We start from the raw sequence: 72,089 nt of genomic DNA on the forward strand, positions 1-72,089 counted from the left end.
TGTATGCCTAGTAGTGTGCATCTAAGTTCAACTGGTTAAGAAAAGACCCAGAGTACTAGAAGAGTAGAGAGAATTGTCTTTATATTCCGCTTAACAGATGAACAACTTGTTTACGTCGTAGACTATAGCAAATATTTCAACTTCTCTTCTAACTTAGCCAGTAAAGTTGGGAAACGGAATCCAGTTGGAATCATGAACAATAACTGCATCAACGATGACTTTACTGTTTAAAAGCCGGACTGTAGGCAAGTAAGCTTCAAAGATAAGAAGTGAAAAATATTAGAGTGATTTTCAGAATTATCACAATGGTGGAGATTGCAGACGAATGACACATAATGAGATAATTAAACTTCTAGCCTAAAAACATCAGTAAGAAGGATTCAAAATTTTGTATCCTTTGGTAAGGAAAGTAGATCGATCAGAAACAAATGGCGCACTTGTGGCAGAATGAATGATAAATCATAGGTCAGATAGTAAAAATGAGCTGTGTAGTTTTATCTGCAATTTGGGAGTAAGTAAAACAATACGTTTTATGTTGATGATGGTGGTGCACATCGCTTTTAAGTTGGTGCATATGCACAGTCTATTCATGAAAGTAGATTTTGTTATTTTTATTAAAATTGGAAATTTTCGAAGGGGGGTATATGGATTATCTACCCACCTTGGCAATATTTATCTACTTCACTGTGGTTTCATGATGGTGACGCAGAGGTGAAATAAATTGCATCTGGAGGTGCAATGACAGGATCTAGATCCCTTAGATATGTCTGCTTAGAGAGAGCATTCTCAGTCACCATACCATAACATTTCCTCGACATTACCTCCAACTTAAAGTAAAGCGGTTCGTCAGGTCCTGCCACATACAAACAGAATCGAACGTAATGGGAACGCGTTAGATGATTTCTCGATAAGCTTGTGCTGCTAGGTTTTAGTGGTTTGTAGTTGTTTAGATTTGTGTCGTAAGCAGCTTAAGCGGCTAGTCTTTCTGCAAATTGCGAGCGTTCGTGTTTTGTGGAGAAAACCCCAACTTTCAGGACAGAAAATCACACCACCTCCGTATGAGACCGAAAAACTCACGTTCACTTGAAAAGTCTGAATAAAGGTTCTTCGCTTCATAGACGGGATGTTATCTACACTACCAGATTGTGACTTCGTCGGAATGTCCATGTGGATGAAATATATCAATCATCTTGAGCTTCTTATCCGCGGCATTTCAATGGAGTATGAATGGTATTGAAATTTTAATGGGCACTTCGCATCGATAGCAACGTCAATGCCAGTTGAATTGTTAAAGGATTGGAGTCGTAATCAATTCTGTGCAGTCTATCCATTAAAATATATCCTATAGCAAAATCAGAGCCTTAAAGTGAGTAAAATTAAAGGTAATTTACTCATGCAGATTCTGATAATTTATTTTGGAATTAGTAAACATATCTGACAAGTCGTGTAAATATTATTTGATTTAATAAAAATAAACTCTGCAGTATTTTCAATTTTAGATTTCAAAAATATAAAGAAGTGTTATTTCTAAAACATATGTTTATATCATCTCTTTTGTTGCATAATTTTCTCTTGGAGTTTGCCATCGACACTACCTATTTATTATGCAAATCATATATCACAAGAATAGCTGTCTTGCATCATATATCTTGTCATCTGCATATGTCACGTTTTTTGTATTGAAATATAAGATCAGTTATGCCTTCGCTCGTTTCAATACAAGCTAGCACTACTAGACTTTTGTCTTGTCACTTTAGATTTTTCAACATTTTCGTTCAAGTGTCATCTCCACCATGCAATGTGATGAAATTAGATTCAAGAAAGAAATCTACTCTCTCTTGTCACAGTATCGGTTCCATTAGATTTTGTGTCTATATTAAATGACTTTTTGGTATCCGTATAGCATAAAGCGAATCATTTTTAAGAAACATTATAATTAGTATGTTATAGGTTTTCGTTCTATGTAAACACTTCAATTACACTAGGATAATGCATTCTATTTAAATATTAGTTTTATGTATTTTCTGTATGTATGATTGGCCATTACGATAACATCAAAACAACTCATTTATTTGAAAAATAACACATACATTTGCATTATTTCCGATATATAAAATTTAAGAAACACAACAGAGCAGCGAACTCAGCTATAAATAAAATTAACGCCAGCATATGTATGTGCTGCGTAGGAAAAGAAGCATTATGTTGCAGTAATAACCACAAAGATTTTCGGTTAATTAAAAATTAAAAACAACAAAAGAGGGAGTTACGTTTCTCTAAGTCTAAGAGGTATTCTTCTTCAGAATGCTATCCTGAAAATTTTCACTGGGATAACAAGTTATTGTTGCTTTACTAAGCACCTTATAAGACCAGAAATTATGGTATAGAGATATCTGTTTGCGATCCTGTTAGCTGTGTCACATGAAAAAGCAAGTCATAGAAGAATTGTGTGTAACGGACTTTTACAGTAATTAAATTGAGAAGGGTGTAAACATCTGACATCAATCTTTCTTTAATTTTCTTCCATATGTATATATAAGAATATTCATCTTTCTTTTTTTTCTTTTTGTGTCGAATGTATTCGCATACTTTATTACCCAAATATAATATATCACATGTAATTCATTTAAATATAATAAATACTGGAATTACACTCATGATCTTCAACCGAAAAATAGGAATATTATAAAGACAAAACATAACATAAATAAAGGAAGATCATGGATTTAGAATGGAGGTCTTTAAATTGTTACGCAGATTGTTACATATAAATATATTTTCGAATTTAGAATGGAAGAAACATTCTTTATAATTTTCCTTACATGGGAGATGAATTTTATTGCCATATTACAAAATCTTCCCACTTATTGGCCGTCTGAAATCGCTTGGAAAATATAAATATCCATATTTGTACTTTATATCTGGGTTTCCGCGTTATATGAGAAATAAAAAAAGTAATTAATCCATCGTGAGTGTAAGTTATATGAATAATTCTGAAATAAGATTCCTTTGTTTCTAAGAAAACATCCTCTCGAATAAATTATGTCGCTAGTTATAAAAATAGGCGACAAATTTTATACCAGTTTTTGAAAAAGAATATGAGAAAGGAGGGAGTTTATTTTAATAACGTGAGAGAAATAGAGAGAGAGAGACAGAGAGAGAGAGAGAGAGAGAGAGAGAGAGAGAGATCTAATCATATTCTGAATGAAAAATATTTTCCATCAGCAATAATATTCAAAGAAACAGTGGCGAACGAAAATCTAACCTGGTTTTTCAGTTTCTCTGTTATTATTCACTCCATAACAGTTTCCCCATGAAAAATTATCAGAATTCTGTGCAAATGTATCTTTCCTATTCCTTTGTTTTAGTATTAACTAGAAATTGTGTATCATATCTGATTATTATGCGTTTCATATAATCAATCACTGTCATACCGTAGTTTGTGAATATTTATCTTTACGTGTATTAATGTGAACATGGAAAATGCTATGAACAGTTTTTTCTTTTTTTCGTTTTTAATATTAAATTGCAGAAACCAGATTTTTCCATGAAACAATAAAATTATGTGCATGAAAGTTACAGAAGACGATTGCTATTCAATTTTTATATAATAGAACTACATTATCTGTTTCTTAAAATAAATAAAACTCATTTTCCTTTGCTGATTTAAATTGTAGAAATGTAACTCGTATAGAAAAGTAGGGTTTGTTTCCCTTTAAAATATCATATTTAGTTTAAAAAATACGAATTTACAATATCTATATAAAACATTTCATTTGTATGATTATTTCGTTTTATTTTTGTGATTTTCGTTCTCTTATCTCTTTCTTCCGTTTTTAAAGTACTTTATCAGTCTTATCAGTTTTAATCTTCTTAATTCATTGTTATCAAAATCTTAATATTCATATTGTTTGTCTGTTTGCATGAAACAACCGAGAATATATAAAGTGATATTAATGAAACTTAATATTTATGAATTTTAGAGAAAAAAAAAGATTTGTCAAGTAATTTTAATTTATGTGAAATCAGAAAATATTAACTACCATTAATGTTTTATATATATAAATATAAAAGGCATATCTGTTTTGTAGGTTGTCTATCAGCATTTTACAGCATTCATCTTTTATGTAAGGAAAATTTGAATGACCCTCGGGGATTTCCAATTTATCCCGAAAACGTACCCAGTTGCATGCTAATAAACTCACTATGGAAACTGTTTACAGATAAGGGACAAAATAGGGTTCATATACCTTTGGTTTATGTTCATCAATACGCTGCTATAAAATTATTCGCTCACTACCGTTCGAAGGATAACAGCTGCAAAAGACTGTCAGGATGGGTTTGTGGTATATATTAAAATTTATGAAGTAGCTGTACTGAGATTGCCTTTTTCAAAAGAGTGGAAATTCAGCTTCATAAAAACGGCGCTGAAAAATATTAGGATATAAAAACATTTCAAACCTTTCCCGATTTGGTTCTTCATTTGTTGGATAAAATGTTCGGTTATTATGTCCAAGGTTGAGGGTACGTTTAGAACGATTATGTTTGTTGAGTTGTGACAAAAGTTTTAAACGCGATAATAACTTGCAAAGCGAGCGAACGGAGTAGGCTTTCGAAATAGCTGAAAAACTAGTGTATAAAAAGTATTGGTTTGACATTTGATATTTCTTCATTGCATGAGTAAAAATACACTTCGCCTTCTTGTAATATATCTTTACATTTATTAATGTATTACTTATATTAACACATTCCTAAAATGATTAAATGTAAACTGTGTAATAATTTATATATAAAACTATTCGCTTTGCAACTCATGTGTTTTCTCTTTTATTGCAGCTTTGAATTTTTCAGACAATTTTCAACAAAACAGTGCAATAACATAACTGCTCAAAAGGAAACTGAATGTCTGCGGAATCACCCATTAAAAAAAAAGTGCCCCCTGGCTATGCCGATGTACCTTAGCAAGACCTAGGAACTAATCGCTAGAAGAAGCTGAGAAATGTTTTCTAGAACTTTTTTTTCTTAGTAAAGTTGAGTTATCAGGATAGAGCGGTAGTATTTCTTCTCTTCAAACAAATATGAAAGGATTTCTTTCACTGCGTGCTTCTTATAAAACTTTGGTAGTGAGTGAGTGAAAACAAACAGATGAAATTCGATTTCAATTACAATCGAAAGTTTAGTCACATTTCATTCAGGAAATTCCGAGTTGTAATTTTTGAAACATACTGACGAGGACTGTTCTATAAGAGAAAGATTTGTTCGTATAACGGTTGAAGAAACTTAATATCAGTTAAGATATCTCTTAAATGATATTAAGCCTGCTCTCAAAAGCTACATATGTTATATATTATGTGCTCCTGTTATATTAAATATAATAATTATTAATATAACAGGAGCACATTCGGTGTAATAGAAAAGAGAAGAAACTTAAAAGAGAACCATCACCGATCAGTCTGAGGGCTATGGACGAACAGAATCTAAACGTTTTAATATATATATGTTTTAATATATTTTATTTTTTCTAATATTTCCCAAAATGTTGAAACGATATTTTGAGACCATATCGATGTAATCGTCTCTGATCAATAACGAATAAGCGGTTGTTTGTGTGATAAATATTTTCTGAAAGAAATAAGAAATTCCTGCATTTTATACGAGGAAGCAGCTACGTAGAAGTATTGAAGGTTTACCAAAAATTATAAGGTGCAATAGATCTAATAAGATCTAAAAATATAAGATCTAATAATATAAGAATACGGAGATCTGATAATATTGGAATATTGACAGATAATAGGCTAAACCGAAGGAAAATGTTTGATAGGAAGTTATTAATGATGCATCTTTTCATGTAGTACTATCACGAGATCCTGTACACCCTCCCGAGGGTATATGTTAAGAATTTGATGATGATAATGGTTGATCACAAATCTAGATTGTCGATATCCGTAAAGAGTTAAATCTGGTCTTTCTTGAGCATCCGAATATTTTGTATCTCTCTCTCTCTCTCTCTCTCTCTCTTTCTCTTACAAGAGATGCACCAACTCATTTTCGGTGCATTCAATTCAAATAATACTTAATTCTCACAGTCTTTTATTAAAAAGTTCTGCTATTTTTTTTTAATTATGAAATGCTTTAAAATAAAGACTGCTCCAACTGTTATACGAAGGATACATAACAGTATCACCATATTAATTTGTACATAATTTTCAGCTAAATTTCTCTCATGAATATATTTTAATAATAAACACTAATAATACTATGATCCAGGCTTATTTCACATGTACGTTGGATTACTTATGGTTATTAAATAAAGAATGCTGGGAACTATATTTAGAATTGCTTAAAGAAACAAAACTGTTGTGCGTTCGATACTTCTATAACTAATTTACTAATATGGGGAGTTAATTCTCTCCACAGGGCACGTTAAAGTCGTTTCCCAAGTGCTATACCCTCAATGTGTTTCGGATCGTCAGTGCATCGTCGGAGATGCATGCTAATGTCCGGTAATCGATGAATAAATCTTAACTGAATTTCTCTTTGATGGAACTTTGTGACGAGCGTGAGCCATAAAAGTTCAGCTCATCTAAAATACTGTAATGAAAGAGAAGATGGAGGCAAGAGAATACGCTCCTTAGCAATGTAAAAAAGGATTAAGATGATTTCCTTAAATTATTCATTTAAGAAAGGTGAAGTAGAACGTGCTTATTCTGTATATGTGATAACGTGGTACTTTAACCTACGTTGATTACTTTATAAGGTGATTCAAGATAAGGATATAATATTACTCTCGCTGTTTAGCTGGTAGAGAGTTCGCCTGTTGTCAGCAGTGATTTCGATTCAAATCCTCTTGATATTAAGAATAATTTCATTTCAACTTTTCAATTTATCAGTATAATAGACGGATTATTGACATATATAATTGTAATCGTGACCTGTACACGCCTTTGTACTCATCCAAAAAATCAAAGATGTCCAAAAATCAAAAACATTCTAAACTTGTCAACTAAAAATAAGTCATCGTGCATACATTCCGATATTTTTATTAATTTGTTTTATTTTTGCGTATTTCTTAAATATAAAATGAGAAACTTTGCACTTGGTATCATATTTAGAGATATTTGAGTCCATCCCATTAAAGACAGAAGAAACTTTTGAGACTGGTTTACAACTCATGCTTAGATATCTGTATGTAAGCAGAGCAAAGCGCATTATTTTTCATTTTGAAATTGTTTTTCCTCTTCAACAAACACATATAGATCTGAGGACACTCAATAGTGAGAGGTATAACCCGATAACCCCATAAGTGGTTTTCTCAAATAATTTGCAAGTAACATAGAAAGTATCTGAAATGCTTTATTTGTTTATTTATTTGACTGCTTGCTTTCACTGCTGACAAGCAACGATAAAAGAAAACAACATGAAACCTCCTTTATACTTAAGCGATGTGTTTGACCTTCAGCATTCCTAAATTAATCGCGTGAACATGAACTACACTTATAGCAAGTTTAAAAGCATGGTGAGTCGATTCGAGAGTCGCTAACGAAGAATCACCACGGACCTATCAACATTAAAAATCAATGAACATACTACAAATGGCCATGTGCTTACTCTCGGTAAAAGAAGGGCACTATCGATGCTGTCAAACTAGCTTGGGAGTTCCTTGTTGATCTAAGATTACTCCAAAAGTAATTACTGTTGTGAAGCAGTATATTTCTTTTATATTCCTTGTGTGTCTCTTGGAAGAAAGAAAATATAAAAATTTCCTTGACGTCAAACTAGTTAACTTGCCTTTGACTAAAAATCGCTATTAATGTTTTCGCTCCTATTGAGAAGAGAAAGCAATCCAGGGCTTTCCAACCAAAGAGAATCGGCATTACTGATTGTTATTATTGATTCTATGAATATACATTCCCCATTCAGATCTTTCCCTGGCTATATCTTTCAGAATTTCCAAGAGCATTCCATTTGCTTCGCTTCTTTAACTCCACCACCCATCTAATTCTTGGTCTTCCTCTTCTCCTGCTTCCATCAACTTTAGTAAGCATCATCATCTTCTCCAGATTGTCATTTGCTCGCATAATTATGTCCGAAGTATGACAATTTTTGCTTGACGATCATAGCTTCGAGGGAGCAATCTGGCTTTATTCTGTCTATCGCTGCTTTATTGATTTGCTTTGCAGTCCATAGTATTCTTAGTATGTGTCTCCAAACCCATAATTCAAATGCATCTACCTTCCTTTCACTCTTTCTCAGGGTCCAACTTTCACATCCATAGAGTACCAAAGGGAATACCATTGCTTTCACGATTCTGATTTTCACGATTCTAATATCTTTATCTTTAAAGATCTTACTTAAATTTGACATTGTTTTCTTTCCGAGTAATAATCTTCTTCTTCTTCTAACGTCTTCAGTACAATACCCATCTTTATCAATTCGGGATCCTAGGAGCACAAAATTGTTAACTGCTTCCATTTTCTCCCCATCTACTTCAAAATCATTAAGTTCATATGTTGCCATAACTTTTGTCTTTTTGAGGTTAAGTTTAAGACCATATTTAGCACTTTCTTCTTTAACTTTCATAATACGTTCCTCCAAAACATCTTTGCATTCTGCTAGCAAGGTGGTATCATACCTCAAATTATATTTCAAATTATTATACCTCTGGATACCTCAAATTATTAATATTTCTTCCACCAATTTTAATTCCAACTGAAGACTCCTCCAGGTGTGATAGCTGTGGTAGGTATGATAGCTGTAGATTTATGAGGACCTTGTTACTCAGAAGTGGTAATTTGAATGACCATCATTTTGTCGTTAATTAAAAGGTAAAAGAGGGTTTGCCTATATGATTTTACACCTAATTGATTTCTTTAAAGGTTATGTAATACAACATTTTGCAACTTTGTACAAAATGGGTGTGTAGCCGTTATTTGGAAAATTATACAATAACACCTTTCTGATTGTGGTTTTTGTTAATTTTAATACAGTGCAGATAATTTCTTAGGACATCTGTATGCGAATTTATTAATTCGTGTACTTCAGAAATAATCCCTCCCCCATCCTTAACAACGAATGTTAAACTGGTTCACTGTCATTGTATATAAAACAAATTTCGTAGAAATTTGTACACGCAGTTTCTACTCTATTATACGCCATGTCTACCACTGTAGGAATGTGAAAGACCGTGTGTGAGTTGGAATCTTTCTATTTCAATTTTCTCATTCAATATATTTTCATATATCGAATTAGAATATTTTTTTAATTTGAAATATGAAAATATTCACAGGTATAACCAACTTTTCTTTTAGATTTGAACCTGCACTACATTTGGAATTCATTACGAAGAAACTTATGTTATTTAAATAGCATAAAATTATTTTTTAATTACAGCATTCTCGTGGGAAACACTGAGTTTCAATTTCTTACACAACATATTCTCAGCTAAATGTTAAAGTTGCATTTAGTTCCTTGTGAGTTTTACTGAACGCCTACGATCTTGTATGAAAAAGCGATAGTAATCATCGTACACAAAAGTTTTAGGAAAAACAGCAAAGAATATTAAAATTAAGAGTTTCTCCGCGCTCCAACATGGACCTTTATCTTTCTGATATCTAAAAGTAATGTAGAAATATTATCCCCCCCCCCCTCTCAAAAATAACTTCCCAAGTGCATACAAAGTCATTTTACAGCGAAAAATGAAACTGTAGGAGTCACAGTGATGAAGACTAAAAGCTAGTCTCAGCTCGCGAATCTATTTTCCACTTGGCTGAATCGCTGTAACGGTAGCATATCTGTCTCCGTTAAAAGTGCCGCTTACTGTAATCAAAGAGCTCGAGAACTGCTAATCGTCATTCGCCTTTTCATTCCTTTGTGGATCATGGATAATGGGTGTTAGGAAAATGGTATGATTGAGCTGCGATTAGGGAGGTCACCTTAGCAATAGAAATAACCTTTAAATTACGAATTTGTAAAGACTGAATCTGCGAAATGTAATACGATATATAATAGCAAAAAAAATTCAATATCTTTCTGTATTTTGTTTCTCTTAATGCTTAGAGATTATTCCGTTTTATTATGATCTCGAAAATGCTACCTTAATTCAGCTTTTGTTAGAGCATTTCTCTTGATTTTTTCCTCTCTTCTCTGTGCAACACACCTGCATTTCTTTTTAACCCTGAGCTTAGACGATGACTTCATTAATAACGAATATTCTTAATAAGAATTAATTAAGAATACGAACTACACGTCCCTCTTGGGACGTGTAGTTAGTATTCTGTAATGAAAATTAAAACTTCGGAATAGTGGTAAATTACAAATTATACGGCAGTAATCCTGTACTTATTGTACACAGCTGTGAGTTTCCATAATCCAAAGAAACCAAAATGAAAATTTATCCATTGAAATTATAAAAGTTTTCAACTCAGTTATTACATAGATTAGCAAGGAACTTTTAGGAGTTCCTCTAAACTACACTCCTCCAATGCTAACTAGAAAATAATGTAATAGTCGAATGGTAAATTCGGTTATTAAAATAAAAGCTGCAGTTTCTTTTCTCAATGCTGAAACTTAAATAATTAAGAGAAAGCTCAAAGAAACTAAGACTACTATTGCACGTGTGTGATTGGATTGTTGCATTGAGTGGGGAGGCTGAGTGGATTCGTGTTCTCTTACAGATTGGGTATTTTTTAGGATAAAAATGTTTTCGGAGTCCAAGTCTACGTATATTCTTATGAGACCAGTTCACTCATTGTCATTTTAAGTTGAAAACACCTTATAAATATCCCCCCCCCTCCTCTTTCTCTCTATTTCTCACTGTGATGACCATAGAAATTAATATGTTAAGAGCAAAAAAACAAGGTTTACCACTTAACTGGTTTCTTCGTTATCAACTGCGTTATGAAGGCGAGGAAAATACAATATATATATATATATATATATATATATATATATTATTCCTGCTACGTTGACAGCCTGGTTAGCTGAGTGAATAGCTTATCCAGTCATTACCTTAAATGCTGTGGTACGAATCCAACCGTGAGCATGGAGACCTCTGTGCATCCTTCAATTGAAGATAATACTTTATCGCCAGGTGTGAAGCCACCAGTTTAAAATGATTTCAAAAGGTTCCATGTTTGATCTTTGAAGCAGGAGTTGTAGATTTATCCTAAATACGCTACTAATGTACTATAGTTTTGCAACCTTTCGTTTATGGAATTCATATTTAATCTGATAATAAAGGTCACTTGCTGGCTGGATGCAGCGCGATTATGGTAATAAAAATGAGATGAACTAAAAAAATGATGAGAAATATTGCTATAGATAATAAAAGAACAATCGAATATAGTGTGCAGCCATCAACAAAAGTAACGTTTGCATCAGAGCTTTCGCCGGTAATTTGCATTTAGTACATGATTAAACTAATCTGACCAGAGATAAAAGTTAATTATTTCAGCGTGATTTGTAGCAGCGCCTGTTTGCAATAAAATGAAGGAACGTTAGCTGGTTAAACAAAACAAATGTCAAAGAAAAATAACATAAGAAGAAAAATATTAGTGATAAGAACTTCAGCAACGAAAAACCCTAGAAGACTAATAATAGTAATTATGTGATGCGAGAGCCAAGAAAAATGTGACATACAACACAGTAATGCTATTTATTTATTTTGGGGTCGACCTTTTAATAAAAGCATCTAGAGTGATAAATTCCCAACGTACGAGTTTATGCTGCCACTCTGTAGAAAAAATGAGAGCATTTTTTCTACAGAGTAGCAGTACTGTTCCTTTTGATTTTTCGTGTACATATTTAGGATATATTTAGGGTATTATTATCATATAGCAGTGCTCGAACAGCTGCAATTTGAATCGGTCTTGTGTTTCTTAGTAAAATTAAGAAACGTTTTACGAATCCGAATAAAATAATTATATTTTCTCCATGACGCAAACAAAAGAAAGAACTAAATGGAGTAAATGATTTGATTCACATTAAAGAACCCAAGCAAAGTATTTACTAAAAATGACAACTTGCGACAAACATTTAGTGACAAAAAAAGTCATTCTTTGTGTGTTACCACAGTTTGCTAACGAGTCCGTAAAACAGACTCAACGGTATCAACTTTCCAATTGACACATTACGACGATAATTGGAGTATCCACCCAATTTTCTAACTTTCACTTATACGAGAAAGAACTTGGTTCCAAGTACGTCATCTGAGATGTGAACATTTTGTAACACTTCCCGTTATATCCTTTATCGCTGGAAAAGAAAACTTTAGCGAATAGCCACCTCGGTTGAACGGACCCCGTGGCAAGGATTTATTCCGGTAGCCTTATTTGCGCTCTCCAACGCACGTAAACAACTACCACGAGCTGAGCTCTAATAGTACCATTATTCGAGACACAGAACTCTCTTTGTCACGTTCTCAAAATAAATGTCGTGCCTTTCCCGTTTCCTGTCCATATGCACTCCCTTTCCGTTCTTTTTCTCCAAACAGTAGGCTCTGGTATCGCGGTGAAGCATTTCTGGCTTCCATTTTTCTGCGCATCTAACCAGAAATTACGGTTTGTGATGAAAAAGTTCTACCGAGGTATAAAAACGAGGTCTTCGCCTAAAGTGTTTTAACAGAGATATTCGGATAACCAGCAATTTGTTCTTAGTAACTGGAACTGTTTTCAGAACATATTATGTCTTTCTTGACATCTTATACAATGTGCTAACGACTTTTCGTTTTCTTTCTTTCTTTATTGTGTGTGTCTAATAAACTGTACCATCTGTTGAACAAATAGAGAGGTCGAAGTAAGTGTTCATCTGATTTTCAGATAAATCGGTTTAAAAAAGTGACACGATCGATGAAATCGTACTCTGAAAATGCTGACATAGAAGGTAAGTCTGTTCGAGAGTAGAGAATAGTGAATTGTTGGAAAAGATTTGCCATCCTTCTTCAGTTCTGATTGTATGATGATGGTTGCTATGCCAAATAAGGAAGGGAAAATTTACTTACCTTTTGCATTTCTGGGTTATTATTTTAATCCAACGCTTTTTTTGACTCAAGTTACAGTCGATATTGACCCAAGTACTAAAACATATACTATAAGTAGTCATTTTAAAGAAAGAAGAAAAAAGAAGAAACACGCACAACGACAGAATTAAAAAGAGAGATCAAATACTTTCTACCAAGAAGAATCGTTGAATATCTTCGGAAGCGTACATTTATTGACAGAGTTGCTAAGAGGCAACCGCCCGTTAACTATTTGATGTTAACCGAAGGAAACTGCAGGAGAAAGAAAATAAAGATTCCGTGGCGATCAATTCTCACTCTTCTCTCTCTGGATGATTAGGCTACACTACGCTGGTTATCGCTTTCATAAGAAAGAAAATGTTATCTTTCATAGAAAAACATTTCCTTGTTAAAATTAACATTTTAAAGAGCTTAATTAATTTAATTTTTTAAGGATGAATTTTCATAGACATTTTAGCGCTTAGATTTATGTAAAGTAGTTTTAAAATATTTAGAATCACACATTTTGTTTATATTTTTGAAATATTTAAAATCGCATTTAGTTTATATGAGTACTTTTGAAACATTGAAACATTTAGAATTACAATTTAGTTTATATGAGTACTTTTGAAACATTATAATCACACGCTTAGTTTATATTTTTGAAATATTTAGAATCGCATTTAGTTTATGAGTACTTTTGAAATATTTAGAATTACACATTTAGTTCATATTTTTGAAATATTTAGAATTGCATTTAGTTTAATGGGTACTTTTGAAACATTTAGAATCACACATTTAGTTCATATTTTTGAAATATTTAGAATTGCATTTAATTTATATGAGTACTTTTGAAATATTTAGAATTACACATTTAGTTTATATAAGTACTTTTGAAACATTGAAACATTTAGAATCACACATTTAGATTATATAAGTACTTTTGAAACATTTAGAATCACACATTTAGTTTATATGAGTACTTTGAAATATTTAGAATCACACTTTCAGTTTATATAAGTACTTTTGAAATATTATAATCACACATTTAGTTTATATTTTTGAAATATTTAGAATCACATATTTAGTTTGTATAAGTACTTTTGAACCATTTAGAGTCACACATTTAGCTAATATTTTTGAAATATTTAGAATTGCATTTAGTTTATATGAGTACTTTTAAAATATTTAGAATTACACTTTTTTTATATAAGTACTTTTTAAACATTGAAACATTTAGAATCACACATTTAGTTTATATTTTTGAAACATTTAGAATCATACATTTAGTTTATATGAATACTTTGGAATATTTAGAATCACACATTCAGTTTATATAAGTACTTTTGAAACATTATAATCACACATTTAGTTTATATTTTTGAAATATTTAGAATCGCATTTAGTTTATGAGTACTTTTGAAATATTTAGAATCACATATTTAGTTTATATAAGTACTTTTGAACCATTTAGAGTCACACATTTAGTTCATATTTTTGAAATATTTAGAATTGCATTTAGTTTATATGAGTACTTTTAAAATATTTAGAATTACACATTTTTTTATATAAGTACTTTTGAAACATTGAATTATTTAAAATCACACATTTAGTTTATATAAGTACGTACTTTTGAAACATTTAGAATCACATATTTAGTTTATATTTTTGAAATATTTATAATCACATTTAGTTTATTTGAGTACTTTTGAAACATTTAGAATCACATATTTAGTTTATATGAATACTTTTGAAACATTATAATCACACATTTAGTTTATATTTTTGAAATATTAGAATCGCATTTAGTTTATATGAGTACTTTTGAAACATTTAGATTTATATGAAGTATGTTTGGAGCATTTAGACTTATACAGAATCCTTTTGGAGAATTATACCCTGTCCTTTTGCACCGCATACATTCATATAAATTTCTTTTGAAACCCTTAGATGTATATATTTTAAATGAACATCAATCTATGCAATGTTCTCATACTATTACATAGCATAATTATAACGACCATTAGATAAGTGTTCTTTGATATTCTTTTTAGGGAAAGGATCAAGATTCATTGATGGTGAAATATTAAATGAACTGCAGTTGAATTAATAAAGGTCGGCAGCTCGCAGTCACACGCACAAACACATGCAAATATCGTAAAAATATGTCATGCCTTGAAGTGGTATACAAAATATATTCAGATTATTGCAAGAATATTTTAAAGGTTAAAAAAAATACGAACGGTTTCATTGTCATGAACGATATCTTAGTATGCAGGTAAAAGACTGCGTCAGTTCATTGACCATTCACATACCATCTTTTTATTATTTTCATTCATGAAGAGCGTGCGATACGTGCACCATAAGCCATTTTCTGCCAGCTTCTTGGAGAAGAAAAATTAAAGAAAGAGGCTTCCAGTTCCTTTGCTTGAGTGTATATTTCTTCATGCCTTGCCTAAAGTTTATTTAAAGTGCAATGGGAATAACACTCTTTGCTGGTGACATTCTTCGTTCCGTTTCGTACGCGTCGAGTCTAACTCTTGCATCAGAAGTTCTTTCATTTAAGTTTGGTTCTTCAAGCGGAAAAAGAACTGAAAGAAACTATTGTTGAAGTTGAAAATACAGATAACTCCACGTATTCTACAGATGCTTCAGCAAGAATAACTTCTAGGTCAACTTGCATCCATTCACGCGGGATAGTATCACGTATCAGGAAATGCTATCGCAAAATACGAGGTGCGTTTAATGCATTTCACGTTTTAGAAAAATGAAAATGTAAAGTCGGAGTTAATGTTATTACCAGTCGACTTGCGTGCTCAGAAGTACTTTTTATTTTTATTTTTTTTTTTCAAAACAAGTAAAACTTTTTGAGCATTTGAAGAGTTTTTTATTATTTTTTACGCTAACGACCACGAAGATTACATACATTCTTCGCATAAAATAATTCTAAATGGGACTTTTTATTCTATGCTCTTTATGTATTGTTCTCCTATAATAAAACTTGCCTTCTTGGGTATGTCATTGAATTCAACGTTGTGCAAATGTCGATCTCATATCGTTTTTTAACTTTTTTTAAAGTAGCAAAACGACTATTTTTTATTAAATAATTTTAAAGGATTATTTCAAACTAATTATTTAGATGATACCACATCACACAATTGAAAAATATCAAAGTGATCAATATTGTATTATATTATTGACTTTATGCTGCAGACTGAGTATTTAACCTTGGATTACACATTCCAGACATGGAGGTTAAAAAAAGATATAAAATTAAGTTTTTAGTGAAGTGCTCTTTCCAATATTAACATTATTTCTCTTTTATAAAATCAATTTTAGTGTCATAGTTGATCTTATCAGAGCAGCGCTACAAATTTGCAATATATAGATTGACATGTCTGTTGTTATTGTTCTTGTGCGGTATATTTTAATAATAAATAATATATATTGTAATTAATAATAAAAATAATAAACAATGAAATCTGAAAAATCTAGGGAATGAGTGCAGATTTTCTTAGAATATCTTTTATCATATCATCGGTTGCATTTATTATTATAACTATTACATCAATTCTCAGAATCCAATATTATCAGGTCTTATATTTCGGTCTTCTAAAGCACCTTTTACTGTATCAATCCCTATATCTTGGTCTTCTTCTGGGTCTTTTTTCTGGGCAGAAAACACTTGTTTTGCAAATCTTTCATCTCCCATTCTGCATAAGTGACCATACCACCTGAGATTAGCTCTGCTAATGCATTCCTGGATGCTGACAATGTCAAGTTCTTTCCTAATATCCTCATTTTTTAATATGATATTGCCATTGATGCCATCTGTTCAGGCCTCTAATCTTTCTCAGGACTCTCATATCTGCGGTCTCTAGTCTAGTCAAGTGTTTTACTTCTGACCCAGCTCTCAGATCCATAAGTTAAAACTGGTTTGAACACTGTCTTGTATTAGCTGTATACAGCTAATACAGTCGGAACACTAAATTACAGCTAATTTAGTGTTCCGACTAATTTCTCTCTTATTCCATATGAATTTATTCAATTGACTTCCCACCATATCAGCTTTGCTGATTCTGTTGTCTATTTCTATATTTAATTTACCATCTTCACTAAAAATCGTGCCTAAGTAGCTGAAATGTTTTACTTATTCCACAGGTTCTCCATTCACAACACAGTTGACTTCTGTCTATTTTCATTGTCTTTGTCTTTTTAATGCTAACCTTGATACCTGTCCATTACAAGAGTTATTCAATTTAGTCAGGGAATCTTGCAGGCTTGTAGCGGATTTATTTAGAAGTATAACATCATCCGCATTAAGCAAACAGCTCAGATTAACACCTCCAATTTTGATATCAGGTTTAATACCACTCTCCTTCATAATATGATCCATATAGATAATGAATAACAGAGGGGATGATGTACATCCTTGTCTGATGCTAGATTTAACATTAAACCATCTTCCTGTCCTTCCTTCAATTCTAACTGCTGACTCACAACTCAAATAAAGACTAAGTATTGCTTGATATAATGCCCCATTGACACCATATAACTGTCACGTTTAGAATAGCTTCTCTCTTGACACCTTGAAGAAATCATTAAAGTCAAATCGGGACTGTGCGGTGGCCTAACAATGGGACCTTCTCTGCCTACCATTTTACTGGGATATTTATAATGCGGCGGGGGTTCCATCCTGTTGGAAAATGAGGCCCTCCACATTCTCAATCTGGGGAAACACAAAGTTCTCTAGTATATTCAGGTATTCCACACTCGTAATCGTCTCATCATTGAAAAAAATGGCTCAACAATGCGATCATGCATGATTCCGCATTTCGGATAGTTACGGATGAACTCCTATACTCCAGGGCGAACTCCACTATTGTTCTGACCTCCCGCACCCGACATTTGTGGCGATTCACAACTCCTTGCACATGAAACGTTGTCTCATCACAAATTGAAACCCTATATGGAGGTAATTGTCATGTTCGGCAATGAGGTTTAACATGGTGGTCACAAATTGAACTCTTTAAGGCCTATCCGTAGCAGCAGTTTATAAGTATGAAGTTTCAATCTTTTGTAGACAACGTCATGCACTGCACTTTTAGGAATGTTTATTTGACGATTCACACTACGAACCGAACATTTCGAACTACGCTGGCAAGAGAGTCGAATTCGTTCCAAGTTTTCCGCACTTGGTGTAGGCCTACCTGGTGAGTGTTCTTTTAAAACTTCCTGTTTTCTAGAACTGCTGATGCCACTTACCTATGCTTTTGTCACTCGGAGCATTCCTGCTATATTCAAGTCGGAAATTCCTTTATACAGTTTTAATTAACTAAGAATAACTGCAATCATTGGGTAAGCATATCCACCCATGGATACGCTTGCCCTAGTGTGGTATAAGGTGGAATTCCGTTTTGATGTCTGTAGAATGTAAATGGGGCACACAGTGAGTTATACTAACAGGCAATCAAGCGTGTGACATTGTATTTTGATAATATATGCTTCATACATTTCTGCTTCAAATATTCTCAATATAAATTTCACTGAAAACCTCGGAGTTCTTTTTTCGGACACCCTGCATATGTACAGTATACACTGATTGGAAAGACGTTAACGATCGCCCCTATGGGTAGGGTGCATCGTGCCATGTAACGAGTCACGTGTTTGATGATGCTCCTAAGTAAGTTCAACAATGTTCAGGCGAAATGGATACCAGAAGGAAACTGACAGTTTGAAAATGGCGTTGTGATAGGATGCCATTTTCCAGGCTTATCTGTTCGGGACATTATTTACAAATTGGGTCATCCCAGATCAACAATTAGCGATTCCATATCCAGATGAAAGTATAGGCAGCCAACTGCAAGTGCTATCCTCAGTGAACGACTCACCCCCACTCACCGAACGTGACAGTAGGGTTCTACGAAGGATAATATATATATAAACAGCCATTCGTCGGCCGATACGTTGAATACGCGGCGTCCTATTTTACCCTAAACAACGTGCAGTGTCGTCCTCTGTGGTGCAAAAGCATCTACAGTGGGACGTGGAAGCTGGAAACCTGTGTACGGAACGACGAATCACGCTTGACCTTCTACAACTGTTATTTGCAGTTGTAGAAGGTCAAGCGTGTGGGCAGATGGGCAAGTGTGGTTATGGCAAGATGCTTGGTGAACGTTTAATCTGCCTGTTTTGGCCTTGACCTCTGTTTGTGGTACTACGAAACATTGAACTCCGAGAGGAATCTGACCATTCTGATACCTGAACAATGGAATGCGTCCTACTTTGTGGCGTTTCTAAGGAACTACCATTGTTTCTTTCAGCAAGACAATACACTGTCTCATAAGGCTGATGCTGTAACTGCGTGGTTTGTGGATACGAACGCTACCATATTTGACGCTTCCACAGAGCCCTGATTACAACCCTACCGAACATCTGTGGGATGAAGTGGGAGTGTCGTCGGGTAAGGTCAAGGAATGTCCAGTCCAGGACCTTCCAATATGCGGAGTTCTGGGAAGGATGAATAGTCCAATATTCCTATTGATTGCTATCGTACACTTCTGGAAAGTATGCCTGTGTACGATTGCTACATTCATCGCAGCGAAGAGATGTCCAATCTTATTAAGGTGGGCAGTGGCGCACCCAGAGGGGATCCAAAGGGGCCCTGCTCCCCAAAAGAAAAAAGAAAAAAAACACTAGAAAAGTTTCCAAAAATATTTTCCTAATTAAAATGAATGTTTTTAAATTTATGTTGTGTAGTGTCTTATATTTCTATACTACTTATAAATTAGCGATCGATGCAGATGCTCAGTCGTAGGTCGTATGTGATACGTAGTGTGTATCCTGAAGTCGTCTTCTCAACTCGTTCCCCACCAAGATTAAATTCTGAGTGCGCTGCTGAATGTGGGTGGCATGGCTGTTTGTTCCTGACACTGTGGTGTCTGTTTGCCTCTTTATTAGCAGCATATATACTGCGTATTATTTAAAAAGCAAAGAACTTTTAGTTTCCACTGATGATGCAATGGTAAATTAAACAAGCCATATATTTTAATAATGTGAAAGAAATCGTATTAATAAATTGAGTATATTACATGATGAACAACAGTTGATTTTTCTCTTAATATACAAACAAAAAGATCAAATGGACTCATAGATCGTCAACAATTAAGCAAAACTTATCTAAGTTTAAATCAGTTTAGGAATGCAACCGAAGGTCATGCAAAGGACAACGACATTAAACGAAAACTAAGTCGTTAAACTGCTTTGTGAACATGAAATCCTATTTTATGGTATTTCTCCAGTGCTTTCATAAGATTTCAAGCGAACGGACATCATTAAATGCTGAAATCGCTTAATTTTACTTAATCTCTTTTGAACTAAATACTGTTACATGTTCAAATTAGGTGGTGCTTAATATCGTATTAGTTCGCTCCTGTTCATCTCTAGTTTTAAACTAAATAGCCATGTTACCGGAAAATTGATAAGTAATCCTTTAAATGTAATTGTGAACGTGTGCATTTGAAAGCATAAGGTGTAATTCGACGAACTCTAATAAATAGGCGGTCACTTTGTATTCTGAATGTTTCCACAGACAGTGCGCTTTCGCAACAGTGGAAATTACAACACAATGATAATTCGGATTTTGCGTGTGCCAGCATGCATGATGTGTAAGCTTACAATACGTTTTTTCTTTAATATTTAAATATTAAAATCGTCTGACTGATTATGCTGGATACATTGTTGTGATCATTCTGTTAGAACAATCAGGATTTCACAAACTAAGCGAAAACAGTCATTTGAAAGAATTTATCACACCCGATTGTTAGTATGCAAGTGTGAATTTGACACTGTTAGTGTATGGGATTAGAAAAACGTAGAAATTATGCATCACTGATAGGACATAATATGTGAACTGTATGCAATTGATTTTCACATACACACGATTTCGAAAGTTTGCATATAGTACATATTACATCCTGGTAATGGAACAATGCTCCTTGTTCATTTCATGGACAAGGAGCATTGTTCCATGTAACGAGTCGTGTGTTTGTAGCCGGTTTATACTATTATCGATTTTTGGTAATGTGTCAAGGCAAATACACAAGCCGGCATTAAAACTCTGTTTAAAGTTGAAAGTTATTTTTTATAGCTGATTCCTTATTAGGTTCAAAAACTTGATTGGAGAGATTATGAGAATGTTTAAATGTTCCGTATGTGTTGCTTGCGTATTGCGCTGTTTAAAAGAAAAGACATCCATTGTGAGTTGTATGTTCACCATTTATTAGTGCTTTTTGTTTACGATTTTCACTGTCCTGAACATGTGGAAAACACAATAAGTAACCCAATAACTAATGACTCAGGATTCGAGTAAAAAAAGGCAATTCGTATGTCACCGATAGTGCCAACATCAGTAAACGTTTTCCGAAGTGTAAAACTAATTTATTGTTCACTATTTAAATCAGTACAAAAATGAATTTCATAAATATAAGCCAGAATATACTATCTAGAAGAAGGTGACGAGTGGATACTTAATTAGTAACTGTTTTTCTGGATATACTTTCAACGAAATTTTATAATTTGAAATACAATGATGCACATCAAAGTACATCAACGGTGGTAATTATTTCTTTCAGTTTTTGGTTTCTATCAGTTGCTTATTATAGCCGTTTTTCCCCCTGATACAACATTTTAATAAGAAAAAGTAACTTGAGATCTTCAAAGGCAAAGTCCTAATTATGTTAGAGAATCGAAATGGATTACGCACTATCGTTGCCAAACTGTTTTTGGTTCTGCTCAGAAAATAAACTGATCTCATAAAAAATGTTGTTAAAGGTATAAATTTTAATTACAAAAGGAGACCTAATATTAAATGCTATATCAGAAGATTCATAAGTAAGCAATGCAAAAAATAAGTCAATATTAGGATAGAGTTATTTATATTTAAAGATGTTAATTTAAGTTCATAGCATTTAATTGTGCTTCTCAGTGAATATACGGTCAAAGTAGAAAGCTTATACCGTGACCAACATGTTTTGAGATATACGTGTGGGCATATAAAATCTACTGGAAAAAGAACTGTAATTATTTGAGTAATTTGACACCAGTTAATCAACCATTAAAAATGAAACATATCTCACATTTCTCGTACTGAAATAAAATGTCTAAATAGCATAAATTGGGCGGGTATTGGAAAGCGGTATTACATTTCTTTTTTGGTCTCCAGGAACTTTCGTTACCATGATCAAATTAAGAAAGAGAAAATTGAGACGAATCTGACAGAAAGAAATAAGTATCATGTAGTGGAAAAATAATTACAAAAGTCTTGGAAGCTAGAATAAAGCGGATAGAAACAAACACAAGCTATTTCAATGAACTGCTTTGCTTCTTTTGCCCGAAGTCTTATTTTCGAGTAAATGATTTAAGAGAAGGAGAGTGGGGTATAGTTTCCGTTACCATTTATATATAAACTCTCTCTCTCTCTCTCTCTCTCTCGACGTTCGTATCATCTTACAAACACACTCACAAGCTATTTCAAAGATTAACCAAATTCGACATCTCTGAGCAATTTACAATATTCAATATAGTTATTTCAGTTTTGAGAACACATGTTTATTGAAGAAACTGTTTTTAAAACTAAACAAGTAGTTTCGTTAGTCGTCAGACTAACATCTTCAGGGGTAAAGAGAACTAAAATAAGAGAAAGTTTAAAGCACAAACTACTTTAAATTACGAAAATTAGTTGATTTGTTGGTATTGTGAACATCTAAACAGTTCGTTAAAAAACCGAATAACAGATCTATACAACCGTTAATGCGTGTTAGCTGGAGACATTTGTTGTCGCGTTCTGTGGTTCACGCTCACTCTGTCCCAGGTCTGAAATGAGTAAATGTTTAATAAACGATGAACAAACTTGATTTAAATCAAACCTTGGTTTTTGTTGCATTGCGTAGGAATTTTAATCATATTTTCTGTCTCTTTGAATTTTCTTGTGAGACAATTCTTATCTATATAGGACATGTTTTATCTATCCCAGAGCATATCATGACTGGTAGAGGTTGTGTGAATTATTATTCTTTCAACTAATTTTCGTAATTTCTAATAGTTTGTGCTTTAAACTTTTAGTTCTCTTTACCCCTGAAGATTCTTAACTTCTTAACCACAGAAACTTCCGCAGGAATTTACAATATTGTTTTACACTGCTAGTTGACTAATTATTATAATAATTTCAAACTTCATCTGAACCATATTTCGAAATTTGTGAACAGCAGTCTATACTTATTGTAATTCAGTATCAGATTATGCAGTGTTTCTTGAACTCTCAGTCCCAAACGTTTGTGTGATATAATCTAGATTTGGAATTGTTTACCTTCAACACTGAGCGAAAATTATCACGTTGTCTCAGTTTGTATCAAATCCATCAACACAAATTGAGAAAAATCGTTTACAACGTGTAAAAATCATTTTACTATTCATTGCAGAACTCAGAGCAAATTAATTTTTCGATAATTAGTAGTTAATGATACATTCCCATTATTGTAAAACCAGTATTAATTAAATGAATTATTTTCTTGATGGCATACTCTATTGTGCCTGTAGGCGTAAGTGAGATAGATTTTGAGTATCACGTGCATATTGCTACTCACGCCTGTCTCCTTTTTAGTAGCAGTTATCTTTGTAAAATGAAATATTTTACAATGGGAACCGCTGTTTAAATGCAATTATATTGCAATAATAATATCACTTTCATTTAGTTTAGAAAACGAATAGCAAAAGAGAAATATATAGTAATAGTGCCTGTCTATCTGTAGAGCCATAACTCATCATTGTAACAGGTAAGAACTTCAAAATTTAACAGCACTTTCATTGAGCCTATGAATTACCGTGCTAAACATAATCAGAATGGATCACCTTCTAAAAGGGAGACAGTTAATTTAGGAAATGCTAAGAAATAAAAGAATTGAAGAGCGAACTCAGATTTATTGCACTCCAGAATTGGTAATGATTCGGTTATCTTCTCCTGGATATTCAAGGGATATTTTTAATTTATGAATAATTACCCAAATTTTATTTCAAAGATTACTGTTAACACAGATATGATTGTCCATTTAACAATGAAATAATAAAAAATGGATTTGTTTGTAACAGTCACATATTATCAGAAAATAAAGGGAGATGTTTAATTTGAATTTTGACGTTTTCTAAGATTTAGAAGACCCTGTTACGAATTACTTTCGCTGGGGTTCTAAGAATAAGTAACTTGATTTATTAAAAAATCTACAAATAATACTTATTGGGTTAGGACGTCTTAAGCATATGCTTGAACGATAATGAGTTGTCTTAGTCGAATTAGAGCTATAAGAATACTCTCTCATTGCTATATAGTCTGCTGCTTTAACTTGACTTTAACTTTGCAAAAATATTGATGTAGGAAGTTCCACCGAGACTTTCTTATTTGTTGTTTAGTGTTAAAACTACCGGTTGTAAAGCCAAGAGGATAAAATATTTTACTTTCTTTCACTTTTTTCAATGAAAGTGCTTGTACGATTCTTTTAATTGTCCTGTGTTTTTTTTCATTTCCTTAGATGTAGAGGAATTATTAGCAATTTCAGAACAATGTTTTTATATTATATGACGCTGCAATCTAATAAATTTCGACTCATTTTATATTGATTTCCGATGTACACATTTACTGTATTAGGTCTCTTGTAATATACCAAGAGTGCATGTGTAATTTTCATTCACTATTCACATTTACTGTATTAGGTCTCTTGTAATATACCAAGAGTGCATGTGTAATTTTCATTCAATACTCACATTTACTGTATTAGGTGTCTTGTAATATCCGCAAGAATATCTGAATCAAACACAGTCTATGTAGTTCATAGACCGTGTTTGATTTCTGAATTCCTACTTGCACAGCAATCGAACCAACATAGCTTACAATGGCTGTTAATTAGAAACAATTCACACTGTCAGATCCTTGTCCTTTATGTCGCCATGTTTTACATTCCTGTGTCGATAACGTTTTTTATTTTATTTTATTTTGTCCTAGCGTTATCTTCCACATACCAAGAATCATTGACTCTTAAATTTTTGGAAGACTAAGATATAGCACATTACATTTTGGAAGATTATGCATGAATATGTTTCACTTTATGATACACCTTATTCAACTTATTCTCTCGGACTCACAGTGAGCGCTACTAATTTGTATTTTGTTCACATTCGTTTTCTAAAAGCTTCATCTTTATCCATTTTGTTTTATCTTCATCTGAACTTATCTTGAAAATCATTCGACGAAAATTAAACCTATACCATTAGTATCATTTCACGTAGCATACATGTTGAAAATTTTTGGCTTTAGACTAAATATGATTTAAGCTACTTCCGACCTTCATTTAAAAAAGAAGTGTCGCATCTGCTGATGAAACACAAGTACTCTCAGCACAAGGATGAGTAATTTCGTAATTATTTTAATTTACCTATTAATAGCGGCATGGTACTAGTTGAAAAATGATAACCACGTTCGCTGCATTGACCAAAGGTTTTCACGTGTACCTTGCCAGGAAACGCAAAATAGAAAAAGCAAAATCTGAAGAAAGAAATGGGGAAAAAAAGTGATCAGTCCAAACTTCAGAAGTTTGGTACTGTCAAGATTTCTCAAATGATTTGTATTATAGTGAAGCATAGTTAACAGGTATTACTACTACTGTTGAAATGCGTACACATTATGTTAACATGTTTATCTAGTTCTTTATTGGATACATGAGATCAATTAACTAGTACTGACCTTCATTAAACTAATATATCAGCATATTTATTCTCCACATTTTAATTAACTATTAATTAAAGACGCGTTTTATCGAGTAAATCAATTATAAGTATGTAATGAGGTTACGTTTATAATAAAAAGTCAAATAATCTGTATATTAAACTAGTCAACAATAATTAAGAAAATATTACTAATCAGAACGATGCTTTGTCATCATTAGTTTCAGATGTACTCTTTATAAGCATTAGATTTGAAACTATTTAACTTTTATATCATATTCTGTAACGAAAACCTATAGATTAATATTTTCTAATTTTAACCCTACTTAATCTTCATTTCACCAAATCTTTCATTTCGGTCTCTCATTGAACATTTCTTTTAATATAAAAGAAACTTTGTCATATGTAATACATTATGAAATATTCTTTTAATAAAGATTCTGTGGATTATTTCCTTTAGGCACAAAAAAATCCACTCTACAATAGATTCTATTGTCCACTACATACTTGGAAAAAGAGACAGAATAAAGAGACATAAAGAGAAAGCGAAATGAAGTAGGGTGATAGTAATGCTATATTAAACTCTGTGAAAATAGATGCCCAGTGTCGCTTTTCTTTTTTAAATTTTGAACATCACAACGATCCAATTTCTTCACAGGCCTTGATCTCCCTTGGCTCGCCTTTTATTTACAGTATAAACCGTCTCTGCTAGCCAATATCACTAAATGAAAACAGTGTCCTATTCTTCCTTGACGCTAGTTGATTACAATATCTTTTCTATTCGTCTTCTCATATGAATAACAATCTAATAAGGTGTCCAAATTCTGCTGGCGTCTAGCGATTTCATATGCTTCACTTCTCCTCGTCATCTGAGAGGGACATTGTTGTTGTTTGCAGTTATTTATTGGGTTAGCGAAATGTTTTCAATGATGCTCCATTATACAGAGTGCATGATTAAAGAGTTTCGCTAATCCCTAGGAGTAAACCTTAAAGTCCCCAGAAGAGAAAAATAAACGACACACTGCATTGTAGAATATAAGGCTTTGGAGGCAACTGTGTAGATGCTGTTCCAGTTTTTTAGGCGCGCAAAATTTTATTGTTGATGATGAGATAGCAGTGGCTAATAGAATTCTACGTATTTTGTTTTCAGGGGTATTCCGATTTTTCAATACTTAATATAGAATTCATTAATCTTTCTTTAAATTATTAACAAGAAAGTTTTGTACTTTTGAAATAAAATATACAGCTTTAAAAATTTAAATCTTACATTTTAAGATTTTGATATCAACTTAGTTTTATATCTCTCATACGTAACTGCCTTATTTTTATTTCGTGCAATTTTGAATATAAGTCAAAAACAGTGCATTTCAAACGTCAAAGATTGGAATCAAGAAAAAAAACATCAACATAACGTTTTCACCTGTTCACACGTATTTTTGTACACTAATTTACAAACTATTCTTCATGTCTGAAAAAATTATGAGGCATTTGTTCTAATAATCCTTAAAAATCATACTTTTCCAGAGAAGTAAGTCGTATGTATTCATATGAACCAAGAAAGAAGATACTTATGATGAAACAGTATACTAAAAAAACCTTATGACTTTGAATAGATTCCATATCGTTCAGAAAAATCAATTAGCAGTTCTTCACCTTGCATTACTTCAAGAATATTTCGTAAGTTTGCCAAATCAAATAACCATTTTGGAGTCACTCCAAACAACATTCGGTTACGTAAAAATCACTTTTACCATTTTTAATCCACCAGTGTGAACATAACTAAAGTACTTGCTAGCTCCTTCTATCATTAAACTTTTTTATATTCTTCAATATAAAAGATTGATGAGCTTTTGTTCTACTAAGACCTCATATGTTATTAAATATCTCAGTACAGGTGCGTCATTGGTGAATCGCATCAATTCAGAGTACCATACATTTCCCAAAACATTAAGTGCAAGCATACACTTAATGATGCATTTAATTAAGCCCATGACGATTAGAATAGTACATTCGCTGCGCAAAAACAGAGACCTAATATATAATTGCTTTTTTTTTTAAAGTACTTCATGCATGCTTGCCAGCAGTCCAAATCTTCTACTGAGGGTGAATAGAAAAGGAAGCAAAACGCCGAGAATATTCTTCTCACATAAAAATAAGATGCCGTTTTTTAATGTTAGAACTGGATATGTTCAGTATTCTAAGAAACGTGTTTTCCACTCTCTATCTCGCTCGCTCTTCCTCCGTTTTGAATGTTTTGCTTATGCTTGCCTGCACAACAAGCATCATCACGTGTCCAAAAACTGCTTAGTCATTTCTTTCAACCAAATCCATAAATTCGTTGAACCGTTAAACAGTTTTTCACCTGGGTGTCGCACAGGGATAAGGTCGTCCATGCGACTGCGCAAAGGACATTTTCTAGACTTAGATTTCTGCACTCTTATTGGTTGCTTAGATAGAGATAATCTTTGCCTTCCTGCTAGTAGAGAAAGAAAAACAGGAACTCGAAGTCTCTTTCATCTCTAGCAAAATCTAGTGCAAACAAAAAGGTGTGCCACTAGCACATGTTGTAACAAGGATTTCACGTATTTTTCACATTCCACTCTTCGAGGTAAACCTAAAAAAAATCCATCTGCTCGGATATCGAAAAGCGGAATGTATGAAGGAAATATAACTTTGTTATACACTACACTGCACTAATGAGTTAGGGGAACAGTGCTTAGAGGGATTGAGGTATGTTTGACATGTTCGAGTGGGTGAAAGAAGCAAAGGCAACTGCATTACACTTTGAAATTTTCGATGGGTTCCGTAGTTGTATGTGCTTTCCTTCGGAAAAAAGTAAACTTTACTGCGCGTCCAAAGTAAAATCGATAACATCCCTCTGGTTATGGTTAGGAAGACGCAAAAGCCTTTACTTTTTAAACAGTTTGGTCCAGAAAGTTTAGTAAATCATAATATCAGTGCAAAGAATGAAATCGGATTATACCGAATCAGTAATCCTATTAGCAGGCATATACAGAATGAGTTTGTTATTGTAATGTTCCTGTAAGAAAATTTTAATGTCTACAATTGATCTAAAATTCAGTTTCTCTTATCAAGGGGTTTTCAGAATTACTTCTTTAGGACACTTTCTATATTTCAGTATAACAGTGATAAGTAAATAACTTATGTTCACCTCTCAACCGAAAAAAAATCTGAAATGCAGTTTTTCATACGCTACCTCGAACAATGCAGAATGCAAAAGACATACGCAGTCGTATAAGAGTATTAAATGGAAGATCAAATAATTCATATTAAGAATAATTAAATTCATTCTAGTATATTTATAGAAGAATTAAATTTGAATTTAGGTTTTGTTTCCATTTGTGCCTGGAGAAGGAGTGTCCTAGGTTCGATTCCCGTTCGACAACGTGAGGAGCTTAAGGATCTTCCTCAGCCATAGCCAAGTTAGCCGGTCTTCGGCTTGGACAGCAGGTTTTTTCCGTCAGTTTATCTGGGGTTTTTCATCCCGCAAGCAGGCAAACCGAACCCGTGAACACACCCTGCTTCAGTCAGTCATAAAAATATAGTACGGCAAGGAAGGCAACAGGAAACCACCTTGGTCATAATCATCTCGGTAGTATGGGTAGCATATAGCTACCCCCCTCCCCCCCGGCCGTATGGCAGAAGGGAACATATTTCTCAAACACACAGCACCATAGCAATAGTTGAAAAATCAATGACGTATCACTCCTAACTTAAACGTATTAGATGGAATTTTAGATGGGCTATTGCTATTCAATAGCCGACCTAGAATTCAAATGGAAGAATTGCTTAGTCACAAAAGTTTGTAATCTTTGTAAGAGGGAACCAATAAATTGTAACACACAAATAAGAAAAAATCTACATGCTATATTTCGGTTTGAAGATAAATAAATTTATCGTTCTTACAGGTAACAGACTTAAGGCAGTGTTCGATATTTTTGCTTTTTATTTTCCAACATTTAGATCACACCGGAAATTTTAAAGCATTTAACATACCTCCTCCTTCTGGCTTTGTTCCAACTTCATTCCCTACCTCACAGTGGGAATATACGAAAGGAAATATCAACAATTAATACAGATTAATTATATCTGTAAGAATATTATCTAATAGCATGACAAAGAACGAAAGCATAATTAAATTGGAGTGCAACAGACTTACCAAAACACGAAGCCATATAATAAAAAACACTGTAGATTCATGCAGGTGAGAGAATAATAAATTGAACTCGAGCCATTATTGAAGCTATTATCATTAAGAATAATGACAGTTTAGGGAAGAAAGATTAGATTAGGGGATGCTATGAAAAGTAAAATATAATTAATATTTAATTACCGACGGAGAGTTGAAAAGCAAATTTTATTTTTGTTGAGGATAATTTACAGAGCCATTGTTATTAATAGTGAAGATAAAATACTTTCGTCCTGTTTAGTGTTAATTATCTTGCATTGTTGCTTAATATTTGAAATGATGAATATAATAGCAAAATGTCATGCAAGAGTAGATTTAATTTATGATTAAAATTCTTAGACCCATTCTCATTTTTAAATTATTTTCATGAAAGAATTTTTTAAATTATGATAATGAACTATGTCTAAAAGAAAAGACATCAAATAAATTTAGCTAAACAATGAATGTTACCTCAGCCTCAGAATATGGAAACTAATTTTTTATCTTTTATTATTTATATTCTATAATATTTCTACCTTTTATTATTAGACACCATTATTTTTGTATTATAATCTATGCATAAACTATTTACTTAAAGAAAAAAAAGTAAAAGCTTAATATGTCAGTTAACTGCATAACTGGATATTGCAGATATACGTGTTGTGACGTATCCATTTGAAATGAAACAGGAACAATTGCAATAACCGGAGACATCGAATCTCCACAGAGACGATAAGATAATTGTCATGTAAACCGACCTTCTGACAACAGTTATTTGGTGTTACTGAGTGCAAAACCAGAGAAACATAAGGAAAGATCACGATTTATAATAAGGAGACAACAGATTCTCGTTATTTGTAAAGGTTTCTAATGAACTGCTGGTATTCATAAAGGAGTATTTATTTACAAAAAACTAACTAGACTTTTAGAATAAGTTGAGAACAAATTAGTAGGTACTTGTGCTGGTTTTCCTCAACGCATTCCTCAATAAGAAAATTAAAAGAAGAGCAGGAGGAATGCAAAATAAATTCTCCAGAAACGCGGTGGTCATGCCTTGTTTTTCATTTCTCAGAAAGCTTGTTACATTCATGAACAATTGGTCAAAGCTTTTCTAGATCCGTTCCCTTGTTCATATTTACGTTCATTATTATTTGATACGCTACAAAGTAACCGCATTTACGGAGCCACTTGTTAAGTGCTTTCTGCTAAGTTCAAAAACACTATCTGTATGACACAGACAATTTCGTCAATATTAAACTCATCACATAGTTGTTTCCTATAAAATGGTTCAGCATTTCTTGAAGAAAGTTTAACGATGACATCCCCTTCAACGGACGACTACTCAGCGACTGGTTAGAAAGAATGATCACATCCTTACCCAGGTTCAAAAATTGTCTTTTAAGGACGCTTGGAAAAGTGTCTAGGATTTTTCAAGAGATAATGAGATCTCTCTCTCTTCTTCTTCTTCTTGTTCTCTCTCCAAGAGTGAGAATTGGCCGGAACACTCTTTTTGTTCTAGAAACACGTTTTCTTCACTCGTAAAAACAAATTGGTTCCATCATATACATCAGTGAAAAACCTAATATAATGATCTTTCATTTATATATTATATTTATGTGATATTTGTTTACATGTGTTTGTCATATAATAAAAAACATCATTCTGATTTTTTTATTTAACAGAAATTAACAAGTGTCGTGCAAGTTTTCCTTTATCACAAATAACTTCCTGAGTTCGTCAGAACTGTATACTAGTTCTTAAGAAAGTAGTGGACAATTTTTGATATTGTGCTTTAAACCACCACTGTGTTTCACAGATGAGAGGTCATCTTGATCCTGATCTAATATGCATTCCATTGCACACACCACAGATGTTCTTTCCTGTTTGTTAGTTACAGAGGTTACAAGCTGTGGACTTCATAATGTCGATTAATATTTCGATGTTAATCTCTACAAACTACTTATTTACTACTATTGTTTGATAACAAGGAATATACTTAATCGTGTAATAAGGTATTGTGTAAGGTAGAGTAAGATATTATGATCATTTTACATGGTTTTTACCTATTCTATACTATCAAAACATCATTACAATTCCATTTATGAAGGTCATTGATGAGACAACACATTCAGGACAAAAGCGTTCTCCATAGTCAAACACGTCCATCAAGACAGCCACGACAGGAGGAGTGTACAGCGTGAGTTGTTTAGCGACCAATATCCATTGCACTACAATTGAAATCTGTATATGCCTTACCCCATTTTACTCGACTATATATATATTATTGGTACTGTTAACAAAAGACTGGTCTACAGCGCTTTCTTCATAGAAACCTTTTGGATTTGTAGCTGCACGGATTTCCACAGATACTCTAAAGTCTGAAGATGAAATGCGGTAAGTGGACATCTGAAGAAGTGTTGTCCGATAAATAAGTATTTTATTCCTATTAGGTCAAATCTTAGCTCATAGTCACTTGTGAACTTCAACATGTTGCTAAATTTTAGAATATTTTAAAGAAATATTTTGTCAAGATATCTTCCAAATGTTATCTCTCTCTAAAACCATTTAATTGTTTTCATATTCATTTTTGGGTAAGTGGAAATGATTTCTGTGTATGTTTATATACGCCGATGATTTTGGTAGGACCATATGTTCATTTTTGGCTTTAAATGTAGCATATATAGCATGTTTCAATATATATCAAATACATCCTTGTATATTTAACCGGAAATATGCCGAAACCTTAAATTGTCTCGTATTTAAATTTAAAACCGCATAATTTGCCACAATGAACCCAGTTGATTTTTACAACGTGTTGTCCAGTTGCAATAGTTATCCATGAAAACGTAAATGCAATGTAATTTATAATTAACAAGCAACGTTTATAAAAGGTGTAATCAGTACACCTTTTATAACTTTATTGACTGCAGAGAATAAGCCTGGACTTGTATCGGAAAAACACACATCACTAAATTGAATGTGATCATCTGATAGTGAAGTCGATACAATCTCATCTTCCTTTGCCCAGTTTTTAGAAGATGAACCTGCCACCTCGTCATGTGACGGCTAACTCTCCTTTTGAAAAACCCTGATAAAGACTCAACGCATACGAGACTGGATTCGAACCCGAGTATTTCCTAACAAAGGTCATTGTCTATACCGACTGAGGTACGGTGATTCTGAAAACCAAGTGCACAGACAATATTTCGATTTTCTCTTCCGTTGCTCTCAACAGGCATTTATCATTTCCATTCACTTAAATGAACACAATTCATTTGTTATAATGAAAAAGATATAGCATTTAAGAGAGGGTTGGTGAAATTGAAATCAAGTTGGATCATCATAACAAAATGAAGATTTCTATTTTGAAATAAAGGATATAATAAACTTCATCAATTTATTATAGCCTAATAAAAATATTCAAAACTTAAAAAGGTCCAAAAGTGACCAGAGGGCTTATGAGAATACAACCTTCTGCATCGGAACCGTTTGCACTACCTAAAAACGCGAACTCTGCTAAGGAGCCAGTATATTTGCCGTTTATTAATACTGTTGATCGAGGTTCCACCAGCCTTCCAGTATATTCATCGTTTATTATTACTGTTGATCGAGGTCTCACGACTCTCCAGTATATTCACCGTTTATTAGTACTGTTGATCGAAGTCTCACCAGTTTTCCAGTATTATTTTTTATTACTGTTGATTGAATTTTCAGCAGCCTTCCAGAATATTAGCTGTGTATTAGTACTGTTGATAAAGTTTAATCAGCCTTAGACTCTATAGTACCTTTCTGTAACAGTTATGAGATATTCTCTTTTATCCATCAGAGAGGAAGGAAGAAAGAAAGAAAAATTGTTCACTTCCGTGTTTCCCTGAGCTTGAATTCTCTCTACCACCTCAAAATAATCGGAGACTATGTTCATATCACATTGAAGTCTTTTAGTGGTATTCTATACAAATCGAAAGCAATCTAAATTAAATGTTACATTTTTTATTTTGTTAAGACAAAACAGAAACATAATGGAAACAATAGAATGGTACGAAGATTGGAATGGTAAGGAGGGTCGATTGTAAATTACGATATATATGAGCACGGGTTGTCGTTCTGTTTTGGATTTCGCATAAAGAACCGGAGGTAAGTTTTGAAGAAAGTGATTCTCTCATATTCGCATGAGGCGTATTAATTTATATCCGGACGAAAATTTTGAAACGTCCTTATATTACACATCTTGTATGATATTGTAGGGTTGAAAGTTTGAGGTCTTCAGTCCAATTTATCACACACATTTAACAAGAAGACTAACCCAATAATTATGATTCTCTAATAAAATTGACATTTGAGGCACAATGGAATTTTCGATTCGATTTTTTATTTTCATTTTTTTGAAAATCAGCTGTTCTACCCACTGCATCCGAGATGGATTGTTTAAAAGTATCTCCAAATCAATCGCCAAAATAATAATGCAAATATGCAATAGAAAATTATAACGCCATTTAAATTAAAGGATACATTTATAACAAAAAGCGTTTTTAACTACATAGGAAAAAACAGACAGAAAAGAAATCGGCTTGCCAGTAATAACATGTTTTGATCACGAGAATTGCAAATATCATATAACTGAATCAAATACAATTATCATTCTAGTAATAATTAAATAGTGCTTGCGTACAGTTATCCAAATATTTTTGATGTTTCTACAATGCTTGTAAAAAGAGACTAATTTATAATTTCTTGCGTCCAAAGAAGAGGATAGCTATAAAAATATTTTACATTTTTTTTTGAAATTTCGCTTCAATAAACCATGCATGGTGAATAATACATTACTTACTTAGAGATTAAACCACTATTCAAACAAAGAAGATATTAACTCGAGTAATCAAAAACCAAACAAAAAAGAATAGTTGCGAACCAAACCATGTGTAAAACATGCTACAGGGCCGGCGGAAGCGGGCTTGCAGAGTATGCGGTGCATGTGGGCATCGCTACGAAGGGGACGCCGCCGCCGGGGCACCGTTCATTAGTTCATTTTTAAGAAACAAAATTTTTATCATGAAAACAAAAAAAATCTTAGAATGATCAATATTAAAATAAATATTGGCCGGATACACCGAATAAAAATTTTAAAAAATTGTATATTGCCGTCTATTTGATCAGCCGGCTGTTTACAATTTTGCAGTGAGAGCAGGCTAAATGCTTGCCTAAAGAATGTTATGTCTACTGCAGTCTATCTAAAGTGAAATGGTGAACGGTTTTTATGTGCAGAAATGAATTTTCGTACAAAACATTTGTTGCTAGTTAACCAGTCATATGGTACGCATCTCAGTAGGCTACTGACAGTAGTTCAGTGCGGACTATTATTTCGTCTCTGTGTCGTGTTGTGTAATAATTTCTTGTGGGTATAAAATAGAAATGGAATCAAAAATTAAAAAAAAAAGTTATCCGGTGCACAAAATCGTAAGCGTCATGCTGCGAAAGAAGCAGATGTTAAGAAACAAACTGGGGTTCTTAATAAATTTGTTAAAATATTACAATATTCTGATGCAGATTGTAACCAACTCGATACATCAGAAATCAGAGTTGAAGAAGCATGCACATCATCCAGCTTTCATGAAAGTACTATTGCAACTATTGAACAAGATAACAAGATCCATGATTTAAGTGAAAAATAGTTAGGAGAAGATTTATTTGTAGTTGACCACGAAACTAACACATTGTTAGTCTCTGTAAATTTAGAAGATCCAGGTGAATGGGGAAATATTTATGAAAAATTACGAGTTGTTTTAATTGATATGGGGCCTGTTGAAAAGAAAAATATAATATATCCCAGAGATACATATGGTCATAAATTTGGCGACACGTATTATAATTGAAAAATGGAAAACGGTGACCTCGTGCCAAGAACATGGCTCATTTATTCCGAAACTTTAAATTCTGGTTTTTGCTTTTGTTGCAAACCTTTCGCACCTACCGAATCAAGTAGTCTTGTAGAAGGCTATAACGATTGGAGAAATGTAAGTACAACTTTCCATATACATGAGACTAGTTTAACTCACATGAAAAATTTCTTAAAATGGAAGGAACTTGATAAAAATTTAAAAAACAAAACTACTATTGATTGAGAGACTCAACTTTTCGCGGATCATCTGATTAATTATATGAAAGGAATAACGGCAATTTTTTAAAATTAGTCAAACCGTTTGCGAAGTTTGATCCCGTTATGGAAAATCATGTTGAAAGGACCCTACAACGAAACAATAGAGTACCCTATTTGAGTAAAGACAGTCAAAATGAAATATTGGAAACTTTAAGTAACGCAATCAGGGATATACAATTTTATTATCAATTCGAAAATCTAAATATTATTCCATAATTTTAGACTGCACACCTGATGCAAGTAAAACAGAACAAATGACCATTATTATTCGCTTTGTTTCCTGTGACAATGGAATTGTTAACATCACGGAAAACTTTTTAGGTTTTGCAGATATATCAGATTCCACAGGACGTGATTTATGCGCAACAATAATGGAACAACTGGAAAAATGGAACATTCGCATTGAAGATGTGCGAGGTCAAGGGTATGACAATGGGGCAAATATGAAAGGGAAAAAATATGGGCATCAAAATTTGCTTTTGAACAAATATCCTCGAACTTTTTACGTGCCACGTGCTGCTCATACTCTAAATGTAATCATTAACGATTCATCCAAAGTGAATGCAGATACAATTAGTTTCTTTGCAATTATTCAAGAAATAGAAAATTTCTTTTCATTCTCTTACAAACGTTGTGCAATCCTTTTAAAGTTCGTAAAAAAATTAACATTGAAAGAGCCATCAGATACGCTATGGGAAAGTAAAACTAATGCAATCCGCCCTCTAAGATATCAGTTACGAGAAATTTACGATGCACTTTTTGAAATTTTAAATAATGAAGATTTTAATAAAGAAACTCAGCATGAAGCACAAACATTATCTGCTAAAATAAAGGACTACAAATTTATTTGCTCTCAAAATTATAACTGGGCATGATTTACTTAACAGAATAAACTCTGTGAGTAAAATGCTTGTTAATTTATTTTCTGTTATTCTGTAAAAATATCAAGACAAAAATATGAACATTGCATTTGCTTTAGAATCTATCGAAAACTTAAAAATATTCTTACAAGAGTATCGATCAGATACAAATTTTAAAGAAGTTCTAAAACTGCAAAAGAACTGAGTGAAGAGGTGGATGGAGAACAAGAAATTAAAACTGGTACGGAAGTCTGACGACGAAAGAAGACACGGCAATTTGACTACAAGCTTCATGACGAAACGCCACAATCGCCAGAAGATAAATTTACAGTGAATGTGTTTTATACACTTCTAGACGTTGCAATGTGTTTGTTAATAGAACGTTTTGAAGAACTAAAAACATATTATGATAATTTCAATTTCTTGTATAGATTACTACAAATTAATAACGAAGATTTACGAAACAATGATGATGATTTAGAGATTCTCTTGAAGGACGGCGACAATAAAAAAGTAAATGCAATAGAACTATATGACGAGTTATGTACTTTCCGGGATATTTTTCGGAAGGATAATTTAAATATTCAAAACCCTTTCGATATTCTTAATTTTATTTTGTCCAATAATTTATCTTTCCCTAACTTTTCACTTGCTTTAAGAATAATATTAACCTTACCTGTTAGTGTAGCGAGCGGTGTACGTTCCTTTTCCAAGTTGAAATTGATTAAAAGTAGGTTTTAATTTTAAACCTACTTAAGAACTAGTATGTCACAAAAAAGGCTTGTTAGTTTGGCTTTAATAGCTATTGAAAATGATATATGTGCGGAATTAGACGTTAAGACCATTATTTCTAATTTTATGAATATGCAATCAAAAACCCGAAAATTTTAATTTAAAAAAATGTCAAGTATATTTATGTAATTTAATTTATTTTCTGTTATTCTGTAAAGATGTTATTTTTTGAATACATATATTAAATGTTGTAATTATTTCTGAATTCTTTTCTTATTTCTCATCTATCTTGAGTTTCTTTTATTTTCCTAAAAGATAATTCCACTTATAAAAATTATTAAAAATTTTTTTAAAAGTTACTAAGAATTTAGTAACTTGTAAAATGCAAGAATTTTTTAAACTTTAGTTCAAATAAATTTTAACTTTAATTAAAGTTCATTTTAATTTTGTTAGCGATTCGGGTCGGTGAGAAGGCTATAATCCCTGTATCATTATATTCAACGATTAAAGTGAAGTGGCTTTATCAAAATTTGCTTTAACTTTTGAGAATTTTTTGAATATTCGGGTTTTTAACGATTATCCTGATTGGTCAACACCCGCAGTTCATTACATTTAGCGAACCAACGTGTGGCTGATCTGTCAAAATTTATTTAAGAAATTTCAAATAATTAAAATTTTTATTATCGTAAAAGAACCACACAAGCCCGGATCATTACAGGGCGCTTAGATAGACATTGCATGCGGGCGGCAAAGACCCTAACTCCGACTCTGGCTACACTTCATGATGACAGCATTTACAATCGCGGCACGAATGAGATGTAATCAAGTAACTTAACGAAATTGTGTTGCCGATTTTTATTACTTAAAATGCTACAGCCAATATCTTTCAAGTAATATTTGTCTAATCTCAGGAGCTACATTTCCTTTAGCATACTCGTTACATGTTGAATTATTACTTAGTCGTTTGGACTATGACTTCCACTCTTTTAAACTAATGACCTATTTGGGGATGGCTTAATCATCTAAACACTTGAAAGCGTTCATACAAAACTTAATACACACATGAAATGATATCAATAATGTCTTAATATATAAATATTGCTACGTAAATAACAAAACATTTGAATATTTTAACAGAACAATAAACCGAGGAAATGAGGCTCATTTTTAAACCAAATAAGCTTGTATCTAATAGAACTAGTTATTGAAAACTCTCTCTATCCAATCCGATATTATAAACTCAACGATACTTGATAAGACATACGGTGAATGGCAGTATATACTAAGATTAATTTATTTTAATTCAACAGTTAAGATTTGATGCGAATAGCTATGGAATAGGTGGAGTGGTATTCAAATTTTCAAATATACTCAAGATCCGAAACGTATTTTTTAAGTTCTTTCTATTCTTTAGAAGGTCATCAAAAAGAAATCTCCATCCAAACCTGCTCGCGATTTGTTCCCGCATCATAGGAAGCTGAAACAAAGGGTCATGGTTGGGCACAGCATTTTGCAAATTCTCTGCCCAACCCTGTATGTATAATGTGTTGGTTTTAACTCTAGGTATATGTAACATTTTTTTTTATCTTGCTTCATAAAACCAGTTTTTTTTTTCTGTAATTTGATATATACTCCAGAAAACCCGACACCGAGCTTGTCTCTAAATACAACGATTGATTCATGGAAATAATGAGTACCTAATAAACTGACCACTTAGTTACATATTTCTACGTACTATATTCATATAGAAAGTATACAATGAACATGCTTGGGTAGAATATTACAGTACATTTTGTGGAAAACGCTGTAACATATCATCACATGCGATGAATAGGAAGGTCAAGTTTTCGTCACAGCATTGTTTCGAGTAATAATGTTCTAGTGTCATCATCATTTAGCACTAAAAATATTATATCAGCTATTTAAAGCTATGTACTCTATTTGACAAAGCACCTGATGATCATTTTGGTAGAGTTCATGTTAATATTCTTCTTGAAATTTATGGGTTCCATGTTGACTTAGTTTCTGGACCATTTCAACACATTTCGAGGATTTCACAATAGAGTGCTCCCCTAATGGAGCTTAAAACGCACCTACTGTACAATAGCGATTTACCTGTCTCTGTAACATGCAATAGCAAAATTAAAAAAAAATCTTGCAGACGATTTAAAACGAAACACAGAATTCCATATTTCAGTAAGTTATTAAGCCAAGTGTTTTTAATCCCAAAGAAGATGGCTTATATTAACTGACTTAATTTTAAGTTAACATAAGTTCTATTCTCGCCTATTATGCAAAGAAACTTTATCAGGGGTTTTCAATTAAAGGTAAGTTAAGTAGTCTCATAAGCAGGTGGAGAGGTTTGATGGAAACTCCGGATTTTTGTCCCTAAAAACAGGCAAACCTGCTCCGTGAACACACACATCTACAGACAAAATACTCGCTCTTAGGGGATACAGCAGAGGAGTGGAAAGCAGGCTGAATTGATTTCCTCAAACCCCTAATTCCGAGGACTCATCTCGAACAGAAACGTAAGTGGAAGGCGAGTAGGATGGAAGGAGATAGTTTACCTTCCATTGAATAGTTCTTATAAGTTTCCTTACATCTTAGAAGTCATTCCAGTCTGAGTATTTTAATAAGTAGGAGCATAATTATTCTTCAATCAATGCTACGGAGACTGCAAATGTAAAATATCTTACTCCCCCCCCCCAAAAAAAAAGAAAAGTAGAAGCAGTCACTTCTGTGCTACATGTGGCACACTTTAACTCCACTGGATACTTTTTATCTTCTTGTTTTTCTACCTTCGCTTATATACAGTATATTGTATGTTGAGAATTTATTTTTAACATGCTTACAGGCATTACTCTGTGGCCAAACAAAGGAAACAAAAGCTATCAGAGTAAAGATTAACCCAACCGTTTACATCAGCTCCTCACGCAAGAGGAAATTGTTATTTTTGAAATCTCCCTCGTGAGTTTTTATTTTATTTTATTTTATTTCTCAAATCTTATTTGTAATAAAAATGATAATTGGAGCAAAGCATGAAACTTCTCTTCAAAAAATATGAACGATTTTGAAATCGTAAAACCTTCGAGGTAATATGATTTACAAAGTATACATCATACTAAACAAAGTTAAAAGGAATTTGTAAACAGGAAATGTAGGAAGTAAAAACAGCAACCAGACGGTGGAAAGTATTTGATAATACAGCAATATCGGTTGAGCCCGCATCGTAAAGTAAACTTGTATGTTTTTAATACCTTTCTCTCTTACGGCAGCTGAGTGATCACGATAAAAACCATTCCACTGTTAATCAAGGATTCAGCTTTTTTTGTGGTAAATTTATATGTTAACAAAGAATTCATTATCGAAGTTTAATAAATTCACTTTAAAGCTGGACCACTCTATTATAACAGAATTGTTAAATCAATTATGTTCTTAATTATGTCCTGTACACCCCTTGAGGGTACATGGCAGGAATTTGATGATGATGATGATGATGATGATTATGTTCTTAATTCGAAATTGTCTTAAAGGAAGAAATCAGCTAACTACCTAAATCAGTGATTTTACCTTTAATGAAGAGGATGAAGAACAAAAAAACCTGAAGATTTAACCAAAAATTATTATCAATACTAGAACCTACATTTTTTTATCAGTTTAATTAAAGCATATTTAACCATGAACCTTCTCTTAACATCACTCAAACAGTCACCAAGAATTCATCCTAGAACATCTTAATGAAAAGCATAAAAAACAGCAACTATCCTAGATAATATGCTAATCATTTTAAAATTAATTTTAACTTTCAAGAAAGAAAGGATTTATAGTAATATCTTACAGAAAAGTTTGATAAAATAAAGAAAGTTCTTTTGAACTTATATCCTCGGAGAATAAAATGCAGGCCTTGAATACATTCTCCATTACTGAGTTCATTATATATTGTTGTTCATTACAGTTTAAAAAAATGAGCATGTATCTATTATAATAATAAGCCATTAGAAATGGCTTTATGAAATTTATGATTTAATCTTAAGCAGAAAAGTTGATAGAATCTTCTTTGGTGGCATTTCTTTCCTGGAAGCAATTGCATCATGGAGAGTGAGGTGGAATGAAACGTGTAAAGCGTTTCCTTGTTTCCTCATATGGAGCCTAGAATGATTAAATTCGGTTAATTATGCTAGAGCTGGTGACAGAAAGTCATAAATGTCCAGTTCTCAGCTTGACCGTCGATAACATAACATAAGTAAGAGTGAGTTTCATTAAATTCTCCTACAGAGAGAATATTTACTTGCCTTCGGGTTCTTTAAGTGTATTAAAGAAGATGTCGTGTGTTTTTCGCAAAACAGCGGGATGGTTATTAATCAATTAGACCTCACTCTCCTTGACCTTCATATTTTGTAAAGTGGATTAACGTTATTGAAAAAAGGCCTTTTATATTATCATTCCGTTCTTTGACTTTCGGATCTTGAATGGCAGGATCTAGAATAAAAGAACTGTGATAAAACCGTCTCTCTTATTGCGTCGTATAAGAAAATGCACATGTTAAACTTAAAGAGTTAAGATGTTGTCTTCCACAGTATATAGAAGTTAAAATGAAATTTAATGAACACCACAAACAATCACAAATAGCTCTAACTTAGAGCTATATGGTGATTTAGGATTAGCATCGATGCAACTCACTTTCTGGAAGGTTCAGATATACGCTAATAAATTACAAGAGCATATATATCAGGAAAGCATATATCTGATGGTGTTTTATAGTATTTACACCCTGTGTCCAAAAAGAAACCGAATCTTTCAAAAATAGAAGAAACTAGTGGCGCTACCCTATTGTATCTTTTTGTTGACTCATTAGTTTTGAGTCAACTGTTTATGACATTTGTTTCATTAGAAGCCGAGTTATAGTACCTAGAGTGACAGTGTGTTTTGACAATCGGTTGGTCGTCACGATATTCATGCCGTGAATATGAATTCTCGCTATCAATCGCTTCAAAACCTCGAAATAAAACGCACCATTGACTGTTTGGCCAGACAGAACGAATTATTTGTGGAAGTTTGTGGATAATGCCCTTGGAATCATAGAAACACATGAACATTGTCTTTACTTTTGATTTCTCCAAACGACTTTTTTCGGATGACCCTGGTGGTCTTCTGGTGGTCTCCACTCAGCACTCTGGCGCTTTGTTTCGGGCTCATACTCAATACATCATGTTTCGTTACCGGTAACGATCGTTTCAAGGAAATTTGAGTCCTTAAACCGGTTTTAACGAGGTTCTAGCAGTGTTCAATTCGATACATTTTTTGGTTGTCGGTCAACTCGTGGGGAACAAATCGCGAATTCAATTTACGAAGCCAAACTCTCGGTCAAAATGTTGTGCACAGTTGATTTTGGAATCTCTAATTCATCTTCAATCAATCTCACGGACTATTTCGGGATTTTCTTTGATGAAATCACGCACTCTTTGGATGTTAACTTTGCTCAGTCCAGTTTTTGGACTGCCCGGCTTTTCGTCGTCCTCAAGCATATCACGACCACTTTGAATTCATTTAAACCACTCTTAAACTTGAGTACGGGATAAGCGTTCATTCACCGTATGCGTTTTGAAGAATTTGATGCTTCAAACACAAAAGTAAACCAAAAATCAGTTGCAGCTCTCTGTTTGAAACTCATTTTCGTCAAATTATACTGTCACTCTTGGTATTATAACTCGGCTTCTAATGAAATAAATGGCATAAATAGTTGACATAACACTAACGAAGGCTGCCGCTTTCGATAACAAAAAGATACAACAGGTGGCGCCATTAGTTACTTCTATTTTCGAAAAGTTCAGTTTCTTTGTGGAAAGAGGGTGTATAATAGACTTTCAATCAAAACACTTACTTCGGTTCTATATGATATTAATTAACGTCGAATGGGATGAGGATGAAAAGACTTGGATATATCCTTGCACTCTTGATAAGATTCAAGTATGGTTATTTTACCAGGAAGTCAGTGGTAGTGTTATTAATTCGCTATACTTTTTTATCGGATTCATCTTCTTACATTTATGTCTCTCTCTCTCTCCCCTGTTTAATTTATTGAGTTAAAGCTTAATATTTTTGTTAGTTCGAGGAGCTAGATGAACTGCTAAAATCTACTTCTTGTATTATAATACTATTTGCTACATTAATGTCTTAAATATTAATGAAAGCAGAGATACGTATTTCCCAAAACAGATTTATTTCATCATAATGGCATACCATTACAGCGTTAAATTCCTTCATATTGAGAGATTAAATGTGATTTACTACTAGTCTTTCTAAGTCCGATTGGAAATTGCTTCACATTAGTGAGCTCGTAGTTCTCTTGAGGAGAGAGAGAGAGAGAGAGAGAGAGAGAATCAGCGTGTGACAATTTGTATAACTGACGATTTCAAGTAGAAAATGAGAGAGAGAGAGAGAGAGAGAGAGAGAGAGAGTGCGATGTGACCCCCTTTGAGTTCGATTCGAAAATTTGAATGTTTACCCATTTTCTACTTGAAATCGTCAGTTATGTGTGGAAAATCCTACATCAAATGCTGAGATTATTGCCCCTACAAGGTCTCCCATACTCAAGCATTACTTCATGCTGATGTAGAAACTAAACTGCAGTTTGCCCTCGAATGAAGGTGGATGATGCATAGTCATTGTAGATCTTGTGGGGTTGATGACGTTCCGGCGAGGTGAGATCCATAGCTGATACGAATTACTGATAAAAATGATACGAATCCGTTTCGCTCTTCCTTATATCCATCAACCTGTCAGTACAAACAGTGAGTTATGTAAATATCACAATTTTAGCCCCAATTGTTCGTTGGTAGTAGAGTTTTGTAATTTTTATTTTTATTTTTTTTTTCTGGAAATCGAAATCCCATGTTCTAGAGTGTATTCACCTAGTTTGGTGGATTTTGTCCAACACATTTTTCGTTACAGGGTTCTGAACACCTCTTCTTTAATTATGCCATCCAGTACTTCTGAATACCTAGGATATTAATCGAATCAAGAGGCCGGCACACTTTCCAGATTTTATTTCCATAGGACACGTTTAGGACGCAATAGGGAGACGCATTGCTGCTTGAAATTCCAACGATGCTGTTATGTTGTAAGAGCTGCATCGCAATTCGTGGTGGACATATTCCATACTGAAATTTCTCTAATATAATATAATATAATATAATATAATATAATATAATATAATATAATATAATATAATATAATTTGGTTTAACACTTCTGTAGTTCACACGTCATGCAGCATCTGAATTTGAAAAAACTTTTTCTTCTTTCAAACACAGGTTTCTGTGATTTTTTTGGGTATGGTCAATCTACAGGAAAAATTCCTAACTCTTAATTTTTGAGCCATGTTCATCACATGGAGAACAGACTAAATGCTTTATTGTGATGTCCTTGGTTGGTGGATGGGTTCCAATTTTCAACTTTTTCTTCTTCTTCTTCAATGAAGATCCAGTTCTTTTATATTTTTCACAATTCTACTATATAAAATAGCAGATTATTTTATAAAACATGCTCATATTTCATGTTGTTGGTTTAGTATTTCATTCAATCTTAAGCTGTGGTTGATCCCACATTCAAACATAAAGAAAATTTTTATTATACTGCGCCACTGTGTTTGAATTCACACAATTATTGTGAAGGAATCAAGCATCAAATAGCACAACAACAACATGAACTTACTACAGGCCGAAATTTTCTTACTTATACATAGGGTTTCCCGCACGATTCGTATTTTAATGAGTGGTGCAATGAAACTGAAATTAGGCAAGCACAAGAATCAAGTTAAACAAGATATTTAATTCGCTCACAAAATTATTCTTACATAAGAAACAAGAACTCTATTAAGATCAATACAAGTAGAAAATAATTTATTCATTGTGTAAAGTATTAAGATTCTACTCAGCTGAGTGCATAATTTACTGATAGAACTTATGTATAAGGCTTTCACAATTCTCATCCGTTAGGATTTCAACTTAGTTTCACTTTAAACAACATCAATATTAAGCAAAACACTTAAAAATTAATTCTTTTTGAGTCTCATAGAATAATCATAAACTTCAATTTTACCAAACACTTAGCTGGCACCATCAATATCTATCAGAGGATTAAAATAGTTCTCTAAAGGCTCAGTCTTGAATTTACATATACATTTTGAGATAACACATTCAAACACAAACTAATTCTTATGAAGTTTCTCACATTAGTTTCACAAGGAAATGTTTTAATATATCACTCATTCAAGCTTGACTAGCTGGCTCCAGCAATAGGAAAATTGACCAAGTTCTCCGGATACAAGCAACACTATCACACGTTAGTTATAGAATAGATAATCTTACCATATGATCATCATAGATTGCACATTATGGAAAACTCTTACAACACTTCTAGGCACTCGATAATCTTCCACTATAGGCAACACAAAACTTATAGTATTATCCCTGAGTTCAATAACTTATTTGTATAGACTGGAAGATGTATTTTCTTGCTCGTAATAACTTGTCTTACGATAAATCTCGATCATATTATTATCCTTTCACTCAGGTAAATTCCTTTACAAGGTGACAGGAAATTATAAATAAATATGAGTTCGAAGTAAAATTAAAATAATCTTCCTCTATATCTCATAAATCCTCTCTCTTTTTCCTGCCCAAACTTGTTTTTCTCCGCTCTTTCAGTTTAGAAAGAAATTCCCACGTGATCTTTGTACAGTTGTGCGCATGCACTATCTCAAAATAACTTAGTTTTCTGACAGCAGCCAATCAAATCACATTAGCAGAATCCCTTAGAAATAATTTCACTTTCAGTAACAACTAATAAAATGCATATGTTACAGTTCGCTTAGGATACATTTAGAAGTTAATATAAAGAATTTATATAAGATAAATAACTAAAAAAAATTACAATTATTATTTCAATGAACAAAAAACAGCAGGTGTTTAAATTACAATTTACTTAGGAGTAAACTTAGCGCAGAAAATGCAATTCATGTTAAATCACGAATGAAGTATTAATAATAATAAAATTCTTCATTAATAATTTAATTTTGATATTTCATATCAAAATTAAATTATGAATATTTCATATCTGTTCATATTTTATACGCTATTTCACCGAAATACGAATTGACTTTTGAGACATCCTGTATGGGATTTATAAATGCATAGAATAAAAAAGTTATTATTCTGAGTTAATGAGACTCAGACTCTCCCAAAATTTAATTAATGAAAAACAGTCATTTCTACAAGTTACTAGCATGTAATTTTCTACAGAAATATTCAATTTCTGAACTAATGTTGGGCTTACTATATATTCTCTCAATAAACTCTTATTAATATTACCGTTTAATAAGGATAAACAGTTTTTTTATTTCCTTCTTCCCAGGCATTTTCAGGTTATTTATGACTATATTCTCTCTTGCAGGACAGCCAAGAAGAGACTACAAAAACATCATTTCCTACATTCTTCTCTCACTTATGTATATTCCGTGTAGTGGTTGAGACAGTTGTGTTCGTTGAGAAAGATGTAGGTGTCCTCCCGCGATGAGTCTTCGGACTCCTTGGAGGTGTCAGGAATAATAATAATAATAATATACACATGAGGGTGGTCTGAAACGTTCTAGGCCTCGACCATAGATGGTATCAATATCGGCACGATTTCTTTTCTAAGTTGGTACATCTGCATAAGCATCCATGTGAAATTCAAAGTCATTCTATCAAGTAGTTTGTTTTATGCAGCTGTCTGAAGCAAAAGTGTTCTGTATCCCTTCAAATGGATAAAATTGAGTATCGTGCTATTATAAAATTCTTTGTAAAAGAAGGTTTAACGCCAAACGAAATTCATTCGAAGTTCATAAAAGTTTACGGGCACTCTTTTCCTTCGTTTTAAGAATTGGGCTGCAGTTTAAACCTGGCCGTACCAGCCTTGAAGATGATCCACGTGAAGTGCGTCCAAAAAGTGTAACAACACAAGACATCATTGATCAAGTGCATGATATGTTATTGGATAACCGGCTAGTCAAAGTGCGTGAAATTGCTGAGACTATAGGCATTTCAAAAGAACGTGTAGAATATATATTTTGCATGAAGAATTGCAAACTATAAAGCTTTATGCAAGATTGGTGCCGCGCTTGCTCACAGCAGATCAAAAACGCACTCGCATGAAAATCTCTAAACAGTGCTTGGGGAGTTTTAACAAGAATAACACTGATTTTGTGCGTCGATTTACTACTATGGATGAGACTTGGATTCACTAGTACACACCAGAATCCAAACAGCAGTCACAATAGTAGACAGAAGCCGGTTGTTCAGCGCAACAAAGAACACAACAAAAGAAGACAAAGCGGTTCCATCAGTCATGGCATCGGTGTTTTGGAATGCTAAAGGCATTTCGTTTATTAATTATCTTGAAAAAGGTAAGACAATAACCGGGAATATTATTTAGATCTTTTATAATCGGAATAGACGACAAAAATCATGAGATCCGGTTTGCAGAAGAATAAAATCATCTTTCATCAGGGCAATGCACCTGCCCACAAAGGTGTTTTGGCAATAGGAAAATTAAGGGATCTGCACTATGAATTGTTGAAACAGCCACCCTATTCCCTAACTTTGGCTGCCTCTGACTTCTATCTCTTCCCTAAACTAAAACTCCTCTTCGCTGGTCAGCGTTTTTCTTCAAATCAAGAGGTGATTGTAGCTGTAGAGAAGTATTTTGCAGATCTTTCTGAGAACCACTGCAGGGACGGGATAATTGCGCTGGACCTCCGCTGGAATAAATGTATCAGTCTTAAGGGTGATCATGTTGAACAATAAAAATAATTTTGAAATTATATATTATGTTTTTCATTGTTAGGCCGAAAACCTTTCAGGCCACACTCGTATATATATATATATGTATATATATGGTATATATATGTATATATATGTATATATACTGACCATCTTATAATCGATCTTCCTCCTTATAATCGATAATTTTATATAAACTTGGTTTTTAATACTGTTTCCCAAGTAAGCAAACAGACAAGTAAGTCAAGTTTGCGCCTGTACGTAGTGCAAGTATGAGGCAACAAGTGGTAAAAGTGGATTAAGATCCGATCACTTTCCTTAGTATGTTTCCTCTAATGTAAAGCACATCCCCTTGCGGAGATGTATGATGCTATGCATTAAAGGCAATGGTCACTACCCATACCGGTTTCGACCTTTATTGAGGTCTTGTCAGTCGACGCGAGACCTAACAACGCTAAGGTTGAAGTAATTTTATATAAACTTGGTATCTTGAATACATAATATATCCAAGTTAAAAAAACTTTCTACACCTATCTCTCATCCTGAGATTTTATTTAATAAGGTCAAAGCACCTTGTGGCAACTTGTTTAGGTAAAATTTATGAGCTCTGCATTACTTCAACCTTAGCATTTTCAGGTCTGGCTCCCACTGATGCGACCTCAATAAAGGTCGAAACCGGTTGGAAGCTTGGGTGATGAATGGCAATGCTGTAGCCTGTGAAGTTAACTGAGGCACGGCTGTTGCTGTTTCCCTTGCAGATGAGGAAATGAGCAAATAGGAGGCTCTGCGCGGTGGTGGGGGAGTGTCTGTCACGCTGTAGAGCCAACTGAGTTTCTGATCCTGCGGGTCCTCATTATTAGGTAATCCGGGGGATTTTACGAGTTTTCGGAAAGGTATCTCCGCACTCAAACAAAGGGAAACCGGTTTGGGTAGTGACCATTGGCTTTAATAGTATCATACATCTCCGCAAGGGGATGTGCTTTACATTAGGGGAAAATACTGAAAATACTTAAGCCACCTTTACCACGAGTTGCCTCGGAATGGCACTAGATTACCACGAGTTGCCTCAGACTTGCACTACGTGCAGGCGCAAACTTGACTTACTTGTCTGTTTGCTTACTTGGGAAATAGGATTAAAATCTTGAATATATTTCAAGTTTATATAAAATTATTTGGCATCTTGAATACATAATATACCCAAGTTAAAAACTTTGTACATAGGTATATATATATATATATATAGTTTTTTTTGTATGTATTCTAGTGAAAGGTAGGTTGAGCAATTTTTTTATAATTTTATCAATGTGCGAAATATTATAAATGATAATATAATCAAAATTCATTAATTATTAAAATAATATAATTACAGACAGGCATCGGTATTTCTGATTAAACAAGAAAACTACTTTTATTATTCGATCTAGTAGATTCCAACGGAGTATAAAAGCTCACCCATTATATTACAGCAATTTTATTAAGATGTGTTGATTACACCTACTGAAGACAAACTTCGTTAGGGAACTTCCGATCATGTATGCTGATGAAGTTCATCCAGATAAGCATCTACCTAGGAAACAATTGACACCAGGTTACTTAATTTACTGTAGCACTAACGAACTCGTGGATTATAATATAAATTAATAGGATAATCAGTTTTAAATCACTTTATCACTAGTCAGCGCTGCTAAACACGGGACTTACCTTATGTTATGAATTAGTATAATTAAGTAGCTGTTTCCTTATTATGCAAGCAAGCGTGCATTAAATTCGGATCAAGAATTAATACAGGTCTAGTGAATTCATTGTTACTGTAGCCTTCACTTATCTTTACAGTCTCTGCAAGTTCACAATAAAATAAATAAATAAATAAAAATAAATAAAATACAAATGTGAACTGACAGTAGAAATATCAGCATCAATTTTGTTTTTCTTTTTTCTATATGGATTGGAAGTGAGAAATGAAAGAGGAGATACGTTGTTGGATTTCTGTAGAAAGCATGATTTAGCAATTATGAACACTTGGTTTGAGAAACATCCAAGAAGATTGTATACGTGGAAAGCCCCAGGGGAGGATATAAATAGTAGAAGAAATCGGATAGATGATATTTTGATAAACGAAAGATAAAGAAACATTATAAAAGATGTGACAACATATCCAGGAGCAGACTGTGATACAGATCACATATTATTGTTCAACTAAGATAAGGATTAATCTAAAACAGGTAACTGCAGGGAATCGGAATAAATAATAGAACCTGGAGCAGCTGAAGATACCAAGTACGGCGAATGAATTCTCAAACAAAGTAGAGGAAGAAATGAATGAGAGAAATGTACAAAAAATGATGATATAAGTGAAAAATAGAAGATTCTGAAGGAAAGCATAATTACTGCTACAGAATTGCATTTAGTCAAAAAAGAAGAGGAAAGAGAGAAAAGAAAGAAACCATGGATGACGGAAAATATTTTGAGGAAAATAACACAAAGAAGAAAGTTAGTTAATAGTAACACAGAGGAGAGAAAAAAAGCAGTATAAAGACTTGAGTAGGGAGATACAAAGAGAGATAAGAAGGAAAAAGGAAGAGTGATTGGATGAAATAAGTAAAGATACAACAGCAAAGGCAGGAAGAAATGATATAAAAGGTGTTTATAAAAACATTAATATGATGACAGGAAGGAGAAAGGTGGAAAGGACCAGAGCAGTCAAGAATGAAATAGGTGAAATTCTGATAGAAAAAAGAGAAGACATTACAGAGATGGGAAGAATATGTAAGTAAACTTGATGAAGAAAGAGGAAGAGGAGAAATTCAAATGAAAGAACATAGTGGGAAGAGGCTGTACATCATGAGGGAGGAATTGAATCTAGCAATTCAAAACATGAAAGAAGGAAAATCATCGTCCGGAATAGATGGTGTACAGATAGAATTTATAAGGAATAAAAGTGAAAAAGGTATGGAAGTGTTATGGCAAATTATTAACGGAACTTATGAGGGCCAAGAATTACCAGAGCAGTTTAGAAGATCAGTTTTTATCCCCACTCCAAAAAAGACGGGGTTTTAGACTGTAACAATTTCAGAACGATAAGTCTTATAACTCACACAGCAAAAATTCTGGTGCAAATAATTTTAGAGAGAATCAGAAATAAAATAGAAAATGAAATCAATGAGGAACAGTTTAGATTCAGAACCAACAGAGGAATAGAGAGGCTATAACTTGTCTAAGAATTATTGGGGAGAAAACACTAAACCATGGTGAAAAGTTGTTTTGCGGATTTCTAGATTCTGAAAAGGCATTTGATACAGTGAAACATAAAAGGATTTTTCACATTCTAGAAAATATTGATATTGATTGTTAGGACTTGGAAATTTTAAAGAGATTATATTGGTCGCAAACAGCGTCAGTATGTGTAAATGGAGAGGAAAAAAAAGAATTCCCGGTGGAGAGAGGAGTTAAACAAGATGCAAGTTATCACCATTATTGTTTAACCTTTATGAACCAATGCTTAGAGAGGCATTTGAGGATGTAGAAGAAGGAATAAAAATAAATGGAAGAGTCATTAATAACTTAAGATATGCGGATGATGTAGTGGTGATGGCAGAAAGTGAAAATGCGGATGATGTAGTGGTGATGGCAGAAAGTGAAAATGGGTTACAACAAATTGTTCAAAGAATTGAAAACTCTTGTAAAGAGTATGGATTAAGAATTAACACAAAAAAGACCAAGATAATGATAATGGGTAGGAAAATAGGGATAATGTAAAAATAATATGTAGAGGAAAGATTTTAGAAGAAGTGGAAAGATTTCAATATTTAAGTAGGTGGATCTCAGAGAAAGGAACTTCCGAGTTGGACATTAGAAATGGAATGGGCAAAGGTAAATCGGCATTTATGGAAATGAAGAGAATTTTAATAAAATTCTCTTCATTTCCATAAAAGCCAAGAACACTAAAATAATTGTTAGAATTGTAATAGTTAAAGCAACAGTTTGGAGTATTGCAAGTTATGGAAGTGAGTCATGGATACTCAGAAAGAGAGATATGGCAAGAATTAATGCATTGGAAATGTGGTGTTATAGAAAGATGGAAAAGATTAGGTATACAGAGAGAATATCAAATCAAGAAGTTTTAAGACGAGTTGGGACATTATGCAAAGAAAGACCAGATTTGCAGGACATCTTCTGAGAGGTTCTTCGGGACACCTGACAAGAACTATATTACAAGGGAAAGTTGAGGGGAAGAGAAGACGTGGAAGACCAACTAGAGAGTGGTTCAATGACATCGCGGAATGGACTGGTTTAAGAATGACGGAGGCGACAGACCGAGGGAAATGGAGAAGAGCTGCTCATCTGCTGCAACTCTCTTCCTAGAGAATGCTACTGGACGACGACGACTATATAGAAAAGATTAAATAATAAACAAACGCCTCGAAGAAATGTGTTACGTTCAGGTAATCGATAGCATTATATCTTTCAGGTTGTAAATCGGTTTTATAATACAATTATACTCAACTCTCTTGCAGCACTCTGCTGTTTTTTTCTTTTTATGGGTACAAAATAAAACTTTTAAGAGTCCGTTAGTCATCAGGCACAGCTGTCGGCCAAGAGAACAATGAAAAAACTGCAGTTAAAACTCCATCAGCGATAGCTTCATTAATGTTGTTAGACAATGGCTACAAACTAAACCGAAAGTGTATCTAGCATTTTTCGATTTTCATTTGCTCCTGTTCTATAACTTCAAGATTCAATCTTTGTCGTGCATTTTTAATTATTATTTTAGTCATTTTAATACGTTTCAAATATTCATGGACATCGGTGTAATTACAGTGATTCATCTAGCATATGTAGACGAAGTATACTGCTTAACATAACAAGTATGGAAGTGGTTCACAACATCCATAAAAGATTAAGCTTTGAAAACTCTTTTGATATAGTGATGTTATTCATTATTAAGAGCTGTTTGTAGCTATAGACATAATTTACATATTGTCATTGTTTATATAGTTTCATATGTTTTTCACATATATTTCACATATGTTTTATAGTTTAAAATAGTTTGCTGCTTAATTCCATGCCATAATGTTTCACAAATCAAATTCAGATAACTTAAATGAGGAGAGGAATAAATGTCATATTACTCATTGGGCTTTTCTGAGTGTAAACAAAAGAAATTTCTGACTAGCATCTTTACAAATTTCGTCCCTTTACCTCAAAAAGAGGCAGGACAGCACTAGAAATATATTCATCATTATAATGAGAGATCAGTACATTGATTCCGTTAAAACCTATTAAACGTCTTATTCTGTGTACGATCTGCGGATGGTTTGCTTGTTTTCTTTCATCTCAGACGGGACTTTCCCAAGGAAAATCTTTGTGTCTTCTTACAAATCCACTAGCTTGATGTTGAAGACCGACTATCCTACTTCTTTCAAAGTCTTCAGCTTTCATTGCAGCATATTTTTTCTTTTATTGATATACAGGGATTGATGTTCTATTTTGAGCATCATTCACGATAACAATTTATTGATGAAGATATCAATAAATTCGAACCCTATTTTGATGTAGTAATTTGTACATTATCTTCTAGATGGCTTCTTTGGGGGGGGGGGTTGGAGGTACTTACAAACAATTTAATCTTTAAAATAAGAAGTTTGAATTAGATGAATATTGATAATTAAAATATCACTCGACCAAAGTTCCGTAACTTCTGCCAGCTGAGCAGCTTTGTCTCTTTAACAACCAAATGACACACACACACACACACACACACACATATATATATATATATATATATATATATATGTATCATTTGCCGACCAGAAGGGTAACGAGTGTGGTAAGAAAAGCATAAAAGGATTACGAAAGAACATTAGCCATGCAGGCTAAAGAGAATCCTAAACAGTTTTTTCGATATGTTGCAAGTAAAAGGAAAAATGTATATGGTAGAATGATTTTAAAGAATGCCTATGGTAGGGAGGTAACTGAAGTTGATATAGTTGAGTTACTGAGTGAGCACTTTGCAAGAGTATATCATCCAGGTGGTGACATTGCAGAAATGAATGAACCAGTAGATTATACGGGAATTGTGGTGAATGAAGTGGAGGTGAGTAGTCAATTGCATAACCTCAATGTCAATACATCTGTGGGATTGGATGGGATACCAGCTCGTGTCGTACGAGAATCGGCTAAAGAATTGTCAGAACCCTTGACCATTTTGTTTAATTTGAGTATCGGGTCTGGGTTAGTCCCGAGGGGGTGGAAAGAAGGGAAATAGTTCCACTGTATAAAGGTGATTCCAAGACTGCTGTTTTTTATTAATTACCGAACGATTAGCATTTCAGGAATCGTTGTCAAGGTCTCAGAGAAATTAGTCAAGAAAAGAATACCGGATTAGATAGATGAAAATGGGATATTGTATGGAGGACAACATGGTTTTGTGAAGGGTAGATCATGCCTCAGTAACTTGCTCACGTTTTATGACACAGTGACGGCTGAACTGGATAAGGGTAATGGGTTTACAGTGATTCTACTGGACCTTGCCAAGGCCTTTGACAGGATACCACATGGAACCCTAATCAGTAAACTGGAGCAAATGGGGATGGATATAGGGTTGGTGAGATGGATAGGAGGGTGGTTGATGGAGAGATACCAGAGAGTGGTTTATTCAGGAGTTGAGTCTAAAAGACGGCTTGTGACTAATGGTGTGCTGCAGGGATCTGTTCTTGGACCACTACTTTTCAATTTGTTCATCAATGATATAGGAAAGGATCTGAGAGGAAGTATTCACTTGTTTGCTGATGATGCAAAGTTGGGAAGAGCAATTGTGAGTGCACAGGATGTCAAAATTTTACAGTATGATTTGGATAGTTTGGAGGCTTGGGCTAGGAAAAATGGATGTTAGTTTAATGTGGCAAAGTGTAAGGTTATGAGTGAAATATTTTCATTTTGGGGTGAAAAGAATAGCAGCAGTATATCACATTGGTGGAACCGTACTCCAGGAGATTGATGAGGCCAAGGATTTGGGAGTGTTGGTGGATAGGGAATTGAAGTTTAGGGGGCACATTGCAAAAGTAGTTAAATCAGCTCATCAAATCACTTGGCTTCTGAAAAATACTTTAACATGCAGAGACAAACAAGTTATTGTTCCTCTGTATCGAGCCTTGATAAGACCCCATCTGGACCACTGTGCCCAGTTATGGGCGCCAGGGTTTCTTCGTGATGAGGAGGAAGTGGAGAGGATCCAGAGACGAGTGACCAAGATGATAGCAGGTCTGTGGAATGAACCTTATGAGAATAAGTTGAAGATTTGTGGGTTGCAAAAATTGGTCGATAGGCGGAAAAGGGGTGATATGATTGAGACATTCAAATTACTGAAGGGTTACTATAAGATTAATCCAGAAGATATTTTTGAAAATAAGACTGGTGGTGGGAGGACTAGGGGCCATGCATGGAAGCTGGGCAAGAATGTGGTTAACAAGGGTGTTAGAGCTAGGTTTTTTACTTGGAGAGTGGTGAATGAGTGGAATAAGCTGCCAGAGTCTGTGGTGGGTGCTACGAACGTGAATGAGTTCAAGGCAAGGTATGATAGTATGATACTGTGTGAATGTCGAATTGTAGTTCCTGACATGATGTTAGGGCCTCCCTCGATGAGTCTGTCGACTCCTTGGAGTTTCCCGGAATAATAATAATAATAATAATAATAATAATAATAATAATAATAATAATAATAATAATAATAATAATAATAATAATATATCATGGATATTTCAGGCCAATCGGCCTAAAATCACTTTAGGTAAGTGAGTTTAGCTTCTGGTTTCATGACATCGCTTTCTTGAACTTCCAAATCTTTCCCCATTTATTTTATATCAGTGTAATATTTTCCGTCTGGTATTGTCCGTTCTATTTAGATCTACCATTTTTGATTATATTTACTTACTTATATATAGAAAGTTTTTTTACAATAATTTTTTTATACATTAACGATACTAAGAAATTTTTTCCCCACGAAATCTTTTTCTCAAGGAAGAAAACAATGTTTTGCGCGTGAAGTATATTCCCGTCTGAGCAACTTGTATATAGAGGCTAATGACTTCATATATTTGCCTTGGTATATATATCCCATAATACAAAGGACACTCCCTTTCGGCGGACGTGTATAATGCAATGCATAATGGGGAGGGTAACTTCCCGGACCTTTTTCTGCATTACTTCAACCTTGGTATCTCTCCTGAGTCTGGTTCCCACTGATGAGACCACAATAAAGGTCTAAACCGGTCTGGACAGTGACTCATCCCATTATTCCTTGCATTATACACTTCAAAAGGGGCGTGTTTTGCATTATGGGATACATACTAAGGCAAGTGATATGAAGTCATTAGCCTCTATATACAAGTAGCTCAGACGTGAATATATTTGAAGCGCAAAACAATGTTTTGCTTATATATATATATAATGAAAATGAGTATTTTTTTGACTTAGTGAAAACTGAAATAATCCCTGTATTATCTAAAACAAATCGTTTCCCATAGGAGAACAAAGTAATTGTGTAGAATAATTTAACACATACGTTAAATTATTCTACACACACACTTCCAAACATTGTTCCAACATACTGTGTCCATTGAATAAAAATGTGACCAAGCACAGACAATGATTGTAAAGTCATGCGCATGAGGATTTAGTTTCTGGAGCAAGATTTCTCCATTCTCTATAACCACTATCTCACCCAGCGTTTTAAGGTGTGCAACGTTTCGTAAGAAAAATGTTGTATCAATTTAAAACACTCATATCATACACATCAGAATATAAAGACGATCCTTACAAAAAAGTCCAGTCCTATAAGGAAGTGACAGAAAACGAGTTTCTGTCACTTCCTTATAGGACTGATGAACTCACCATTATATGAAAAGATTCGCATAATATACAAAATCGCTTTGAAAACGCATAGCGTCTGATAGGCATATCACAGGAACAACGAAATGACCTCGTGGGTAATAGTTCATCTTTCAACTTAATTTATTACTATATTTCAGCTGACCGCATTCACGTGCACGTTAAGTTGCATTTAACATGAAACAATATATACACACGCATCAGCATACACAGAACTTAAAAAAGTAACAAACTCCTGAAGTCAGGGAGTTATACAAGTGCATATGTAGAGCAGACTTTACAAACACCAACGCCTTATGTAGGATTCGCATCTAAAGCTTCTGAAATTAACGAGTCGTGGCTTTTATCAACTGAGCTACCAACGAAGCATCAGGTGTATAGATATTATTCATCATTATTATTACACAGAGGTCACCTCTCTCATTCATTCTTTGCGGCAATTACAGTAAGTGATCAAATTATTAGAGCCACAGTGCGAGAAAGGTATATTGTGAGTTTCGGATAAAAATAAAGCCATATTTTCAATGTTTTTACATCAAATTATTTTTATTAATTAGTCTTATTATTAATTTATTAGTCCTCTAATTATACACATAAAAAGTAAAGTACTTATATAATTAAAGAAAAATGTATATAGAAATAATTATGAGGTCAATATTTGATAACGCCGCCTTTTGCTGTAATGACTGCTTCGATTCTTTTGGGCATACTTTCTATGTATTTGGAGCAGTTTAATTTTATTGATTCATTCCTGTGCCACAAATCAATTAAACGCTCTATTAATTGGCGTTTGTTGGTGACAAGTTCCTTGGTTTCCCGCTTCATCAATTCCCCAAAGTTCTCGAGGGGGGTTGAGATCCAGTCAATATCCAGGCCAGTTAAGAACCTTGCTTTTTTTGTCCTTCAGGAATTTTGTTACTTTTTTTGCCTGATGGCAAGGAGCGGAATCATGTATGAATGTGAAATCGTTATTCGGGAACCAATACATCATTGTTCAAGCCCAAGTCGATGCGTCGACGAACTGTCAGTGAAGATATCTTAATGGCAGCATCATACATAATTTTTGTAAGAAGGCTCTGAAGGTGCCTCCCTGTTTTCCACGCAAATATCTCTAATTTTTCTTTCGTCCCGTGAGGTGGTAATTTTTTTTTCGGGCACATTTCTTCAAACGCTTCGGTGCCAATTCAATATTTGTATTAATTTTTTTTTTGTTCGGCCCATTGATGCTGGTGAAACAGCTATTGATGCTATCCTCCTTTGAGAATGTTCAGTATTCATTGAGAGCGTTTTTATTTCTGAAATTTTCATTGGAGAAAGATCTTTGGCCTTGCCCATGGTAAAAATACACTCTGTCAAGAAAATAATAAAAAATCATAAAATAACACAATACAACACTTTTAAATATACATGTACAAATCTTGAAATCAACTACTTACTGGCAAACTATTATAAGAATACTCCAAAAGTAATTAAAACGCTTGAATAACTCAATAACTTATAAACAAACGCAACTGAACAAGATGGCTGTCAAGTGGTGGCTGAGAATCTAAACACCAAACGATGTCTAGGTTATAAAACCAACAGTACAGTATTATCAACTGTATATTTAAAAGTAAACATAATTATTTAATAAAAAAAATATATAAAGAATTCCGTGTAACCAGGTTTTCGTTTATTATAACTGGTTGAAGTGTAAAATTTTTACTCTGATTTATGGAGATGGATCTTCAATATTCACTGTAAAAGGCTGCAAAGCTACGGTTAATAGCCTACTGCTTGCGGTATATGCCATGTCAATTAAACCAAGCTCAGTCAAACCAACAGTTGATTCCTTGGAGTGAAAATAAATTGCAGAAGAAGGTCTCTGTCTTTTCCTAAATGTCAGTAAATGATTGTATTCAGTAGATGTAGAAAGTAGAGCAATGGCTGTATTCTGAACAAACTCACCAACAGTCTCGAGCCATTAATTCATGAGTGAAAGTTTGTAATATAACACCATTTTTAACAAAACCTCTTACTTGAAATGTTTTTTCTGATAGCACGATCTGTATCCTGTGAATTTCTTTTACATTCCTTAATTAATCCAGATTGAAATTTTACAGTCTAGTTGTTTCCACAAAGTTGTTCTGGGACCAACAATGTTCCTTGATCAGCAGCTGGTTTCCGGAGAGTCGTTCCTAAAAGTCCGGCTCAGGTGAATGTTGCTCCTTTCGCTTCCTGGCGCTAACAAACAATTCATCATATGTTTACAGCGAAAAGGAACTTCTGCATCAATTGAAACGCTTAACTAGAGGTGAGGTCCCTATCTTGTCTTTGTTCAGCTTTTAAGATTTCCAGTCGATTTCTCCCAAAATTTCTCTCTACTTCCCACAAAACCCTTCTTCTTTCCTTATCTTCTTATGATTGATTTGTTTCCAAACAGGGAATTAAATAATCATATGGATTGCATTTCTCTTTTGATTTTTCTTCCTTCTCTTCATTTTGTTCTACATTTTGCTAAGTTGATAATCATCTTTTCTCCAAACATTGGGATTACCGTTATACTTACATGGTTATCAAGCATCTTGCTTTTGTCTGTGGCTTGCAGTGACTCTTAGACCACTTGTTGTCTTGCCTTATATATTTCAAATACCGTTTCCCAAAAAATTGGTCACTTTTTTATGATACGAACAATACTAATTGTAGGTACTAACTAAGAAACTATAGACAGCCATGTGAGTTCTCTTTGTGTAATGATTTAGTAATATAATATTAAATACTATGAAAAATAATATTTGTTAAATAAGCTTGCTATAGGGAGCAAGGCTTTGCACAGTTCATTTTTATCTCCAGTTTTAAATATTTTCATCTTCGTGGTTTATTTTTTTATTGAAGTATATTCATATTCATACTATTCCCTGTTTCCAATTTTTATATTGTATAGACTTTTCATATGATTCTTTAAATTCTACATTATTTTCCTTTTAGTGATTTTGGCCATTTCATCATAGTTTTGTACTAAACAAAATCTAAATTTGAGTATTTTAAGGTTACCTCCAGCTCTCCTATGAATAAAGGATGTTCAAGCATATTTATAGTTTAAAATAAACTTGCATAGTAATATTTTAAAATTACTAGCTTAATCATCCTTTCTGGTTTGTTCATATAGGGATCGTCGCATTTAATTGGATTGGATAAGTTCCAGTAAGCATATCCAATCAAATATTATTAAATTCGGTATTAATGGTGCATCCTTTACAGTTCTAACCGTTGCATAGGAGATTTGAATTCAGGACTTGTGAACCGAAGGGGAAGTGTCGTGGCATCCTTGAGAGGTCGCTACGGACTAGGATGAAAATCTGTACAAGCCGAACTTGATCTGATTTAACAAATGATCATCAAATTATCAGTGATAAGATTGATTGCTCGATTACAGGCCTTAAGTTCGACAAGCAGATTCTTTCAGAAATGTTCTACTTTCTGCTTCTAGACAGAGTTTAATGTTTAATACGGTACCTGTGGACTTTTAATTCGTTTTATTTTAATGCATTTTCTTTCAGCTGAGAAAAATGATCAAATTTCATGGGATTCTAACTTGTTCATAACACTTACAGTACTAAAGAAACCAGATAAATATAAACCGTTAAACAGATAGTTATTACGGAAATTTCATCTCTGTGTACTTCAAACGATATATATAGAAAGTTTTTCACCTTGGGTATACTATAGGTTAAAGATACCAAATAATTTTATAAACTTGGTTTTAATCATTTTTCCCAAGTAAGCAAACAAGCAGGTAAGTCAAGTTTGCGCCTGAAGTATTTTCACGTCTGAGGAAACTCGTCGTAAAGGTGGAGTAAACACTGATCACTTTCCTTAGTATCTCCCATAATGGAAAGCACATCTCATTGTGGACATGTATGATGCTATGCATTAAGGGAAGGGCCACTATCCAGACCGGTTTCGATCTTTATTGAGGTCTCATCAGTGGGAGCCAGACTCTGAGATGCCAAAGTTGAAGTAATGGAGAACTCTTAAATTTTTACCAATACAAGTTGCCACAAGGTGCTTTGATCTGATTAAATAAAAATCTCAGGATGAGAGAAAGATGTAGAAAGTTTTTACCTTGGGTATACTATACGTTAAAGATACCAAGCAATTTTATAAACTTGGTTTTAATCCTTTTTCCCAAGTAAACAAACAAGCAGGTAACTCAAGTTTTCGTCTGAAGTATTTTTACGTCTGAGGAGACCTCAGTAAAGGTCGAAACCGGTCTGAGTAGTGGCCCTTCTCTTAATGCATAGCATCATACATGTCCCCAAGGAGATGTGCTTTGCATTATGGGAGATACTAAGGAAAGGGGTCAGAGCTTACTCCACCTTTACCACGATTTGTCTCAGACCTGCCTGAATATACTTCAGGCGCAAACCTGGCTTACTTGTTTGTTTGCTTACTTGCATAGGTAAAAATTTAAAAATTCTACATTACTTCAATCTTGGCATCTCAGGGTCTGGCTCCCACTGATGAGACCCTCAGTAATGTCGAAACCGGTCTGGGTAGTAGCCTTTCCCTTAATGCATAGCATCATACATATCCACGAGGAGATGTGCTTTGCATTATGGGAGACATACTGAGGACCGTGATCAGAGCTTACTCCACCTTTACCACGATTTGTCTCAGACCTGCTATACTTCAGGCGCAAACTTGGCTTAGCTACTTGTTTGCTTACTTGGGAAAAAGGATTACAACCAAGTTTATAAAATTGCACTTCTTGGTCATATTATCCATCTATATTTGATATAATGTGGTTATTGTTTTGCAGAAATTAACGCTACTCAGATCTCACAATGGCTGCAAGAAATAATGGTTACGAAAGAAGACATCGCCTTACGATCTTGCAGGCAGTGTGAGATCTGAGTAGCGTTAATTTTGGCAAACAAAAATCACATTATATCAAATATAAATGGATAATATGTTCAAGAATTGAACAACAAAGTACAGTATTTAAGTATAGATTTTAAATCAATATGTTAACTACCATATGGGTGTGTAACATATTATTGAAGCATTAGATGATATTCCAGCTACAAATTCAAAGTCTAACACTTCATGATAGCGTAACCGGAAATGGGAAGATTCAATTATTTTCTATCGTTCTTTATATTAAATAATCCCTTAAAACATTATTGATCATTTTTATTCCATAACATATTTAAATGAAATATTTAGAAGTTTATGAAAAATTCTTTGTTTACCTGCTTCGTTTTGAATGAGAAAAATAATATTTCTCCTTTTAGAGATTAGAAATATTTATCAGTCTAAAAAATACAAAATGCCCTTAAAATTCTTCTAATTCTTCCTGTTTACTTATTGTGAAGTATAGAATTTCTTCATTAACAATATGCAGCATTATCAAGAGAAATATATGAGTAGTTCTCTTACACTCTGTTTCTAATTCTGAAGTTTTCTGCTAGTTTTCGCTTCTTTTATGTTTGTTTAGGTATTTAAGTAAGGCACACCTGCGACGTGTACTACAAGTGAGGAAATATTAAGGACAGTTTGAAATTATCAGTCATTAGTGACATCATAGTGACGTCATTAAACAGATGATCCGTTTTATTTTCTCCTGACGTCTGGCTTTGCCTATTAATCAAGAACTGATGTCTGTGACGTCATCCCTACACGTACTGTGACGTGCTATGACGTTATTTATAGAATAACGTCATCCCACTCTACCTAGGTTGAATCATCGCTGTTGAGCCCACGTCGATACTTTGCTATGGAATCGCTAGCCACTTCATCATATGTAGCTTCTTGTATCCTGATTACATATTCAATATAGTAATCACTTTAAAAGCTGCTAACAATAAAGAGATAGATCACATTTTATAATTAGTGTATCAGTATGTGTCACAATGAAAATAACTGATATAAAAATTATCCCACGATTTTAATTCATTTGCATGGTTACTAGCTTCTTAGAGATTACCGAAATGTTTAAAACAGATTATTATTATTATTGATTAAAAATTACTTTCAAGTCAGTATCAGATTAAAATGGAATAATAATAATAATAATAATAATAATAATAATAATAATAATAATAATAATAATAATAATAATAATAATAAATTATTATTATTATTACGAATGGATTATAATTAATTTAATTAATTTCTTAATAGTTCGGCAGAAACTTATATTAGTTATAAGTTACTGACTGAAACACTTTCAGAATTTTTATGCTATTTAGCCCGAATCTGTTACAGGTATGTCGCTAGTACGAGATTAATTCACTTTTTCGAATAACAATGATGACAAAGAGTTCCAGTTGATTTTCATTTATCTCTTTCCAACAAACACCTCTTCTTTTCAAAGTTACTGACTCTATGAATAACGTGTCAACATGTCTAACGCACACATGAATGCAGTTCCTTTCGCTCTTCTGAAGAACTCTTCTCTGTCATTCGTGTTTCTTATGATTGGTTGTGTTTTGCTTTTGCTCCATCTATAAAGGTTGTTTAGGTGCGGTGCACAAACTGTTTTCTTGCCTAATCAAAAGCAATATATCTTATCAGTAAAGATGTCTCTCTCTCTCTCTCTTTCTTTCTTTCTTTCTCTATCGTGCTAGTTGGATATTGAATACACAAGCACACAACGATCGATAACGGTGAGATGTCTGACGGTTTACATGGCGAGACGAAATCACCTTTATGACTGCTGAGACTGGAGTCTGTCCCAATGCTCTCTTCGACATAACATGATGGGCTCGATTACGGTTATGTCCAAGCCATTAACCAAAAATTTATGGCATCATGTTCCTCACAGTCTGCATTAATTGGCCAGTGGTTTATGGGGTCATTTTAATGTCGACTACTGTAAACATTGAGGTGGATGTGGAGAACCCTGATGCTTTTGGTTCTTGCTTTTATTTCTCAGTAAGTTCAGGGAATTCAAATATCACGTTGCCATCATTATATCACTGGATTCTTATTTGTGTATAGTCACTATTTATTTCTTAGCATAGGCAATTCATTTGGCATCACGTTTAACTTGTTTTAATAATTATAATATACTCTAACTTAGGAACAATGCATATTTTCCTACTGGGACTACTAAGAGATATTATATTATTTATATTTAAATAAAATATTTTTTTCTGGAAGCAGACATTAAAGTAATGATGTATTGATATTTGCGAGTATATTTTTATGTCTACAAATAAATTCATTCTTCTCTTTTAGCAATCTATTTCCAGATTATGTTTCAGCCTGTAGCTATTGTTTCATTTTTATTTCCCGCTATCTTGTATAACTTAAAGCTAAATTAAATCTTTCTGAAAACCTTTTTATAGTGTTTACGAGGCAATCTCAAAGGTCACATTTGTTTCTGCTGTCATATTCATGTTCTCATAAAAGGATTTATTCTTTATCCTTTACACGTGCTGCGCTTTTATTCCATACTTTCAGGCGTAGAAGTTTTTGGACTTCAGTGACAATATCACACTTTGCTATATTAATCTGTTTTTTACGTAGTTATCTTTCAATTACTTATTTTTTTATAACATGATTTGTTTCTCATTAGACAGCAGAACATCCATACTGCTCTGTGAAGAATGGCATGTACCTTTTATAAAGATTGGAATTCAATCACGTGCAGGAAGCACGTAATTGAAAATCCTCTCCATTGTTGGAGAGGATTTTAATTCTATAAACTTGGATTTTTCCCGGGAACAAGACAGCAAATTAGTCTGAGAGTATATGCAATTAAGGGGGTCGAAATTTACAGAGTACTTTGCCAAATTTACCAAAACTGCACATCAGATTACGTGGTTGTTGAAGAACAGACTAACATGCAGGGATAGAGAGGATATTGTTCAGAATTCGGTGGTGATGAAGTTGTGTAGAGGATCCAGAGGCAAGTGACAAAGATTGTGGCAGGTCTTTGGAAAGCACCCTAAGAAAATAGATAAGATTGACGGTCTGTAAGCTCCAAAATTAGCTGATTGACGAAAAGGAGGAGACATGTTAGAAGCATTAAATTATTAAAGGGGTTTTATAGTTTTGACACAGAAGACTTTTTCCTCTCGCAAGCAGGCAAACCAGCTCCGTGAATACACGGGTTGCAGTCACAGGATATATCAGGAGGAACAGGGCTAGTCACCTTATCTTACGGACGGGTACAACTTAGGAGAAAACTAAAGTCAGCTCTGCAGGCCAGTAGGCCTAAGACATAGTAGGGAGAAGATACTGAAGAGTTTTTTCAGTACACAACAAGTAGGGAGAAACCAAGGGGGGAGTAACCAGTGGAAATTGTATAAGAGTGTGGTTAGAAAAGGTGTTAGGATTAGGTTTTTTGCTTGGAGGGTGGTAAATGGGTGGAATAAGTGGCCAGAGGTGGTTGTGGGTGGCTTCATCAGTGAATGCACGTTTAAGGGGAAGTATGATAGGTATTATGTGAATGATGGCCTGTGTGTGAATAACTGGATCTCCCACGATGCGTCTTCTGACTCCATGGAGATGTCTGTATAATAATAATAATAATAATAATAATAATAATAATAATAAAGAGATATAACGCACACTTTAGCTCATACTTTGGGGGTAATGCAAGAGTAATATTACCCCTTCCCCAGAGTAAGTTCTATCTCAATACCTATCTATCTGAATTTGGAATCGCTTTCTTCTTTAGAGGAAAAAAAAACTGTTTTCCTAATATCTATAATTTTTCTTCATTTCGCTTTACAAATTAATCATTGTCATAAAACATTATTTGAAGTTTTTTTTTTTTTCAGAATAATTGTTAACTACCATTACTTCAATTTTGTTAGGGTTTAGAATACTCTCATATACATTAAATACTAGGAAAATATATGTTTTTATTCAACTCTTTGTTATTCATTGAAAATAAGTAACTTACAATTCGGTGCATCCTCTACTAGTTAAAACAATATAAATATCTATGCTGGGAAACGCACACATTACAAAACTCAAAGTAAGATTTTTTTTTTCTGGTTTCTTAATGTAAATAAGAAAGATTTTATTTAAATAATAAAACATTTAAATAATATTTTCATTGCCGAAATGAAGCTTATTAGCTCTTTATACTTAAGTAAGAAAGATTTTGTTTTTATATGCTTTTGTATCCATTTAAATGAACAAGGAAACTGAAGAAGTCTTAACTTATTATTATTATTTTTTTAAATGTTGAATTTATGGAGTAAACATAGCACCAACCTCTACATGTATGAATTTCTAGGTTGAGATTAAAACAGTCAAGGGAAGAATATTGCATAAAACAAAAGCAAAATTATTACTATATATACAAAATTATTTATATATATATATATATATATATATATATATATATATATATATATATATATGAATTACCGTTATCTATATTCTTGTTGGACACAAAATTAAGAATAAAGCAGAAAATATGAAGTAGAAAAAATAATTTCTTTTATTTTAAATTTCAATTTTGAGACACACACACGAAGCCCATAATTTTGACAATAATAGATTATTTTGTTTTTTCAGTGGGGAGACCAATATTTCCATTATTTCTCAATGTGCTAAATCCAAAGCATTAATAAAAAATAAAATCAAACTTTAATTAAAGTCTGATCCTACAAACTGAACAATCACGATATTTTACATTTATTGCAAAGGTGGAAAATTATCATATAATGTGCTCTCGTTGTATTTTAAAATACAAGAGCAGAGACTTCCGTTTTAAATTAGGTATGTGGGAAAGTGAAGTAGCTTCCTGCCAAACATTAATGATAATTTACGATGCGCATAATATCAGCAATACTATACTATACTAACTATAATTGAAAAAGTATACGATAACAGTGTCAGAGGCATTTCAAATTCGACATCAATAAAATACTGGAGAGGATTTACCAGCATTCCAAACATTAGTTTGCTTAGTACTTACGGATGTTGTTGTTTTTAATGTATAAATGTCAATCGAATATTGAACAAAAAGAGAAACACGTTTAAAATATACAATTCTTTAACACTGTCTATATTATTATATGGCAGCGAAATTTGGACGATGAATAAACAAGATAAACAAACAAAAGAAGTGAAATGAGTTTTATAAGAATAACTGCAAAATATACAGTATTAGACAAAAAAGAAATGAAGATATTTTAAAAGATCTAAAACTAAAATCCGTAGAAGAAAAACTAAACGAATATAAACAAAGCCAAATGACCAACACATCATGTCCTAAACAATTTCTAAAATAGAAATCAATTGAAAAGAGGGCCGATTAAACCTCAAAACTGGTTATTACATTAAACATGAGACTGCAACAAATCATAAAGTCGATATCAGTATTTAACTTATCATGATTATGATATTTTGATTGTTTAATTACGCTTGAGTTACATAATTCTGTGAAGCGAGAAGATTATATCCTGATAACAGTTCAAAAGACCATTTTTTATTCTGTTTGAGGAGAGGAGAGAATTAAAAACTTGAGATTCCAAAAGGGAAAACTTCGAGCTGATTTGAGCAACTTAAAGAATCTTAAAAATGGACTGCTGAAAAATAATATCATCAAAACAAGACTCATAAATATATGCAATTTGGTCAACAAAACAATTGATGAAGTTACTGAAGAGCAAAAGCAAAGAATTATTTCTATTATTGCACAGAAAATTAAAAGATGCAATTTTGACTAAGCCAACATCACTTCGTTTATTATCTTGAGCGAAATACAAATGCAAATAATCATTCGCCGAAAAAAAGAACTATTGAAATTTTGGAAGTCAATCTGGGACAATCCTGTTGAACATAATTAAAATGACTCTTGGAATAAGGAAACAGAATCAGCAATGAAAGAGCAACAAATGTAAAATATCGTTATTACTGAAGAAATGATCAGTGCACAAGCTAGAAAATTAAACAAAAAACTGGAGCGCGCCATGCAAAGAAGAATTACATAGATTTTGGTTGAAGCTTCTAACCAGTCTACATGGTCGAGTGCAGAACAGAACAATTTAATTATTTGCTTCAGTTAAGCTCAGTCGAAGAATCTGTCGAAGTGTAATCCCAGAAGAATTATTAACACTGTGGATTCCATTCCACATCTAATTATCATTATATGTGGAATGTAATTTTTCCAAGTGATTCCCTGTCACCATTACTCTTCAACATTTCTTTGATATCTGGGAGTAAATTTCTCTTCATGAAAAATAAGGGTGCGGACCCGAGTAACTATCCATTATGCCTGTCAACTCTGCAATCATAAAAAATTCTATATACCACTACTTATCAGATAATCAAATTTATCCGATTGAATAAAAGGGTCATTAAAAATCTAAAGGAAAAAAGACCAGATGTTTATTGATAAAATGATCCTGGAAAATTCAAAAAGACGAACTTAACCGTCGCATGGGTGGTTTACAAGAAAGCATTCGACTCTCTCCCACACTCTTGATTCCTAAAATGACTAGACATATTTGGAATTAGCAAACACATATGTTAGCGTCTGACTACTGCCATGAAATCACGTGAAACAACTTTAATAGTTAGTAATAAACGATTCGGAGATATTATCATTAGATGTGGAATGGAATTTTTGCAAGGTGATTCCCTGTCACCATTACTCTTCAACATTTCTTTGATACTTTTATCTATGATTTTGAAGAAAACAAAACTTCGATATGAAATTCATAAAAATAATATTGAAATTTCCCATCTGCTGTATATGGATAACTTGAAGTTTTATGGAAAATCGGCACATTACTAAACACAGTTGATATTTTCATTCAGGACATCAAAATCGAATTTGGTTGGGATAAATGCGCAATTTTATCTATTAAATGAGGAAAATTTGATGATCTTAGCAATTTTAATTTTGATCAGGACAGATATATAAAACAATTTAAGCTAACAAACACTATAAATATCTAGGTGTATGAAGCCAGTGATTAAAACTATCAGGAATTGACTGTTTTAATCAATGACTGTTTGAATCTGAGAACAAAACTTAACGGATTGAACACAGTTCGACAATTGAAGTCATGGGCTATCCCAGTGATACACATCTGGCATAGAGGATGGGACAAAAGAAGGTCTGGACAAATTGGACCGCAAAAGTCATCACCTAATGGCTATGCATCATGCATTGTATCCACGAAGTGAGGTTGACTGGCTATATCTACCAAGAGGAATAAGTGGATGGGGGTGTCTGCTGCAAGTGAGACACATTGTTGAAGAAGAAGAAATTAGTTTTAAAAAATACATCGACAATTGCATTGAGCAGATGATGCAAGCCATTTCACGAGAAGGCTTTTTAAAGCAATAGAAAATATGTTCAATTACTAAAATGTTCAATTACAGCAAAATAAACGATATGTGCACTGGAAATATAAATCCTTGCACGGCCAATTTCTTAGAGACACAGAAGATAAAATTGGCATAAGAAGACGTAATAATAGCTACAATATGGAGATAATAAAAGAAACATAAGGATTCATCCTAGGAGCTCAAGAACAAGCGTTACAAACTAAAGCAAAAAATTGAGAACATCAATAATAACATTAAATGCAGATTACTTGTGAGAAAGATGAAACTGTAGAACATTTGATCAGCGCCTGCAGCAAGATAGCCCAAACTGATGAAAAATACCTTCATTATCTAGTAGCCAAAATAATTAATTTGCGTGAATGCAAAAAAGTATGGCTTTCCTACTTTTGATAACTGGTGGCATCATAAAACAGAGATAGTATTGGAAAAAGAAACAGCAAAAAGTTTCTGAGACTTTACAATACAAACAGATCGTCATTTGAAACTTAATAGACCTGACATCACAATTATTGAATACCGAGACGTATGTATTATTGACATTCCAGTACCCATCATAACAGCATTAAACAAAGAACTGGAAGAAATCACTAAATATCGAGATCTGGCAATCGAAGTTGGCCGGGCTGTGGCTTGAACACACCAAAATCATCCCATTTTTTATTGGCGCACTTGTTGCAAATTATATGTCAAAGAAGCAGCCCACTATTTATAAGAATTAAACATCAACGAATTAACCGGTTACATGAAAATTCATCGAAAAGGCAATTCGTCGAAAGACAATTCACCGAAAAATTTAAATTTTCGATAATGTTATGATAAAAGTGATCCATTTAGAACAAAAACTGAACCATGCAGACAGCTTCTTGTACTGGCAATTTCTACTAATTCCGCTAAGTCAGAGAGTTATTGTAACACATAATTTGAATACATTATTTCTTTGTTGGCCCGAAAACGGTTCGACATTTTCTTGTAAAAGTTTCAAATAGCGAATCTGAGTAAAATTCATCCCATAATAATTGCTGTTGAAGTCGCATATCACTACTAGCAACAATAATAATAATAATGGAGCCTGCGTAGTTCAGTCGGTATAAACGAAGCCGTTTAGTTAGAAAGAACTGGGTATTCGGAATCCCTTTTACGACTCGCATAATTTTTATCAGTCCTGTTCAGCTAAGGGTAAGTTAGCAGGCATAATACGGAGATCGCTGGGCTTTTCCTCCCAAAAGAAACAGGCAAATCAGTCCCATGAACAGACATGAAAAAGTTATCGTACAAGAAAGACTATAAGAAACCATATTGTTCTATAATTTTTCCCTATTAAAGTAGCATTGCCATCTCCCTATGCACGGTTCGGATTTTGTTCTAATTGGATCAATTTTCTTATAATATTTTCGAAAATATAAATTTTCGGTGAATCGTTTTTTCGATGAATTGCATTTTCGACGATTTGTCCTTCGATGAATTTCCTTTTCGATGAACTCTCCGGATACCGAATTAACCACATATGATCTACAAAAAACAGCATTACTTTGAACAGTCCATATTGTACGACGCTACCTGACAAACTATTTTAGATTACCGGTAGAATCTGAACTGCATTGCATCACCAGTCAACTTGAATAATATATTATCCATATATTAATATATTATTCAACTGTGTGAATAAGGTAATAATTGTAATGATAAGCTTATAAGTTTTGTTGGTGACATGAATCGCAACTAGCTTTCTTTATTTTCCTTTACAACTCATAGATGTCTCCAAGGTGTTTTAGAGTGAAACCACAATACAACCAAGCAATCTTCACTTTGACAGCTGGAAAGACTATTTTAATTCATTTAATTGATTGAATTCATTTTATTAACTTATTATTAAATATATAACCATTACTTTTATTTAAATAGCTCATATTTCCTCACGTATAATAATACATGTTTTAATCCACGCTATAAGTATTTCACGCTTTCATTCCACTTCTGGAACTACCATCCTCACACATGTTTTCGCAAGCCTCTGATCGTTTAAGACAAGTATTAATTGGCTCTTTCTTTCTTTCGGCCTTCCAACCACTTGCCCACACAGCATTCCTGTGCTATAGATTTTGCAACCTCTCGTGTCTGAGGTTAATTAATTAATTAAAGATGCAATTTTTCCAAGTTGTCTTACTTAATTAGGAAATAAGATTAATCTACAGATTAGGGATATGATAGAACAAGCAATAGCTAAATATAAACTGTCTAAATAGAAGACCATATAGCTTATTCCTTATAGACAGTGTCCTTTGGCGGAAAAACCCTGGGTTCAAGTTCCATCTAGGATGCGATAAATTTATAAGGCTGTTGTTATTTCAAGGCGATGTATCCGGTTTCATATG

This window comes from Typopeltis vanoorti, chromosome 25, assembly GCF_054136105.1.
Source record: "Typopeltis vanoorti isolate ZY-2024b chromosome 25, IOZ_Tvanoo_1.0, whole genome shotgun sequence".
Lineage (NCBI taxonomy): Eukaryota > Metazoa > Arthropoda > Arachnida > Uropygi > Thelyphonidae > Typopeltis > Typopeltis vanoorti.